Source organism: Garra rufa, chromosome 25 (assembly GCF_049309525.1).
Source record: "Garra rufa chromosome 25, GarRuf1.0, whole genome shotgun sequence".
NCBI lineage: Eukaryota > Metazoa > Chordata > Actinopteri > Cypriniformes > Cyprinidae > Garra > Garra rufa.
The window spans coordinates 2,287,056-2,359,144 of record NC_133385.1 but is presented as its reverse complement, the minus strand read 5'-3'; the positions used below and the strand labels follow the sequence as shown (position 1 = coordinate 2,359,144).

At 42.3% G+C, this 72,089-nt stretch overlaps 2 protein-coding genes across 2 annotated transcripts in view; both read left to right on the top strand.

Moving 5' to 3' along the window:
* LOC141301012 (GTPase IMAP family member 8-like) overlaps positions 1-8,446 on the top strand; it is a 26,354-nt gene extending 17,908 nt beyond the window's left edge. The window contains exon 3 of the mRNA XM_073831269.1: positions 7,734-8,446. Coding sequence (XP_073687370.1) covers positions 7,734-8,446 — 713 coding nt within the window. The remainder of the gene's footprint in view (positions 1-7,733) is intronic.
* Positions 8,447-13,591: 5,145 nt separating this feature from the next.
* On the top strand, positions 13,592-52,214 carry LOC141302134 (GTPase IMAP family member 8-like). Its single transcript, XM_073832323.1, has 5 exons — positions 13,592-14,290; positions 34,588-35,292; positions 49,871-50,551; positions 51,051-51,230; positions 51,826-52,214. Exons 1-5 carry the CDS (start codon positions 13,624-13,626, stop codon positions 52,098-52,100), a joined length of 2,508 nt encoding a protein of 835 aa, XP_073688424.1. The 5' UTR covers positions 13,592-13,623; the 3' UTR covers positions 52,101-52,214.
* Positions 52,215-72,089: the final 19,875 nt, after the last annotated feature.

The following is a 72,089-nucleotide window of genomic DNA, read 5'->3' as shown; positions in this document are numbered from 1 at the left end:
CCAAACTTAAGAGAGACTGAGCAGACTCCAACACTCTTAACTGTTGTCAGGGGACAACTGGAAAGCCGCAGCTCCTGTTTCTTTTCAACCATGGGGGTCATGCAACATTTCTTCTGTAGCTGCATATAAAGTTCCTGACTTATTGCTGACTTCTCTAACCAGAGTGTAACCACAGCATCTTTGACGGGTACATCATTGATGTGTATGCCCCCTACCACATGGGGATTGTACACCTCAGTGTTATGAGGTTCCAGGGCGCACAAAAATGCATCTTTCTTCTTTAACAGCTGCAAGGGAAGTCTGTTCTCGTGAGCTGTGCCTGCTAAGATTTGCATGTCCCTCGCATCAGGTGTTTCTCCATTGAAACTGGAGTCCTGCATTGTCTGCTGTCTAACGTGAGATGTTTTTCCTACCTCGACAGCCTTGCAGGACTTCTGACTGGAGCTAGTCTCTCTGATGGGCTGTGGGATTCTGACCTGTGCCCATAGTTGACAGCTGTGATAGTCAATCAAAGGTGCGAGTCTATCTAACAAATCCTGGCCGATAAGAAGCTGTTCTGTATTAAAACCAACAACATAGAGAGGGTGAACTATTTTCATTTCACCAAAAGTTAACTCCACCCAAACCCTCTGACTGATAGGGGCCTGGTCTTGTGTGTAGCTGGTTATCTTGATCTGACAGCTCTCTACCTTAAGCCACTTGCCTAGTGAGTTAGTTGCTTGGGTAAGCTCTTTAAACAGTCCGGGTGACACTAAAGAAATTTCTGAGCCAGTGTCTAGCAGCGCATCACATACTAAGGCACTTTCAATGGAAACAGAAATGTAAATCCTTCCAGCCCTGCCCTTTTGTGTCAAGTCACCCAGAAACTGACAGAGACTGGGGTGGGGTCTGCTGACATGTGAGTGGTTAGGCCTCACAATCTGTTCCCTACTTTCCCCTTTCCCTGGCTCTTCCCCCCACCCTATGAAGTACACTTTAGGTGGGGGAGGGGAGGGGTCCTGGCCTAGTCATTGCTTAAAAGGAGGGTCTTTCTCCTTCTTGGAAGTGTTCTCCTCAGACTTAAGGTCTTGGAGGGCTTTAGCAATCATTTTCTGAATTTGCTTAAAATTTACCTGGTCCCTTTCTTCAGTACCTTTGGACTCCCTTTTCTTCTGACTGCCCTGATTGTGACTGTCCTTTGATCTATCTCTGGGTCTCCTCTGCCTTTCCTCTCTGTGTGCATGCCTGCCTCTCTTGTATCCTCCATTACCGGAGGATTTATGGCCCTGGGTGTCCTGTGTGGACTCACCAGATTTTGGCCGAGAGGAGCAGTTGGTCCGCGCAGTTCCACTTTGGGGAAGCTCTGACCCTTCTAGCTCCAGAGGAGCCTCACGGTCATTTCGCAGTTCAAACACATGGGCACCTGTCTCCCTGTCTTTCTTGTCTGAGTGCAACTTCTCATTCTCCCAGGCCCGCATGGCAAGCTGTCTTAACTCTGCTGCAGTCATGCGATCAACATCTACCAGAAGTGAGAGGGATTTCCTAATGGTAGGATGCAAATTACTCACAAATAAGCTCTTAAACATCACATCTTCTTCGGCTCTAGGGGAATCTGCACCAGCAAAATACACTCTGCGTAAGCGTTCATAATACTCTCTGGGTGACTCATAGCGACTTTGCTTAGTCTGCAAGGCAGAGAGTCTGGAAGTAGACGGGTTCTGGTACATTGTATATTCTGCTCTCAGGGCCCTACACAGTTCATGGAAATTACCAGCAATGGCCGGACTTTGTCTCTCCATGAAACCGTGGACAGTTCGCACTGTTGTTTTCCTCAGAAGGAGGAGTTTATCTGCCATAGTGGCCTCAGGGATATAAGACAATGCATAACTCACATCCTTAAGGTACAACTCTATATTGCTTCCTGGAGTATCAGGATTAAACACTTCAATGTCACGTGCTAATTCCCTAAGCTGCCGCAGTCGGCTATCCTTGGATAGTGCTGGGCTGGGAAAATCAGGAATGGGGCGACTAGTCTTTCCCCACGCTGGGGACTCAGCGTCTGTTCCATGAGAATGGCTGGGAGTGGAGACGGTTAGGTCACCCGGTGCTGCAGCATCACTATGGGACTGATAACGCTGTTGCTGTGAGGGGCTACCCAGTAGGGGGTCTTTTACTGCTGAGCCAAATGAGCTGAAGCGCACACTAGGTGGTTCAGGTTCAAGGGGCGTGTCCCTACTTATGTCTAACTGCTCCATCCTTTTCTCTATTTCCTCTAGCCTCTGCTCTGCAACAACAGCTTTATCTGCCCACTCTCTGGCTCTGGTAGCCATTCTATCGTGCTTGTGTTGGACTTCTAGCAACTTATCATCTGCTCTATCTAAGTCCTCCCTGAGTTGGACTTGGGTCTGTTCTGAACGGTACAGATGTTGTTTAAACAACTCAGACTGTTTACGAGCATCAATGTAAAGTTTGTGCTCTTTTTCTAAGTCCACTTTCAGACCAGAGATTTCAGACAAGGCTGACGTTAATTCATCTTTAACCTGTTTTTCATTCCTACTCAATAGCCTTAGTTTGTCTGCCTGTGCTGACAAATCATACTGAGCCTGAGCCAGTTCTGTTCGCAGAGCGGCTACATCCTGGCCACCAGGTATGGTGCCTGGACTTGAATTGTCAATTTTGAGTTGCTCACACTCAGTTTCTAGGTCTAGATTTTTATCTTTTAACCTTTTAATTTCTGCTTCTTGGCTGTCAGTGATACACTGCAAGTCTTCTTTCTCTGCAGATAGCCTAACAGTTTCGACCTTCAAATGGTCGTTTGCCTGGCGCAGATCAGCCAGCTCACTCTTTAGCTCCTGGATTCTCATATCCCTGTCTCTTACCTGTTCGTTGGCAAGGGATACTCTGTCTATAGCTTGGGTTAACTGAGCAGCCCAATTTAGTGCTAGACTTGAGAGGAGTTTGGCTAGCGTGGGGCCCTTTAAGGCCTGGCCCGCAGCTTCAGCTGTTAGCTGTGCTGTCTTGAGACTGATTTCTTCATAGGTTAAGCCCTTAAGCGTTTCTATGTACCCTGGATTCACAGCACTGGTCAGGTCTACGACCAGCTTTTCAGGCAGGGTTAATTCAGCCATTTTAAAACAGATATTCTACTGCACTTAGCGACTAATCTGTCCTAACGCTTGCCACAAAAGTGTTATTAGTTGGAATCACTGAGACAATGTAAGTGACACTTACTAGTGATAAAGCTTTAGCACTTGGCTACGCGTTGTCAGAGGTAATTACCCTTATCTGACACTCATCTAAGTTTCACCAGGACTCACTTGATAGACTTACAAGGTATAGCAACCCTTGGCTATACTTTAGAATCAATTAGCTATAATCTAAAATTACAACTTCTTCTAACAGTAGAGTTTCCTGAGTGAGGAAACCTTTACCAGATCTATGCCACTGTAAAATGGTCCAAACTTAACCACAACTCTTATTACTGCAAACAATTCAACTGCAACAAATCCTATTCACAAATAGTACCACAAAGCTGAGTAAGGAAACTATGAATCAGGCTTGGGAGGAACCACCTGCTTTTACAAATAGTAACTGACCAAACTGAGGAACCTAGTTTCCTGTTAAAGTAATTACTCTTGAAATCTTTAAGTCAATTCTTTTGTGTTGATAAATCAACTGGCTCGTTTCAATCTTAGCTGGCCCACCCAGGGACGCCAATTATGTAGTAAACGGGGCTCACGTCACCAATGACGCTGTGATTTTGGGTCACACGTCACTCAAGGTGCGTTTGTGAGTCTATCAGATGACCAATTCCCACCTCGCTGGGTTCAGTGTATCAGTCAAAGACTGTTAATTTGGCAATAGGTCAATAAATTGAGATTTGCACCCTGGAGGGAGTTGGTCAACTGATTTATCTGAAAGTTTGGTGGTTTAGCTAGCTAGTAGAGCCTTGAATCATCAACACAATGAAAACACAATTGTAATAAAATTAATGAAATTTATTAACAATAGATATGCAAGAGTAAATACAACACTAGTGATAAACCAATAAATGAATACACACTGCTAATAGATAATAGGCAACTAAATGTGAAAGAAGATACCAAATAAAGTGTAGAAACTAACAAAATGGAATGAACGCAGAATGGCAGAATGCAATGCTGTTGAGCTGAAAGTAGCAATAAAAGAGATTTCTATGGTAATGTTGTCTATGGGAAACCCACTTAATGGCTCTGGTAGGTTTAATGATAAATAACTGCGTATTTATCTTGGAACAAACAATATAGCTATCATTTGTAATGCTGACCACAAGTAAATGTTATCTAAACAGGTTAGAAAACATAGGCTGCAGGTATAAACTAAGCCAAGGTCTTTAGGAAAGAGGTTTGGTAAGTTTATAGTTACGTTCCACTTGGTCGGGTGATCAGTCCGGCGGCAGAGACGTCTTCCACTGGTGATGCGGTTTGCATATAGTGGGGAGGGCACAGAGTTGCGTTCCGGTAGCCGTCGAGGCGCTGACCTGGAGGATGCTTGACTTCTGTTGTGCCAAAGAGGGTCCTTAGGGCGTGGACCGGGCAGCTGGGTCAGATGGATTCTCACAGGGTCCTTTGCAGCAGGGCTGCGTCGTTGAGGATCCGTGTGTTCAATGCAGTGTCTGCCAATGTGGAGGTCCTTTGCGGACTGGGCTGCGCTGCTTTCGGAGTGGCAGGAGTCAGACGGGGTCCGTCACTGCTGGGTCCTTTGCAACTGAAGGGCAGCCGAATTCAGTATAGAAGGTTTACTCAAGAGCTGAGTGGATCCTTAGCTGTCTTGAAGTCTCTTTCCTCGTCAGGCCAGAAACTCAGGACCTTGTATCTGCTAATGTCTTAACCTTGCGGGGTTCAGACTCAGAACGGTGTAGCTGTTAATGTCTCTTCCCTTACGGGACTTAGACGCAGTACAAGGAGTGTCTTTTCGGAGGCTACCTTTATCTCTTTTTGATGAGGAGGAGATTGGAATCTAGCGCCTCTCCATTCCAGGAATGTGATTGGCCACTTGTGTCTGAGGTGGCCATGGTGTTACCCGCCCTAGTGTGGAACTCATTTGCATATAGTAGAGTACAAAGTTAGACAGTGTCTTTTACAATTTACCCAATGCAACATTTCTTTACCAAACCTCTTTCAAATTGTTACCCACATTATGAGGAGCAAAAAGAGTCCAAACATGATAGAAAACTGTTAAACAATCACTTATTAATATCACAATATGTTAATACGCCTGCTTCTGTGAACTGTTAGGTTAACAGTCAATGGCCATCAACATACACTGTACTTTATCAAAGGGTGAAGTGAATCTGTTGCAGTTTACATCAATTTAAGTTCTCCAAACATATGTATGAATGGATTTGGATGGATCTTTGTGGCCTTCTTTGTTTCGGCCACTGCTGTTGCATCCAGAGTTCTGAAGGAATTTTTATGGCAGTCATTCCCAAACCTTAGGATTGGAGAGGGTCAATCCGTAGTCCAATGAGAAGTCCTCTCTTAGGTGGTCGTAGGTGCAGAAGGTCTCTCTTCCTGTTCTGTTAGAGGTGTCTGGTAGTTGTCTTGGCATCTTATCTGATGTTTCTGAACATTTGTTTATGTTCCTCAACCAAGATCCAATCACAGTGTGGCACATCTCCCTCCACCCTGGCAGATAGGGAAGGGGGCCTGCCATAAACTGATCCTTGGAATGCCATTTCGACCGTTGTTCACTACAGCTTTTGGATCCTCTCTAACTCCTCAGAGAGACCTTTAGGTAGACCACCCCATACTGGGCTAGCATACTCAAGAATTGTCTGTATAAAAGTCAAATATACTTGCAATAAGACACCACAAGGGAGACCCGCTCTTTTTGCAGCGCAAAGGTAATATATTCTGGGACGCACCTTCGAAATCATGTACTTAACGTGGGCATCCCATGACAAGTCAGAGGATATTTGGACTCCAAGAAATTTAAAGGTGGAAACTCTACTAATTGCATGTCCTGAGATAATAGGAGAGGCAGGGGATGAAATGTTGTCCTCTCTCCTGGCACTAATTACCATGTCCACAGTCCACAGCTCAATTCACTGCTAATGTAAATTCTTGTTCTCCTTCCACTACAGAATCTAAAGCCTTCTGAGTCCAGGTAAAGATCCCATTAGGAGCTCTGTGATTGTTAGATCATCTGCGTATTTCACCGGTATTACCGAAGGTGGCAAATACAAATCCAGGCTGTTTATGCATACAACAAATAGCAAAGGGGATAAAAGTCCCCCTTGGGGAACACCAGCTGGAACCGGAAAGGGGCTAGACACACAGGAGCCCCACTTCACCCTCTGCTCTCGGTTACTCAGATAGCGCCTTACAATGAGCCAAAGAGGTCGTGTAACATGCATATCAGCTAATGATAGTAGCAGTTGACAATGTTTAATTGTGTCAAAAGCTCGAGTAAAGTCAACAAAAACAGCATGTATGTCCATTTTGGGGGAGCTGTTAAGTGCTTCGTGCCAGTGCTGCAGAATTTGAATCAAGGCAGTATCAGTTGATCTGTTGTTCATGAAGCCGTGTTGTGATGATTCTATATCCTATATCCTCCAGAATGGCATCTCTGAGGATTCCTTCATACACTTTCCCAACACAGCTGAGTAATGAGTTTTTGCCACAATGTTAAGTTTTATTATGTAAGGAAAGCACATAATCTGTTTCTCCCACTCTCTCTCGCTTATAGACGCACATACATACGGTTTGCACACATGTTAGCATACACGCTAATGTTGTTAGCGCTGCTCTAATGATTAACTACTTGAAAACTACACAACAAATCCCACAAGCGAGGTAACAACAGCGTGGTCTTGAAGAAAATGAACTTAAAGTTTAACTATAAGTACAGACGATGCTGCCAGTCTCCTTTGAGAGACGCACAGACTTGAGAGAGCTAATTGGCATCACCACCTCGGGTGTGCATTATTTTCTAAGAATTCAACGAACCGTCGTCAATTATTCCTTCCTTCATATTTGAACCTTATTGTAAAGGGTTATCATTACTTGTATTTACACTTAGTTCACAGTTTCATTTTCATATTAGTCTATAAGGTTTTAAATCTTGTTTTAATTTCCTGAACACAGTCGTGCATTCTTTGTGATTTGCCACGACTGCAATGATGCATGAATTAGTTTTCTGCATTTTTTTTTTTTTTTTTTAAGATTAACTGAAGTAAAATTGTCAGGGTCCTGCTCTGACAGTCTTGTCTGTTTTATCCTTGTTTAATGTTTCTTTGTTTGTCTTGTGCTTGAGCACATGGCTTTGTCCATGCTCTGCTGGCCTAGCCCACATCAACTAAAGTCTCACACAACCCTGCAGTCACTCTTGGTTTTTAACAGTTTATTAAACTGTGCTTATTTCATGTACATAGATTATAAAGCAAACCAACTCAGCATCACATCAGTGACCTGTAACAATGAATACCTTTTGTTTGCATTAATGACTGTACAGTATGTCTTATTTATTTTATTACATTAAGATTTTGTTAAATAAACATTCAGAACCAGAATCAGAAAGAGCCAAGTGTGTTCACACACACAAGGAATTTGCAATAGGAACTTCCAGTGCAGAGAGTACAAACATAGTGTTCACAAACTGTTCTTATGTCTGGCTGTTTTTGTGCACGCGCTCACAAATATTCAGCAGACATTTACATGTACTGAGTATAATATAATCTTGGATAAGTGTGTTTTGTTCTCGTTTTATTACAGGTGCAGTCCAACATCTCTCAGAGCTGAGGATTGTGTTGATGGGTTATAGAGCTGCTGGTAAGAGTTCATCAGGAAACACTATCCTGGGCAGAGAGGAGTTTGACTTGAAGACATCTGTTCAGTGTGTGAGGAGACATGGAGAAGTAGCAGACAGACACATCACTGTCATTGAAGCTCCAGGATGGTGGAGGATGTACACTGTTGAGTTCAGTTCTGAGTTACTGAAACAGGAGATTCTGCTCAGTGTGTCTCTGTGTCCTCCAGGACCACACGCTGTACTACTGATCATAAATGTGGATAATAGATTTGAAGAGACTGAGAGAAAAGCATTGCAGGGTCATCTGGATCTTCTCGGTGAGAGAGTCTGGAGTCACACTATAGTGCTGTTCACTCGTGGAGACCATCTGTTAGACACATCTATAGAGCAGCACATTGAGAGAGAAGGACAGGATCTCCAGTGGCTGCTGGACAAATGTGGGAACAGGTATCATGTTCTCAACAATCAGAACAGGAGAGACCACACTCAGATCAAGGAGCTGCTGGAGAAGATTGAGGAGACAGTGGCACAAAACAACGGCCGCCATTTTGAAATAGACAGAACGATTTTACAGGAGATAAAAGAGAGAAGAAGAGCAGAGGAAGAGAGAGCAGAAGAACGAATGAAGAGGATGAAAAAACAGAGAGACAAGATCAGATCACAGATGAGTGAGTAAACATACTTCATAGTGCAGCCACAGCTGTGTTTTGTTATTCTGCCCTGTGTTTCTCTGTTTTCATGTGGAATATGGACATTATTGATAGACTTAATGGAAACAAAAATATCACATCATTTTCCAGTGATTGTTGAGTTTTAATGGATCAGTGTGAAAATGGCAGTCATGTTTCCTGAAATTATTATTCCAACAGCAAATGTTGCTACTGATGTTTTTGGATCAAGAACACTTTACGCCTTACACCTTTGTAATAGGTTTCTATTTATTTTTTTTGGTTTCCCACGGCAGATGATTTTGAGTCATGGCCCACAAGATGTTTTGGATTATTTGCTTATAGGTCCAACCCTTCTGGACATTTACAGAGGCTCCTAGCGGACACCTGTCCTCTGTCGGCCGCTCAGCCTGAACCACACACACAAAATAAAAATGATAATTATTATTCTAAATTATGTAAATTGATAATTATTTAAAATGGTATGATACATAGGCGTAATTCTATGAGGGGACAGAGGGACACGTCCCCCCCAATATTCAAAGAAGGACAATTTGTCCCCCCCAATGTTTGATCATACTGTATGATTATGCGGGCAATATCGATGTGATTGCAAATACGTCTTTCTTTCCAGCTCCGAAAATATAAAATCCCGGCCGGTCCATTTCCCAAATCCATTTGACTGGCCTTAAACTATACATTAACAAAACCTAATCCATGTCATGTTTTCCCCTATACCTTTTGTAGCTCGTGCACCGTCAGTGAGTTAGGGAAAAACAAACAGAAGAAGAGCGTGAAATCTGACAGACATTTGGCACATATCTATGAATGGTAAATATCCTGTTTTTGGCTGACATAATCCCATAGATAACGGCCAGGTGAATTTCACTAGAATTTCGAATTGTAGAATTAGTAAATTTCGACTGTAATATTATACAGCTTGTATGAATGGGGCTATTGACAATCTATCTAACGTTACTATATACATGCTAGCATGTAGCCTGGCTTTAAAGCAAACTGGGATAGCGGTCAGTGACAGGCTTGTCAAATGTACTGTACCAAACCCATTTTTTACAGCTAACGTTAGCGTTTTGAGCCACGGTCCTGTTCTCCGAATTGGGTTATTATCTAGCAAGTTATTTTAGAGTCCTGCCATTTGTTCTTTCTTACTTCACCATTTTCATCCCTTGGAATTGTGTTGCTGTTATATTTCACAGTAGTGGCCAAAAATGAACAAGAGAAAGACTGCAGCAGCTGACATCCGTAATTTCTTTGGAAAGAAAAAGAAAGTAAGTTTCTAGAGATTTTAGGCATTTTTAACAGAGAAGTGAGAAGTAATTAATTTAATGTTCTAAGGTACCGGACAGCATGACATTAATAGCTCTTAACCCTTGTATGGTGTTCGGGTCTGTAAGACCTTTACTCTGTGCTCCTCCTGTCAGGCCTTGCTGTTATGTGTGTGTGTGCGTGTGTGCGTGTGTGCGTGTTTGTGTTCTTGTATAGTATATAGTTTATGAGGACACAAATGTGTATAATGACTTGGATATTACGTAAACATGGTTTATGAGGACATCTGTGTCTTCATAAACCAAATGGCTTAAAAAACATACTATATGGTGTTTTTTGAACTTCATAAAAGGCCAACAGTTTTCTGTGATTGGTAGGTTTAGGGGTAGGGTTAGTGTAGGGGGATAGATTATACAGTTTGTACATTTGTAAAACCATTACGCCTATGGAGAGTCCCTGTATGTACCACATATCTGTGTGTGTGTGTGTGTGTGTGTGTGTGTGTGTGTAGTGTGCGCGTGCGTGTGTGTGCATGCATGTGAGAGAGAGATTGTGTGTAAGTGTAAGAGAGTGTGAGTGCAAAAGTGAGTTTTGTTTCTACCCCTGCCGTTCCCGCACGAGGTTACAATTCTTAAATGTGATCTAACAAAGCTAAAGAGGAAATATTAACCATAAATGCTGTTTATATTGCTTGTAATTGGGATGAAGTAGCCTAAATATCTGTTGGGTATTTTAACATAAATTGTTTGATTATGTTGAATTAAAAACCCCAAAATGCAGCGGGTCCACCAGACCCACGAACACTGGCTGAATAACAAAAATATGAACGCCACACAAGGGTTAACTGACATTCATTGTGAGTGAATGTAACGTTATAGGGTAAGATGTGGTAACAAGCCGCCCCTAAGAACAATGTTTAATTACTGAAACAAAAAAGCAGAGATAGGTTGGACAGAATTGATAGAAAACAAGTCTGCAAAAGCTTAATAGCTATGAGTGACATCCGCAAGAATGTGTTTGGATCATTTTAATAAAAGTGTTAAGGGTGGCATGTTACAAAATATGCACTGGTTCATTTCATATGAATATTTAAAGGGATAGTTCACCCAAAAATCGAAATTCTGTGATCATTTACTCACCATCAAGTTGTTTAAAACCTGTAAGAATTTCTTTCTTCTGCTGAACACAAAAGAAGATATTTTGAAAAATGTCTGTAACCAAACAGTTGATGGACCCCATTGACCTACTATGGAAGTCAATGGGGTCCATCAACTGTGGTTACAGAAATTTTTCAAAATATCTTCTTTTGTGTTCAGCAGAAGAAAGAAATTTTTTAAACAACTTGAGGGTGAGTAAATGATGACAGAATTTTCATTTTTGGGTGAACTATCCCTTTAAATTCAGCTTTGTGACTTAATAGCCTGTATGCTGATGCTGTAATCATTACAGCGTGAGTATACGTTGGTTTGACGATCAGATGTAATAAAATTCCTTGTTGTGTTATACAATTACAAAAATTTGGACTCTGACTTTTATTTTATTTTGATTAAAAAAATGTGTGCATGCGCCAACACAAAAAGTACCACAGCTGTCCCCCCAATGTGTGATTGACAATTTCGCTATTGGTATGATAGAAAGTCATCTTAGCAAAGTAGGAATTCCCTTTATGTCGCTTTTCCGCACGACTCTTTTTCAGCTCTGGGGTGATGGAGAAATCACTCACAGACGGGTCTATGTAGTAGTTTAGCCCAGGGGCGTAGATTTAGGGTGGACGGAGGGGATGTGTCCCCACCAATATCCTCCGACCAGTGAAATGTCCGCACCAATAATTTAATCCACTTCAAAAAAAAAAAAATTGCACTTTCAACATTAACCTAGACACGCAGAAAGGGATAAATCACGTTCTCTCCTTTTGAGTCCTCCCGCCCCCAAAACATTTTGATTGGCTGTGCCTTTCCCTGCTATCACGTGAGAGGCTATGGCTGCGTTCAAATACAAGTAGCGCCAAATGCAGTGGATTTTTTTTTCCCGTTCAAGAAGGTGTGTTGGGTGACATACATGTGAGGATGGCGGCAGCAGAAAAAAAGAGCTAGAAAAGCTAGACATAAAGAACTTTTTTTTCAAAGAAAGTGTAAGTCACTTCAAATTCGCGAGTGAATCCATCAAAGTAATGACAACAGTTAACGTTAATGCTAGTGTTTTTTTTATTTTTTGTTTTTACCGCTTTGACGCACATTCATTATAGCAGGACAGGCTATCAGTGATGCGCGGGTTAATGTCTAAACAACCCGAACCCGACCGACGTTTTAAACTAACCCGCCCACAACTCGGACCAAAAAAAAGAAAGAAAATATTTTACCCGACCCACATGTTTAATATCTGCGAGTGACACCAGCGATTATATGCGGCTATGCGGTGGAGATGCGTTCAGTCAAACATCATTCGGTATTAATCAGGTAATTTTGTCAAAAGAAACGTTGTTGGTTTCAAGAAAAATACAGATTGTTGTTGTTGTGATTTATTTTGTCTTTCCTTTATTTAAATAGTTTCGTTTTCAAAGTACTCAAAATTATGTCAGTTATTCTCCGATTTTAAATACGATCAAGAACTATTTTATTTCGATCTACAGTGTAATACAAGTTAAGAAAAGATTAGCCTATAGCCCTAAATATATATAGACTACAAGCTAATTCCCTTCTTCTTAACTTTTAACTTCTTCTAAAAATTATTAAGAATATTAAATCAACTTAATAGGCTGGATTAACGAATTTTCTTAGACAAACATAACAAATGCACTTTAAAACGAAATTGTCATATATAAATTCAGGAATCATGAATATGACAAAATAATATTATTATATACTGTTTATATATATATATTAATTGTATAGCTATAATAGTTGTATCAAATTAATGGAGTCATACGTCCCCACCAATGTTCAGAGCAAATCTACGCCCTTGGTTTAGCCAATCAGTTTTCTCAAGTCTAATCTGAACAGGGTGATTATTTTGTAGCCCAGAGGTGGCCAATGTCGTTCCTGGAGAGCCACAGTCCTACAGAGTTCAGCTCAAACCCTAATTAAACCTGAACAAGCTAATCAAGATATAAGGGCTACTAGAAAGCTACAGTTAAGTGAGTTTTTATCGAGGTTGGAGCAAAACTGGAACGAAACACTCATTATAGCCCTTATGGTTAATAGTCAGGTCAAGGCCAATCAGTGTTCCTCAAGTCTAATCCTAAAAGGGAGATTATTTTATTGGCACCTTATGAGCCACTGTTACAGTCAGGACTAGTCTATAGGGGTTAAGAAAGGCAAACCAGTGTTTCTCTAGTGAAGGTTTGATGGAAGACGTTTGTAACCAAGGTAAAGACAATTACAAAGACATATAGGAGTCATACATTAGACACACAAGAAAAAATTATTATTAATTTAAAACAAACCGTGTAGTGACCTCTCTGCACACTGACCACAAACATTGTATTTTGCACGAGCAGTTTTCAATATGGTCTCATGTCAGTGTTTTGTAACTGATGCTCACTGAAGAAGTGTGTTTTGGAGGTCAGTGGTGTTTATGTACGAACAGACATCAGACATACCTTCAGATCACATTCAGATCAGTTTTTGATCCAAGGAGATACAACCTTCTTGAGCTGACATACTGATGTATCCATTCACTACTGTGTAGACTTTTTAATAAACTTTTTTTTTTTTGTGGGCCATGACATAAAAAAGCCATGACGCAAAATTGGTTGTTGGACCAAATTAGATGGATTGACCTTTTATTCAATTAATTTAGAGCAGTTATTTGCAGATTCTCAATACAATATTTTGGATAAGTGTGTTTTGTCTTTGTTGCAGGTAATGCCCAAAGTCTCTCAGAGCTGAGGATTGTGTTGATGGGATATAGAGCTGCTGGTAAGAGTTCAACAGGAAACACTATCCTGGGAAACAAACAGTTTATCTTGAAGAGATCTGCTCAGTGTGTGAGGAGACATGGAGAAGTAGCAGACAGACACATCACTGTCATTGAAGCTCCAGGATGGTGGAGGAATTCCACTGTAGAGAAGAGTCCTGAGTTACTGAAACAGGAGATTCTGCTCAGTGTGTCTCTGTGTCCTCCAGGACCACACGCTGTACTGCTGATCATAAATGTGGACACTGGATTTAAAGAGAATGAGAGAAAAGCATTGCAGGCTCATGTGGGTCTTCTCGGTGAGAGAGTCTGGAGTCACACTATAGTGCTGTTCACTAATGGAGACCATCTGTTAGACACATCTATAGAGCAGCACATTGAGAGAGAAGGACAGGATCTCCAGTGGCTGCTGGACAAATGTGGGAACAGGTATCATGTTCTCAACAATCAGAACAGGAGAGACCACACTCAGATCAATGAGCTGCTGGAGAAGATTGAGGAGACAGTGGCACAAAACAACGGCCGCCATTTTGAAATAGACAGTAAGATTTTACAGAAGATGAAAGAGAGAAGAAAAGCAGAGGAAGAGAGAGCAGAAGAACGAATGAAGAGGATGAAAAAACAGAGAGACGACATCAGATGTCAGATGAGTAAGTGAGCATAATTATGTGTAGATATTATCATATATTTTTATCATACTATAAAAATGCTTTAACTATACGAGTGTGCGGAGCACAAACTAATGTGAAGTTAGTTTATTGCAGTGATAATAAATACTTGAGTAATTTTATATGATTTCTCTTGACTACTTCAAATTTCAGACCTCAACCCATTTTTAAAAATTTAACTTTCTGCTAATTGAATTGTATCAATTGTGGCAACAGTCTGTTAACAGTGAAAAATAATGAAAAATAAATAAAAAATAAAATAAATGAAAAATAAAATGTTGAGCCAACTGAAAAGCAAATGAATCTACAAAACTATGTTATTGGCCCAATTAAATATTTTAAATCGTGGAAGCGTACATTTTTTGTTTTACCTAATTTTAAAATGCATATTGGTAAATGTATATTGATAAAGCCACCTTACTGAATTGTTGATTCCCTGTTGTCCCAAAAGAAAAAGAAAAAAATATTAAATTATGTCACATTTAAATCATTTTTAATGAAATCTCCAAAAAATGTGAAAATACTGTAATATTATAAATACACTGTACATTTTCTGTACAGTATACATTACAAAATATAAAAAAGATACACAAAGCTGATGAATTGTACATTATACATTAATACATTCACAAACATGCAAAAAAAATGTCATAAACATAAAACGGGTTTGGAATTACATGAGCGTAATAAATGAAAGAATTTATATTTTTGGGTTAACTATCCCTTTAAGTCCTTGTTGTACTCATGATGAGTGCATACAATAATCCAAAGAGTACAATAAATGCATTTCATAAGTTTGCAAGCTCCACCTTCTCTTCCAGGACAACAGAGACATTCAATCAATCAATCACAATTATTTATACAGCGATACATACAACAATGCGGGTTGTGTCAAAGCAACTTTACAGTATTAAATAGGACAATAGTGTCAATAGTGCAAAAGTTCCATGTTGCAGCAAAGTCAAATATGCAACGGACTCACTTGAGGTGTTCTTTACTGACGATCCGTCTCCGGGGCTCATCTAGTTGATCTAGTCTCATCTAGATGTGCCTCCGCTGACATTCAGGACTGTAGAGGTCGTCTTTAGGTGTTGATCCACCATCTAGGCTGGGTACAGACTAGATCCAGGGGACTGCAGTGACCATCTGATCTGGATACAGACTGGAATTGGTGGCTACTGGTACCTCGAGATAAGAACAAAACAGTATTAGATGCCATTTTTCTTACGACGCAACAAGTACATAAGGTGTAATGGGATGTTCCCAGTTCCGGTTGACCTAACATTGAGCACACTTACAGTAATATGGCCTTTTGAAGTGCAACTGCCACTGCTTACCATTTCAAGTAGTCCCATTTTCCTTGCATTTGTGTGGTTCTCCAATGGCTTGGATTTTGAAAAAAAAAAAAAAAAAAAAGGAAAGGAAATGAGGTAGAGTGAGGCCAGGTATGGTGACCTATGCTAGGAATTTGTGCTCTGCATTTAACCCATCCATGTGCACACACACACACAGTAGTGAACACACACCAGGAGCAGTGGGCAGCCAGCAGTTGAGGGTTCGGTGCCTTGCTCAAGGGACTCACTTTAGTCGTGGTATTGAGGGTGGAGAAGGTGATGTACATTCACTCCCCTCACCTACAATCCCTGCCAGACCTGAGACTCGAACCCGCAACCTTTGGGTTACAAGTCAGACTCTCAAACCATTAGGCCACGGCTGCCCCCCATTTGGCATTAATATGGAATAAAGATATATTCAATAAGTTAAATATTCTACTGTTAAATACAGGGCCGGCCCAAAGGCTTCAAGAGCCGCGTTTCCACTGTTGGGCCAAAAGCGGGCGTGCTAGTGCGTGCCACGGACAGTCGCGTTTCAACTGTCACTTCCGGGGCCTGATCGTGCCTCGTCGGTGCTTCCTCAGGGCCAATGGCCTGGGTTTTTCGGCCCGACGAAAACCTTGGGCCAAAGCGGGCCAGCTGGGTCTTGAGGCGTGGTCAAAGTGAAAGGCGGAGTTCATGCAAAGTTTCAATAAGCGTGCAGTCAGGTAAAAGTGTATCTGCGGTAAGATGCGCATTTCGCTGTATTACGTCGTGCAAAGAACTCAAAAACTTAAAACGGAGAATCGTCAGTACTAGTCTGTGGAAGATACTAGGGCTCTTCTGAATATTTGGGCCGAGGACAATGTACAACGCCAGTTTGACGGCGTCTGCAGAAACGAAGACGTGATAAAATACATCGTTGCTGAAACTTACAAAGCAAAATATCCAGTTAAGTTCGAGACAGTTAAGTTTAAGTTGAAGAAATTGCGGGCGCAGTACAAAGCCATAAAAATGCACAATGGACAAAGCGGTGCCCATGCAGAAAAGACACATTAGGCAGATATTGATATGGAAATCTATGCCGTTTTGATGGGCACATTACTTAATGGTTATCTGATGGAGCACCTTTTTTGTCCTGTGTAAATCAGGTCCTATATTAATAGTTGTAATTAACATACACGGTATCTGTACCTAAATAAAGGTATAAAAGATTATACTAGAAGTACAAAGGTGTCGTTATTTTTTGCAGTAGTGTTTAGATAGTATGCAGCATTTTGTTTTATGTGATACAAAGTTAGACGAAAGATTTGTGTGTAGGTCATAAAAACAAAGCTTTTTTCACGTGATTTATTAATGTAATATATTACAAATATTCCAGCTGCATTAACAACTGTTGCAAAGCATTTTTTGCATTTTCTTCTTCAAAGGCGTTTCTGCATTCGCTGTATCCGGTTTCCACATCGCTGTATAACTCTTTTTTTCGCCTTGCAGCTAACACAAGCTTCCATCTTCGCAACTGGGTTTCGCAGCCTCATCTTCCACCAAAAAAACACTGAAGGAGCAAACAAACAGCCGCTTCCACTCTCTCCATTTCGTTCGTTCGATGATCACACTATGGTGGCCTATCTGACTTACTTTCAATCTCCGTGCTGAAAGGGGAGGGGTTTCGTGACGTTTGATCCAATGAGGTGTGTAAAGGGCGGGCTTTAGGTTTGCACAGCGAGGCTACTGGCCCTATAGTGGAAACGCAGCTTACTTTTGGCCTTGGTGTTTGAGACTCGAGGCCATTGGCCCTGCCCGGCACGCTATTAAAGCGGCTAAGGGGCCCTAAGCAGAATTTTATTTGGGGGCCCCTCTGTGCCACCAATATGACTATTTATTGTCAATCCTTAATTATTTGTACACTATAAATCTAACACACCCAATATAAATCTTATTTTTTTGTAGCTGTGTTGCTTATATCATAGCAATGTTTTTACCCTTGCTATGATCTTTAATTTGTAACAGTAGCAAACCCACAGGAGTAGTCAGGTGTTAATTTGCACTTTATTTTATTTATTTATTTTATTTGTAGTTGATTGTATTGCACTTATTACATGTTGCCAAAATAAGAATTAAAGTGGTTAAAGAGTTTACAGTAAGAGCACTGTCTACCAGTTTATTTTGCTACTTTTAACATTCAAAGTCTGCCAGTACCAGTTGGCATACTAGATGTGGTGTACTGGAAAGTAGCAAAATAAACTGGTAGACAATGCTCTTACTATAAACACTTTAACCACTTTAATTTTTATTTTGGCAACATGTAAAAAGTGCAATACAATCAACTACAAATAAAAAAATAAATAAAATAAATAAATATATAAAGCTAAATACCAAAGAACTACAAATTAGTCAAAAACAAACAGGGTATTTTTATATGAAAAATATATATGGCACCAAGCCATCTGTAAACCTAAAACATTAAGACATTATGATATAATTGTCACAGTTCTGTCTGTTTTGTTATTGTTTTTTCCCATTTGTTTTCCCCGTCATTTTGTGATCATTTGGCTGGAGCTGAGGGCGTAGAGAGCCGTGGTGTCCCACTGCATATCTAACAGAACTGCATATCTAACAGAAAGGCCGACCGAAAACAGTTTATCAGGCCCCTTTCCCTGCATTTATTTTCCGTTTTTTGTATCAGTGATTTATTTATTTATTTTTTCCCTCATGGATGACCCTGCCGTCCTCATCATCCTCCTGAAGCAGGGGAACCGCTCTCTCGAGGACCACACCAGAGACTTTGTGTTCCTCGCCCCGTTAACGCACTACCCGGACAGCTGCCTATGCACGTTCTTCCGCAACGGACTTAATGACACCATCAAGAGGCAGCTGTCCAGGGAGGGTCCTCGAGAGAGCCTCGCCGGATACATAGAGTGGGTGCTGGCATCCTGTGGATCTCCCTGGACTGTTGGCTTTGTGGAGGAGGACGTCAGCCCCGCTCATGACCCAGAGAGCAGCCAATCATCGCCCCGATATGCAGAAAAAAGAGAATGCAAAAACGTGAATCTTAATCCAGCTTAGTATGTTGTATTATAATATATAAAAATTGCAAAGCTTAAATTTGCAGATGTTAAATAAAACATTAACTTTGTTGTTTGCTTATAACTAGCCAGCAAACGTTAGCTTGCAATTTAGGCTCGTTTAGTTTATACTCATTTTTTTTTTTACTTACCTTTATCTTGCTGTTCTTTCTCTTACTCTGATTTCTTCGGTTTTCTTTTCTCTGAACCAGAAAGATATGTCCTTTTTTGTGACATTATTAATTGTTTTGCTGCAGTGACCCTGCTGCTTCAATGAATTTAAAGGTGCAATATGAAATATTTAAGATTATCTCTAGACAGAAATGCAATATAATATAAATAACTATGTTTTCAGGGGTGTATAAAGACCATACTTAATGAGCCATTATGTTTTTATTAACTTAGAATTATCAGTTTATATCTACATAAATATTGTACGTATATTTTTCTAGCGAAAAAACAATGACACAATGATGAACACGTAACAGAAATATTCACAATAACATTGTTTTACTGAATTATTGTCACAGTTCTGTCTGTTTATGTCTTTGGTTTCACCCGTTGTCTCCCCCTGTTGATTCTGTGTGATTTGGTTTTGCCCTCGTTTGCCCTGATCCCCGTCACCTGTGTCTAATGATTAGTTTGTCTTTCGTGTGAGGACTACTATCTGTGTTCCTGCCTGTTCCTGCCTTGTTCATCTTTGAGAATTATATTAAATAGTGTTTATTGTGTATATTGTCTCTTCTCGTCTCATCCTACACGTCAACTTATAAGAGAAAGACCGACAAATACAGTTTACCCGGCACTTTTTTTTCCTGCGTTTATTTTTTCAGTTTTTTCTCAGTGTTTGTTTTTTCAGTTTAGTAATGGACCCTACTGTTCTTCTTCTCCTCCTGGGGCAGGGGGAACGCTCTCTTGAGGACCACACGCGTGAGTTTCTCTTCCTGGCTAACCAGTCACACTTCCCGGATAGCAGCCTATGCGTCCACTACCACTTAGGACTGAACTCCAGATGGAGAGCCAGAGCCGAGAGCGACAGAGCCAGAGCCTGACCCATCTGACCAGGTGCGAGAGCCGACTGCAACATCTGCGACGGTGGATTGCTACGTGGAGCGAGAGTGGGCGATAGAGAGCCCTGCCCACTGCACCACCACTGAGGGTGAGCTTGGACAACATTCTGGGGATCTCATTGACTTTTTTTCGGAAGTATTCGTCTGTCCTGACTTTCCTGTCTGCCCGGAATAACCACCCACCCACCCTCTGTCATCCAATGCCATGTTTGTCTGGCCGCCGCTGTCCCCTGACAGCCCCTCAGCTCACCCTCAGTCCAACACCTGTGCAGTGGGCTCGCCGCGGGGCTGCCAGCTTCCATCGGCGTCTCGGCTGGAGGATCCCTCAGCTCCACCTCCAGCCTCCGAGTCCATGACTCCGCCTCGGCCCTTCGACCCCGCGGTTCCACCACGGCTCTTGACACCCTCCTCTCCACCGTCGCCCGTCGATCCACCAGCTCCACCTGGCTCTATCGTCTTTTGGGCTCCGCCCTGGTCAGTCGTCACCCCATCGGCACCTCAGGACTCTACTCCTCCGGCTGTGCCTCGTCGCGCCGTCCCACCGGCTCCTTGGGACACCTCCTTCCTGCGGTCACAGCCTCCATCCTCTGTCGCTCCGGCTCCGCCGCGGATCTCCGGAACTCCGCCTCGGGTGCCAGAGCCTATTCCACCTTGGCCCTCCGGATCCTCGGCGTCACCCCGGATCATCGGCTCTCCGTCTCCGCCTTGGGCTCCTTCTCCATCTGCTCCGCCTCTGTTGGTCGGCCTCATGGAGTCAGCACGCCTTCGTCCACCATGGTTCCTCCCTCCGTCGGCTCCACAGTGGGCCGTCATCATGGCTGCAGTCTGGGTCGGTTCCTCCTGCCCCGGATTCCTCCTGTTTCCTTCCTGGCTCCTCCCTCCGTCGTCGCCCACTTGGACTGTCTTGTCTGCCTCTTGGACTTTTGTTTTGGCCCCCCTTCATGGGTTGCATCCTCCGCCGAAGCCCCCTCCCTCATGGACATTATGTTTCTGGTTTGCCACCCCTCTCTTCTTCTTTTTTGTATTTTCTACGGCGCAAGGACGCGCCTATTCAGAGGGGGACGTAATGTCACAGTTCTGTCTGTTTATGTCTTTGGTTTCACCCGTTGTTTCCCCCTGTTGATTCTGTGTGATTTGGTTTTGCCCTCGTTTGCCCTGATCCCTGTCACCTGTGTCTAATGATTAGTTTGTCTTTAAAAGTCTGTCTGTTTCTTGAGTTCACTGTCGGTCTTTGTTAAATGTTTAATGTTTATCGTGTGAGGACTATTATCTGTGTTCCTGCCTTGTTCATCTTTGAGAATTATATTAAATAGTGTTTGTTGTGTATATCGTGTCGTCTCATCCTACACGTCAAAAACTACGACATCTTAAACCTGTGTCGGCCACTGTAGCTTCAGTAAAGGGAGGGGTGAGCGGTGGACGGAGTCGATGGTTGCAATTCACAACCTCACCGCTACAGACCGCAAAAAATCTACACACTGCACCTTTAAGTTACCTCAGTCAGGCATAGTAAGGCTGTCACACTCCAACTGTGCATGCATCCTGCAGCAGCCAGTTAGAATAATATTGCGTTGTTTTTTTTATTGAATAATAGTTTCCATTACCAGTATGATAACCATTGAAATATTATACATATACAAATAAAAAATAAAAATAAAAAAACGATGTAATTTCATGTACTCAGCCGCTTAGTTCGCTTATGCCTTGGGCCAGCTCTGATCATCAGTGTTAACATCTGTATCAACTTTCTGTTTGAAGTGTATATGCATAACAGTAGGATGCTTTTGGTGGCAGGTTTTGCAAGTTAAAGGCCGTGTGCACTCCTTGCTCTGATGTCCAGTCTGAAGGCAGCCAAAGCAAAAAGCATTTCCCTTTAAAAAGTTAACCTTTTTCTCTATGCTTTATCTTCTCAAATGGTTTACATTGTTCCAGAGAGTGATTTTAAGAACAAAACAGACAAGTGACAGGTTTACTAAGTCTGTTCTTAACTTGGTGAGTCTTTGCCTTCATTTCCTTGGCTGTGTGTCTGTCAACATCAGTAATGCTAGTAGCAAAACTGTTACCTTTAAATTTTGACTTTGGTAGAGACTGTGGATTCCGTTTGTCCACATCCTTAGGCTTACTGATCATTCCCTTTTTCCACATTTTGGATGTACCCAAATATTGCATCTGAGATGATTTTAACTTGACGCTCAATAAAGAAAACAAAAAATAAAGATCATCAAAGGCAGCTCTTCGATTTTGTTGATCCAAATGATCACATGCAAGACTTCTCCATTTCTCTCTTATTTTAAATGGAAGTTTTGAAACCACTGTTCTCATATTGGCTGGCATATCCAGTTCTTGTAAGTACTGCACCTCCGACATCGCATTACAATAACCTTGCAAAAAGACTGCATAATCTTGAAGAGCCGTCACGTCTTCTCTTTTAATCATTGGTCACTGAAGCACTTTCTCCATGTAGGCAGCAGACACCATATGATCACTTCCAAAATGCTGCTTAAGCATAGCTTTAGCTGATACATACCCTCTTTCAGGTCTCATGTTCATGTAGCTACGCATGATTTCCTTTGAACGTCCCTTGGTATATCTTTCTAAGAAATACAAGCAATCTCCTTTGTTGTTTGTCTTGTCCTAAACACAAAACAAATACACTATACACCCTCCTGTGGCGTGAAAGAAAATTACAACCAAACAAAAATCGCTCCTACAGTCGGCTTTAGACAAATCACGAGCCCGCATACATGCCTCCGTTTCTTCCAACCATTCATCGATACCTGTGCGAGATTTACCACAAAACGTCTCGGGTTACGCATGTAACCCCGGTTCCCTGAGGGAACGAGATTCTTCGTCGAACGCTATGGGGAAATGCCATTGGTCTGCAACCAATCAGATGACGGGAGTGACGGCACAGGCGTGGTGACGTAAGCGGCCAGGAAGTATAAGAGCATGTGGTTGAAGCCGGCGTCAGCTCCTTGGAATGAAGCGATGTGTGGCAGGGATGCGGGAATTATGGTCGAACACTATGGGGAACGACATGCCCACGACTCCAGAATTCCCTGCCTAGGAAACTGCTAGAACAAGGGTGGAAAGAGTTGTGCCTGGTGAAAGTGCCAGAACACTGATAAAGTCTCCGCCTACGGAAATTGCCAGGACGCGAGCGAATGATAGTACACCTCTGTCTGAGAAACTGCCAGAACAAGAGGGATAAAAGGAGTGCCTGGTGAAGTGAAGGCCTGGAGTGTGACCTGCTGTGGTACTGGTGTGGGGACATTCGGGACATACCCAGCTCTAGGGTAGAGAAAGGCTTTGGCCAGACCGGGCACAAAATCAATAAAGGGGCCATTGAAAGGGCCTGAAGGTAGAGGTGTGCGCGGGACTGCTTTTCTAGTCCCGCTCCCGCTATATATTCAGGCTTTGTTCACCCGCTGCCCGGTTAGAATAATTTTCTTCCCGACCCGACCGTTCCCGCTAAATTTAGTTCTCCTTTCAAGAATCTCACATTTAACCATTAGGAAACAATACAGAGTATATAAAACTTTTTTCGAAATACATCCATTATATTTCCATGTTCAACTTTTAAAAAAATGCAGTGCTGGTGGTAACAACAGACCAGGCTACCATGACTACCTTGAATATGATCGAGAGTGGCTCGGACGGTCCTGTCTGCAGCATTGAGCGTATCTTCAGCACAGCTGGAAGCATTACCCGTTCAAGTGCACGCAATAGGATAAAGCTTGCCACAAAGCACCAGCAAAAATAATTACCATGACTGTGAAATATAGTAAAGAGATATTTTAATTATTTATAAACTGTTTTCTGAGTCAGTGATGATGAATTTAACAATCCTCCTCATCCATCGCCTCATTGGACGCGTCTTTAGAGAAAAATGCATCTTTACGGATTAGCTACTGTTACGTTCATGTCTGTTTTGTACTTGGTTTTTCCCCATTGTCTCCCCCTGTCATTTTATAGATCATTTGGTTTAGTCCTTGTTTGTGTCATCACCATCACCTGTATTCAATGATTAGTCACCATTTATAAGTCTGTCTGTTCCTTGAGTTTATTGTCGGTCCTTAATGTTGTGTGAAGTGTGTGAAGATCTCTGTTCCTGCCTGTTCCTGCCTTGTTCCTCTTGAAGATTGATATTAAATATAGTTGTTTGTTTGAATATTGTCTATCGTCTTGTCTCGTTCAACACATCTCGTAACAGAAGGACCAACTGAAACAGTTCACGGCATTTTCCCCTGCGTTTTGTTTTTTCGTTTTTCTCAGTGTTTGTTTTAATTTTTCCATCATGGATAACCCAAATGTTTTCATCATCCTCCTGGAGCAGGGGAGCCGTTCTCTCGAGGACCACACCAGAGACTTTGTGCAACTCATACCACTCACGCACTACCCGGACAGCTGCCTGTGCACGTTCTTTTGAAATGGACTAAACATCACCACCAAAGCGCGGCTGTCCGCGGAGGGTCCTCGAGAGGACATTGCCATTTACATCGAGTGGGTGCTGGCGTCCTGTGGATCATCCTGGACTATCGGCATCATCGAGGAGGACGTCAGCCCCACTCAAGACCCAGAGAGCAGCCAACCATCATCCCGACAAGCGGAGTTTGAACCCGAGTGCACCGCGGAGGCGGAGCTTGAGCTGCGAGCGACAGGGCCAGAGTCCTCAGCCCACCATCTATGCAGTGGGCTCGCCGCAGGGATGCCAGCTCACATCAGTGACACGGCTGGAGGTTCCCTCAGCTCCGCCTCCAGCCTCCGAGCCCAGATCTCCACCTCGGCCCACCGACCCTGCGGCTCCACCACGGCTCTCTACGCCCTCAGCTTCACCGTCGCCGTCGGCCCACCAGCTCCCCTGGGCTCCATCCTCCTTCCTGCTCCGCCTTGGTCAGTCGTCAACCACCCGCCGCCTCGGGACTCCACTCCTCTGGCTTCGCCTCGTCCCTCTGTCCCTCCGGCTCTGTCAGGCTCCTCCTTCCCGTAAGGGTCGCCTTTGTCCTCTGTCGCTCCGGCTCCGCCGCGGACCTCCGGATCTCCGCCTCCGCCTCGGCCGCCAGAGTTTCCGGTTCCGCCTTGGCCCTCCGGATCCGCGGTATCACCCTGGTCCCTCAGCTCTCCATCTCCGCCTCGGGTACCTCTGCCAACTGCTCCACCTCTGTTGGTCGGCCTCCTGGAGTCGGCGGTCCTTCCTCCACCATGGCTCCTCCCTCCGTCGGCGCCACCGTGGGCCGTCATCCTGGCTGCGATCTGGGTCCTGCTCTCCTGCTTCAGGTCCCTCCTGTTTCTTCCCTGGCTCCTCCCTCCGTCGTCGCCCCCTGGACTATGTTGACTTTTGTTTTGGTCCCCCTCCCGGGGTTGCGTCCTCAACCCAAGCCTCCACCGTTATTGACTCTGGTGTCCTGTTTTGTCGCCCCTCTCGTCCGCACACAAAATGAATCACACTTTTAATACAGGCTTTATTATCAGTAAAGTAATCATTAAACATTTGTAATCATCCCAAAAAATATTAGCCATTTATATTAATGTGATTTAGAGATAAAGGCCATAATACTAGAGTTATCCACACGAGGGAGCCACAGGATAAATCTTAAAGACAGAGAAAATAAATTGATTTGTAAAAAAACATTGCATATAAATTAATTTTCATAAAGTTATATATAGTCCAATATAATAAGTAATTATAATGCTATTGACAATATATTTGTATGTCCAATTAAAGAAGGATCACTATATTATATATATCTATTTTAATATTGTGCTTATAATAATACTAACATAAACACTCACAATTTACTTGAAAAAAGACATCTACATAAACCCTTACTTGTACCCCGAAGATTGAGTTAAACTGCATTGTTACAGTTAACGTTACTTTTTGTGTAGTTGCCCACAACGCTTCATTGACAGGACTTTGAAATAACAAACAATGAAAACAATAAAAGGCATGACTTACATCGCATCTAGCAAGCAAACTCCGCTGCCAGAGTCTCCGGTTCCGCCTTAGCCCTCCGGATCCGCGGTTTCACCCTGGTCCCTCGGCTCTCCATCTCCGCCTCGGGTTCCTCTGCCAACTGCTCCGCCTCTGTTGGTCGGCCCCCTGGAGTCGTCGGTCCTTCCTCCACCATGGCTCCTCCCTCCGTCGGCGCCACCGTGGGCTGTCATCCTGGCTGCGATCTGGGTCCTGCTCTCCTGCTTCAGGTCCCTCCTGTTTCTTCCCTGGCTCCTCCCTCCGTCGTCGCCCCCTGGACTATGTTGACTTTTGTTTTGGTCCCCCTCCCGGGGTTTCGTCCTCAACCCAAGCCTTCACCTTTATTGACTCTGGTGTCCTGTTTTGTCGCCCCTCTCGTCCGCACACAGAATGAATCACACTATTAATACAGGCTTTATTATCAGTAAAGTAATCATTAAACATCTGTAATCATCCCAAAAAATATTAGCCATTTATATTAATGTGATTCAGAGATAAAGGCCATAATACTAATGTTATCCACACGAGGGAGCCACAGGATAAATCTCAAAGACAGAGAAAATAAATTGATTTGTAATAAAACATTGCATATAAATTAATTTTCATAAAGTTATATATAGTCCAATATAATAAGTAATTATAATGCCATTGACAATATATTTGTATGTCCAATTAAAAAAGGAACACTATATTATATACATCTACTTTAATATTGTGCTTATAATAATACTAACATAGACACTCACAATTTACTTGAAAAAAGACATCTACATAAACCTTGCTTGTACCCCGACGATTGAGTTAAACTGCATTGTTACAATTAACGTTACTTTTTGTGTAGTTGCCCACAACGCTTCAGTGACAGGACTTTGAAATAACAAACAATGAAAACAATAAAAGGCATGACTTACATCGCATAGCAAGCAAACTCTATCCAAGCTTCATGATTTGTAAGTTTATTTTATTTATTTTTTTCTTCATTTGAACCGCTTGTGAAAGATAAAATCAAATTTACTTTCATCTCGGAAAAGATATTGCACATATTTGACAGTCGAGAACGGTCCAATCACATGAGGACAAAATATATAAAAACAAGATTGATTGGCTAAGATCTAAAGTGGGAGGGTCTGGAGCTCTGTGCTCTGCTCCCCGAGGACAATCTGAAACAAGCCAATCAGAGCTCAGCCTCAAGTCACATGCGTTTCAAAAATTTACAGACCTAATAGACACCCATTTGGCCGGCGTCCCGCATACACAAACAAACGAAAAACAGTTTAGATTTTTTTTATTTTTAACAGGTGCTAACCTACCTACCAGTCGGATTGTATGTCAAAATAATGCAATTTCGTAATTATTTTGCAATATGTATTAAACTTATTTTTAACATGTTAATAGTAGGGATGTAACGGTATCAAAACTTCATGGTATGGTATTTATTGAATCATTTATAGGAAAAACAAAACTAATGAAGAGATTTGAAAAAAGTGCCAGAAGTGTTTATTAAACAGTTTACATGAATACTGAACATATCAATGGTATACAAATTAGCCATCTATCTGTAAACTTTGAAACAGAAACTTAATTTTTTTTAATTTTAGTAACCAAAAATTATTAAAGCATGTAAAAAACAGTTAAATCAGTTTAGCTGAATGAGTTGTCTGAATCTAGTTGTCTGCTTGAAATAAGTTTTTTTTTTCTTACCCCATTGGCAGATTATTTAGCTTGTTTTAAACAAAAACTCACTTAATTTTGCCTTGTTTATACTAAAAACAAGACAATAATTTTTACTTGTCTAGAAAATCCTTCTTGATTTAATAATAATAATTTGTTACATTTATATAGCGCTTTTTTAGACACTCAAAGCGCTTTACAGTGTCAGGGGTATCTCCTTATCCACCACTAGTGTGCAGCATCCACCTGGATGATGCGACGGCAGCCATAGTGCGCCAGAATGCCCACCACACACCAGCTTACTGGTGGAGAGGAGACAGAGTGATGAAGCCAATCAGAATATGGGGATGATTCAATGGCCATGATGGTCAGAGGCCAATGGGCAAATTTGGCCAGGATGCTGAGGTCACAGCTCTACTCTCTGAAGGACAGTGCTTTTTGTCAGTACAGTGTCCCCGTCACTATACTGGGGTGCTAGGACCCACACAGACCACAGGGTGAGCACCCCCCTGGTGGCCTCACTAGCACCTCTTCCAGCAGCAACCTAGTTTTCCCAGGAGGTCTCCCATCCAGGTACTGACCAGGCTCAAACCTGCTTAGCTTCAGTGGGTGACCAGTCTTGGGCTACAGGTTAATATGGCTGCATTTAAGAATGTTTAGATATTTTGGCTTGAAACAAGACAAAATTCTAAGTAAGAAAAGCATTTTTTTGCAGTGCAGGAAGCTCTCATGCCTTTCTTTCGCATTAAATCTTTATTAAAAACAATCCTTTAAAGAACTTTTCTACCTGGACAAGTGCATCTATTATGTTGCCTAGTTTATTTAAAACTGCACCTTTCCTTATTTTAAACATAGCCAAAAAGCCACGTGTTGACTGTGAAACACAGTTGACTTCATTTATATGCATTTATGGTACATTTCCGTGTCAATCCATGTTCATTTTTACAGCGAAAAATGCACTGTAACATTAATTCAGCGCATACAGCGCCCCAGCGCCCCCTATGGACCAGCCGCCACTGGTCGTTTGTTTGAACATTGTCTATTGTCTCGTCTCGTTCAACACATCTCGTAACAGCTACATAATAAAAGAGTTTTTGTTTTCGATTTGTTTTATTTCGTTAAGTACTCATTTAAAGCTTTCTACAAATATATTTATCATGTCTGACAAAAAAATAACGGTTAAATAGTTGAAATGTAACTGATCACACTTGTGCCTCCGTGTCCTAAAACGCGTTTTGGTTTCCACTCTGCGCAAAAACCATTGGGAATGCTCCTTATAGCGAACATTTATATATTATTAGGCTATTATTTCTATGTTATTTAAATCTATAGATTTTATTGTAGCCAATTCATGATTTGAGAAGGCAAATTCAAACATAGAGTAGGTCAACTTACTGTCTCCCACCGCCGCTTGAGTTACTAAGAAAAGCTTACATTTAACGAACAAAAAAATGCTCCAAACGTTTTTTTTTTTTTAAATTACCTTAATAAAAAAGAAACGAAATTATAACCACTTTGTCATTTCATGCAAAACTGAACTATTTTAATTGCCAAAACAGTAGTATAAGTTGTTTTAGCAAAGGAGAAAAAGATGGGCTCGGGTCAGGAGTTAACAACCACACTGTTTGTGAAAAATCAGTCAGCAAAACCTTATGAAGATTTTGGCACTCCAAACATGGCTTTGCGCTCTGGAGTAACGCTGATAAACTGATAAACAGTTGCCCACGGAAAAAACACCAGTAGTACCCTAACTTTATGCGCCTATGAGACATTGCCAGTAAAATGCATGATTCTGAAAGCACTGGTCCATGAGTGTAGCGAGTGCATAACAGTTTACAGGTGCTTGATAGGAATGAGTAAAGCGCAGATTTGCTGTTTAGAAAAGACGTCAGGAATGGGATATTGTTACCACACGCTCCCGTTCAAATTACACCAGAGTTACCGACCGCAACCGCTTATTTGGAAATTTATTCCCGCGTCGCAAGAAATCTGGTCGGGTCCTGCATCTCATCCTCCATACTGGTCATAACTACACTTACCACAAAGGAAGACGCTATCAGAGAAATAAGACTTGCCCAGAGAGAACGGAACACACGCTGCTGTTTTGCTTCTGAAAAAAAAGAGAGGAGAAAAAAAAAACACACGCACATACAATAGAAACATATATGCCCACGTCTCACTTACCAAAATCCTTGCCTTACCAGGTAAACCCTGCCGACTACACCAAAATGTGGCCGGGCTAAATTTCAGAAAAGACAGGACCTCTCAATTAACTCCACCCCGGTGGAGCGCTAGGGAAATACTTCCCACAAGGACACTCAGGTAAGTTTTACCAATTGAGGACAAAGAATTAAGAATGAAATGAGACGTGGGTGCCAATACAAAAGATATATTTTATTATAAAAAAGGATCAATAAAATGGTCTCTCCAATAAAACACACAAACAAGAAATATGTAAGTATACATTGATGAAGCTGGGTTAAGCAGGAACAAGGCAGGCCGGCTACAACTCAGTAGGTCATCCAAACCCACCCAAATTCACACCAAAATGGCACCACACACCCACTGCAAGGAAATTGTGTTGACACGCCCAAAACACGGTGAAGTACACATCCCGAACAGCCCATCTAGCCTCCCCTGCTCCAAACCTCACCAGCTCCTAAACAGAAAGAAAGCAAACACAAAACACACATGCCCGCACACCCACAAACACACAGGCTACAAATAACGTTTAAACGATAAGTACAAGGAAAACCCAAAACAGGTTACAAGCTCGACTTTAAGTTACTGTAGCACTCAGGTCTCCTCGCAGCCCCAATTGCAATAGGAACAGATACCAGTGCCTAAAAACAGCAAATTGGCAAAGCCAATAATAAAAAAAAAATAGTGTCACAGGCAATACACAAAACGGAAAATAACAAAAAAAAGGATAAATCAGTGGGTAGTAATACTACCAAATAAGTCACAACTAACACAAACTTCAATAATAAACAGAAAAAAAAGAACATTGTTACACGAAAATAAATCTAATAATAAAGCAATCCAATACAAACAAAACAAAATCAAACTACACTTAAAAACAAATCAACATTAAAGATTCAGAACAGCCTAGTAGGCTGAAAGCTTGTAGCTACCAGCCAAAAGGCCCACAAAGCAGCAGAGCAGGAGGCAAAGAAGCATTCATTTCCACAAACAAAACAGCAGCGCATGTCCATAATAAACAAAACAGCAAAGGTGTCTTACGTAGCGTCGTCAACTAAGAATGGAGCTTAAAGTTTGAAATATTCTGCACTCCAAACCTAATACAAAAAAAGCAAGCATTAAGCTAAATCTATTAACAAAAAAATAAATAAATAAAAAAAAGGAATGAATACTCACGTGGGTCAAACAACCACCAAACACGTAGCTGTATGGTTACTCACAGAAAAATGTCGCAGTTCAACCTACCGCCCGGCATTCCTACCTTTCTTACGTTGCTGTTAGTATAAACAATATAATAAATATCTCAGCCGAAGCAGTGATAACTAGACTCAATGTGAATACACATACCTAAAAACGAACTCTGACACGAGCTTGCCACCCGCCTATACCACCAACTCAGTTATAATTAACATATAAAAAGTGCATATTAGCTTTAGACTAGTCACAGTTATTGTCACGAATTGAGCCTCCGTCGTCCTGTTATCATAAACTCTTGCACTACACATCATTGACTTCATCCCCCACAAGCCACTGCACTAATCACTGCTCACACCTGCTCCTCGTGACCCACTGCACTGATTGCTGCACGCATCTGTTCCTCATCACACTGACTGCTTATAAGCCCCTCACACATACAGCCTCTTCGCAAAGTCTTGTTTTGCTCTAGCTAACTCTACCAAGCGTTCTCCATGTTTTCCCAGTTCCAGTGTTTCCTAGTCACCGTTCATCTTAGTTTCATAGTTATTTCCTTGTTTTGTTTCTAGTCCTAGTCTAGTCATAGTTTTCCCTTGTTTCTTTGTTTGTTTTCCGTTGTTACTTTGGACTGCTCATTTGGATTTCGACCCTCGACTGTCTTACTGGATTAGGCTTTTGTCTTGCCCTTGATATTCCTGTTTGCTGGTGATTGACCGTGCCTGTCTTGACCACATCTGTAAATAAAGCCTGCATTTGGATCAACCTCGACTCCCTGTGTTACAGAAGACTTCGCCATTACAAGGATCCAGCAGCTATTGTGGAGTTATCCGGTTCCAGCATGGATTCAGCTGTGCAGATCATGTGTCTCTAGCAGGGTGAGCGGTCTATTGAGGATTATGTTATGGACTTTGTTGAATAAGCTAAGCAGACTTCTATGGACAATGTATGTCTGATGATATTTTTTCATGGAGGCCTTTCTGAACCACTCCACTCTTTGATGCCACTTCATGATCAAAATTGGGCGTTAGAACAATACATTGATCTGGCACTTCAATCAGGCGGGTCTGCATTCACTGTAGGTATTGCGGAAGAGGAATGTGGTTTTCATAAGATGTATATCAACACAACTTCTTGCAAGATATCTGCCACGCCAGACCCACCTCACAAAATGGCCGCCCTTCCAGAGCCTGTTCACAAGATGGCCGCCTTTCCAGAGTCTGTTCTCAAGATGGCCACCCTTCCAGAGCCATTGCACAAGTTGGCTGCCCTTCCAGCGTCTGTTCACAAGATGGCCGCCAAGCCTCAGTCTCCAGCCAAGATGGAGTTTATGGCCCCAGTTCTGTCTCCAGAGTCTCCGCTGGTTCCGTCCAGCCGTCCAGAGTCTCCGCTGGTTCTGTCCAGAGTCTCCCTCCGCTGGTTCCTCCCAGCCGTCCAGAGTCTCCGCTGGTTCTGTCCAGAGTCTCCGCTGGTTCCTCCCAGCCGTCCAGAGTCTCCGCTGGTTCCGCCCAGCCTCCCAGAGTCTCCGCTGGTTCCGCCCAGCCTCCCAGAGTTTCCGCTGGTTCCGCCCAGCCTCCCAGAGTCTCCGCTAGTTCCGCCCAGTCGTCCAGAACCTCAGCTGGTTCCGCCCAGTCGTCCAGAACCTCTGCTGGTTCCGTCCAGTCTTCCTGAGATTCCTGTCTGCCCTGTTCAGGCCACGGAGGCCATTTATGGACTGTATAATTACCCTGTTCAGGCCATGAAGGCCACTAATGAGCTGGCTTCATGCCAGGAATTCCCCACCCACCCTCCCTACTGCCCCAATCCCGTCACCTTTGTCTCCTGACAGTCCCTCTGCTCACCTTCAACCCAGTTCGGTGAAGAGAACTTCCCGTGGGTCTGCCAGTCTCCATCGGTGTCATGGCTGGAGGACCCCTCACCATCGCCTCCAGCCTTAGAGTCCTGGACTCCGCCTCGGCCCTCTGACCCTGCGGCTCCACCCCGGCTCTCTGCTCCCTCGTCTCCGCTGTCGGCCGTCGGTCCACCAGCCTTACCAGGCTCCATCCTCCCTCCGGCTCCGCCCTGGTCAGTCGTCGCCCCACCTTCGCCTCTGGACTCTACTCCTCTGGCTGCGCCTCGTCGCTCAGTCCTCTGTGGACCTCCTCTCTCCCGCGGGCACAGCCTCGGTTCCGGCTCTGCCGCCTACCTTCGGACCTCCATCTCCGCCTTGGTTGCCAGAGCCTTGGGTTCCGCCTTGGCCCTCCGGATCCTCGGTGTCGCCCATGACCATCGGCTTTCCGTCTCCGCCTCAGGTTCTACCACCACCTGCTCCACCTTCGTCGGTTGGCCCCATGGAGTCGTCAGCCTTTCCTCTACCATGGCTCCATCCCTCCATCTACCACCCTCCATCCGCTGTACCCTTGGGGCCGTCCCTCTTCTGCTCCTGCTCCATTATCTCTGTGGATTGTATTTGGGGCTTCTGGAACCCGCTCTTAGGTGGGGGGCTCTGTCACGAATTGAGCCTCCGTCGTCCTGTTATCATAAACTCTTGCACTACACATCATGGACTTCATCCCCCACAAGCCACTGCACTAATTACTGCTCACACCTGCTCCTCGTGACCCACTGCACTGATTGCTGCACACATCTGTTCCTCATCACAGTGACTGCTTATTAGTCCCTCACACATACAGCCTCTTCACGAAGTCTTGTTTTGCTCTAGCTAACTCTACCAAGCGTTCTCCAAGTTTTCCAAGTTCCCGTGTTTCCTAGTCACCGTTCATCTTAGTTTCGTAGTTATTTCCTTGTTTTGTTTCTAGTCCTAGTCTAGTCATAGTTTTCCCTTGTTTCTTTGTCTGTTTTCCGTTGTTACTTTGGACTGCTCATTTGGATTTCATACCCTCGACTGTCTTACTGGATTACGCTTTTGTCTTGCCCTTGATTTTCCTGTTTGCTGGTGATTGACCCTGCCTGTCTTGACCACATCTGTAAATAAAGCCTGCATTTGGATCCACCTCGACTCCCTGTGTTACAGTTATACTGTCAGCAGAATCTCACCATACCTGGATACAAACAGGAACGGGAACGGAAAGCGCTACGCCAGGAAAAGGAGGAACAAGAATCAGTCAGGCACATCCACACCCGTCAAAGTAAAAGTCCTTAAATAGATCGTTCCCCTTATTAATCTACTAACCACACCCCCATCAGGCCAACAGACCGAGCCCACTTAACCTGCCACATTACAAAAATTGTATTATGTATAAGATTGATCACATTTTTCTGCCATTTACAAAAAGTATGTGCAAATCACATAAAAAGAGTTTAAAGGTGCAGTATGTAGATTGTTGCGACATCTAGCGGTGAGGTTGTGAATTGCAACAGTCCACCGCTAACTCCTCCCTCTAAAGAGGCTACGTTGGCCGACACAGGTTTAAGTGTCTTCGCTTTTGACAGCAAATAATAATGAGGTTTCTTTTAAAATGTAAAATAAGGAATCATATTTACTTAAATATTCAATAAAAACAATGTTATTGTGAATATTACTGTTACTTGTTCATCATTGTGTCAGTGTTTTTCACAAAGAACAACAGTGAAGAAACACGATCTGTGGAGCAGTTTGTCCGTTTAGGGCTACTGTAGAAACATAATGGAGACTTCCATGTGAGGGGCTATATTTATCTTATAGATTTTATAAAAATGTATATTGAAAATACATTATTTTGCAAAATATCAGTATATGATGATATTCTGCGAAATAATGTTTTTCCAGTATAATATATATTTATATTTCAATGTAATATATTATTTGTTGCAGGTGATGCCCAAAGTCTCTCAGAGCTGAGGATTGTGTTGATGGGTTATAGAGCTGCTGGAAAAAGTTTAACAGGAAACACTATCCTGGGCAGAGAGGAGTTTGACTTGAAGACATCTGTTCAGTGTGTGAGGAGACATGGAGAAGTAGCAGACAGACACATCACTGTCATTGAAGCTCCAGGATGGTGGAGGATGTACACTGTTGAGTTCAGTTCTGAGTTACTGAAACAGGAGATTCTGCTCAGTGTGTCTCTGTGTCCTCCAGGACCACACGCTGTACTACTGATCATAAATGTGGATAATAGATTTGAAGAGACTGAGAGAAAAGCATTGCAGGTTCATCTGGATCTTCTCGGTGAGAGAGTCTGGAGTCACACTATAGTGCTGTTCACTCGTGGAGACCATCTGTTAGACACATCTATAGAGCAGCACATTGAGAGAGAAGGACAGGATCTCCAGTGGCTGCTGGACAAATGTGGGAACAGGTATCATGTTCTCAACAATCAGAACAGGAGAGACCACACTCAGATCAAGGAGCTGCTGGAGAAGATTGAGGAGACAGTGGCACAAAACAACGGCCGCCATTTTGAAATAGACAGAAAGATTTTACAGGAGATGAAAGAGAGAAGAAGAGCAGAGGAAAAAAAAGCAGGAGAACGAATGAAGAGGATGAAAAAACAGAGAGAAAAGATCAGATCACAGATGAGTGAGTCAACATACTTCATAGTGCAGCCACAGCTGTGTTTTGTTATTCTGCCCTGTGTTTCTCTGTTTTATATGTGGAATATGGACATTATTGAGAGTCTTAATGGAAAAAAGGCCTTTAATATAATAATATATAAAAATATCCTATTATGTATATAGCTCTTAACAAACGTAACGTATTGTTACTCACAATTTCTGTTGTTGCAATGTTTACACACATGAATTATAATGACTAAAACATATGTTTACCTTATAAAAAGCTTTCAGAAAACAGTTTTGTGAGAATTATCAGTAACACTTTATAATAACTTACAGTTAAAAGTCTTTTGTAAGTGATTAGTTTAATGATGAAATAATCACTTACAAAACATTCACAAATGATTAATAAGTGATATGCTAACAATTTGTGTATGTTTTGTTAATTCATTTACAAGTCAATTACAAGTTAATTTACAAGTAATTAGTTAATGATGAACTAATCATTTACAAAACATGACTGTGTTTATAAATTATTAATGAGTGATATGTTCCTTTTTCTTGTAATTAATATGCTAACCATTTACCAATCTGTTGTGAATTATCTTTAAAAATAGCATATCATGAAATAATCAAACAGATCATTAGTAAATGGTTAATAAATTGCTAGTTAATATTTTAATAATTACTTATTAATCATTGAAATGTCAACATTATCTCAATAAACATTTGTTAATCATGAACAAGTGATGATCAAACCACTAGTAAATGATCAGTATATATATAGGTTTCATTAAAGTTGTAAGCTGGTCTGTTAAAAATCACAAAAATGCAATATATATATATATATATATATATATATATTGGTGTCAAGTGAATAAACGTCCTAAGCCGTTTTACCCTCCACGAATATCACATCAGGTTCACAGCACTAAAATACTCCATCGGTACGTCTCAAATCACGTACTTATGCACTATTCTAAACTGATTTTTAGTGTAAACATCATATGTAGATCTTTCTTACATGTTACAAATCATCTGGTGTCTATGAGGCATTCACAACACTTTCTGCATCCCCTAATCTAAAGTGTAAACTACTCATCAGTTGTAAATGTTTTACAAACCTGCCAGTTTCAGGTTGTGTGGGTATGCACACTGGAGCAAAGATCTACGAATGATGAGCAATACATTTACAACTGATGAACTGTTTACATTTTAGATTAGGGGATGCAGAAAGTGTTCTAAATGGTTTATTTATGATGCAAACTTTCGTGAAGGATAAAAATGTCAATGATTGACATTTTAATTATTTTTAAGTAACAAATAATATATTAACTAGTAAGTTATTAAATGTCACACCCCCGGACTTTCTATTTGGTTTCTCCCAGTTTCCCCCGCAGTTCTGAGTGTTTTTGGGGTTTCTCCCTCATCGTCGACACCTGTGTTTGTAATTAGTCTGTGTATTTAAGGTGTGTGTTTTCCCCTGTACTCTTGTCGGTCTTTAATGTTATTCCTGATGTTTCTACTCTGTGTTCCTGTGTCTGCCTGTTCCCATTGGATTTTTTAAATGTACGTCTTTAATTACGTCGTTGTTCGTGTGTTCCTGCCTGCATCGTGACATTAACCATGTACTAAACATATGAACAATTATTTCATGATATGCAATTTTTTAAAGATAATTTACAACAGATTTGTAAATTGTTAGCATTTTACTTAATAATCATTTGTGAACATATAGTCATGTTTTTTTTTAATTATAAGTCCATCATTAATGAATTACTTGTAAATGAATTAACAAAACATACATAAATTGTTAGCATATCCCATATTGAACATTTATGAATGTACAGCTGAACGTTATTATAAAGTGTTACCGAATTATCTCTTTTGTAGCAGAATGCTACCAGAGAGACTTACACTGTATCTCTGTCAATTTCAGCTTCCTATCTACTTAAAAGCAAGTCCAAAAAGATGTGTCTTCAGGTGTTTTTTAAAAGAATTGACAGAACCCATAGTTCTCATTGCTAATGGAAGAGAGTTCCAAAGCTGCTCTGCCACAGAACAAAAAGCATGATCACCTTTGTGTGTGTTCACACCAGATGCTATTCGCGCGTAGTTGGAAGTTCACTCGCTTCATTCGCGCGTGAAATTTACTTCACAACAGACTCGAATTCGCGTCATGGGAGGGGCTTCTGCCACTCGTCAGCGGTAAAGTAGTTGTAAAATAGGTGAATGAGCTCAATTTGCCAGCTTTAGCTTGCTTGTAGTCTTAATATGTATATATATGTAGGTCAAATTGAGTAAAGAGCTTTTTTTGTAAACTTACCAGATTGTCCGACCTCCTCACTCACTTTCTTCCAAGCAAGATCCTTTTTATTCCTGTTTCTATAAAAGTACAAAGATGTATGGTACAGCTCCGAGTATCCACAGACAGCTGTTCGGTGATTTTGTCCTCCATTGTTGTTTCGGATTTCTGCCTCCGTCACTACTTGAGCAAGCTCCTGATTGGTTAACGCGGCGCAAATTTTAGCCAATGTTCAGATTTTTCAACTCGCGAAAATCATGCGTTACGGTGCGTTTCCACTGGCACGTAGTGAGCGCGGCGAAGCGAGCGTTTTCAATTCATTCATATGGAAGTTGAGCGTAAACAGTCGCATGGCATTTTGGGATTGGAAGCGGCGTGGAGAAAGCATTGAGAGCGGCTGAGAGCGTCAAAAGGTTGGGCATTCCTCAACTTTATGCAAGTCTCAAGCGCAAAACGCCGGGTGACAACCAATAACTATGAGAAGTAGGCAAGGTGAGACTATGATGCATTTCACCGAAACTGGTGGATTGCTGAGCTGAAATCACATATTATTGAAAAAGTCACAAATGTACTTTAGTTTAGTTTGTGAACCACCGTTAAAAAAGACAAATAAAAAGCAAACAAGGCATAAACATTGTTTTTCCATAGGTGTGCTCTGCTTTAAATTTGACACTCCCCAAAGCAGTGGCGTTGTAGCGTGGCCAGTGGGATTTGATGCTGTAGTGGAAAAGCACCATAACACGCGTCAAACACGCGTTTTCGCTGATATCTCTCATGTGTGTGTTTACTTTTTTCACTAATTTTCTTGTCACTTTTTCAACAACACCCCTCACCTTGTTGCAAAACAACCACTTCATTGTATTTTTTTTTTCCGCATAGTATAGGAGTACATTTGTTTAAGTATTACATTAGGACCATGTGTTATTGTTTCATCTTGCCTAAATGTCAAAACTAGTACAACAATTGCTACATATAAATATATCTTATTGAAAAGTCTTAAAACTTAATATGTTTTTTACAGCCAACAATAACAATGACAATAATATAAAAATAATAATAATTATTTGTAGGGCAGCAGGCCAATTTGGCTGCCAGACCACCGTGAATTGTCCTGGTGCTCCCTATGGCCAGTCCGCTCCTGATTGAAATAGTCCAATCGTGACGAGATGAAGGCATCAACAAGCATCTCCATCCCTTTTCTTGAGACCACCAATCTAATCTGAACAATGTTCCTAAAATGGAAAAAACATGAGCGAACTACAGACTTTATATGACTGTTAAAACATATGACTATATCCAGAATGACACCTAGATTTCTCATTTCACTATAATCTGAAGAAGCTGAAACCCTCAAAACCTGCTTAATCTTAGGTGTTATATTGTCAGGAGCAAAGATCATCATTTCAGTTTTATCCTTATTGAGTTGCAAAAAATTGTTTGCCATCCATTTATTAATGGAGACTAAACAATCCTGCAGAACTGACAGTTTATCTAGACTGTAGGGGTGGGGAAAAAAAACGATATTGCAATATATTGTTGTGCTCTCTGTTGCAATAAATAATCGATACACTAACGGCCAATATCGATATTTTATTACAACACAAAATTATTAATTTACCTGTCTTCAGTGTCACTGTCACTACCCAATATCTACTATTCTGTTTGCGGGGGGCGCTGTTCGAGTAAATAGGGGTAAAGTAGCAGAAGCATCGACCAGTGAAGAACACAAGTTATCTAACAACAACAGAGAAGAAGCGCAGAAAAAGAGAAGTGAGAAAAATGGCGGAAAATAAATAAAAAAACCAAACAAAGACGCACCCGCTAGTTGAGCATGCTGATCAGTTACGCCTGTTTCACACATACTCCGTCTGCAGTACGTATGCGTTGAGTATTTTTTTCCGCACCCATGTTAACGGATTAGAGCGTTCACACTGCACGCGGTTGCTGTCCGGCAGTACGTCCCAGAAGCGGTGTGCAAGTACATTCAAGTGCATTGAATAATACGTTGTTTATAAAACGTGTTCGGTGTGAAAGCAAAACGAGTCCGTGCTGCTTCTGCATCGCACACGGACTGCATACGCACTGCAGACGAAGTATGTGTGAAACAGGCGTTAGTGTTCCTCAAGAAGAATATGCCTTGATGTGACCACTGTCCAGGTTAACATAAAGCACTTTACAGTAACTTACTACTGACGTTTCAGTATCACGGTTTGTTGTTTTTGTAATGTTCAGGCACTTTTATCTGTCTAGCTGTACAGCGTTTACATTTAAGACCAGGAGGCAGTGAGTTATTATGCAAATGCATATTTCTTTGCACAGTGTTGAAAATGTTGGCATTAATAAATGCTTAAGATTTCCTTATTATGGGTATTTTTTTCTTTTTCAGTCACATATATCATTGATGAAATTTCTTCCAATATATTGAATATCGTAGATATCGCGAATCGTGATATTATCGATATCGTGGCCCATTTCTCGTCACAGAATTGAATCGTGAGTTACCTGTATCGTCCCACCCCTACTAGACTGTCAGGTCTGAAATAAATAAATAGCTGAATGTCATCAGCATATAGATGATAAGATATTATCTTAAAACTGTTTATAATCATTCCAAGAGGAAGCATATACAAGCTACACAACAAAGAGCCCAGCACAGAACCTTTTGGCACACCACAGGACAAAGGAGCAGAACCAGATATAAAGGATCTAACAGATACAGAAAAAGTCCTGTCGGACAGATAAGATGAAAACCAATCCAGAGCTGATCCCGAAATACCTATTAAAGAACGTAATCTATTAAGCAAAGTGCAGTGATCCACAGTGTAAACGCTGCACTGAGATCTAACATGAACGGAACATTCACCTGCATCTGTGGCCATCAAAATGTCATTAGAGACCCTAAGTAGGGCAGTTTCAGTAGAATGATTTTTACAAAAGCCTGATTGAAATTTGTCATAATTATTATGAATCTCCAGATTATCATTCAACTGCATTGCTACAACCTTTTCCAAGATTTTAGAAATGAAGGGCAATTTAGACATAGGCCTATTGTTGTTCAACAATGTGACATCAAGAATACTCTTTTTCAAAAGAGGCTGAACAACTGCATGTTTAAAACACCTATGGACCTGTCCCAACTTTAGAGAAAGGTTAATTGAGACCAAACATGGACCAATGGATGTAATAGATTTCGTGACCACAGAAGCAGGCAAAATATCCGCAGGACTTTGAGAAGTTTTCATCGTACGAACTATCTTTATAAGATCATTTAAGGATATTGAATGAAAAGAATTTAGAATTGAGGGCCGCTCTGAAATAATTACAGATGAGACAGCTGATGGTAAAATGCTAGCTCTAACTGCCATAACCTTACCTACAAAATGAGATAAAAACTTATTACAATCAAAAAGCACAGGAACAGATGATGTCAAACAAAGTCTTGGGATACTCATGTAAATCAGACAGTAGCTCTTTAAAATACAGACTATGAACTTTCCACAAGCGTTCAGTCTTCCGACACACACTTCTGAGACTATGAATTGCATCATTTATCCATGGAGAAGTATTAACCACGGGAATATGCCGTTTCCTAAATGGAGCCACTTTATCCAGTTACAAGGTGCAGTGAACATTAAAAAATTTTACAGAACTGTCAATGTCATTTGAGATAATAACCGAGTTGGAGTCAAAAGTGGTCGAGAAATTCTCAACAGCAACTTGGCTCATCATGCGAGAACAAGACCATCGCTTAACCGGCAGTGGATTCTCGTTACACGCAAGATTAAATAAAACACATTTATGATCACTAACTGTGACGAAGTCATGGCTGAGTCCGGAGGCGTTAGATCCATTTGCAACAGTTTATTGCATACACACAACGATAACAGGCAGGGGTCAACAATAGCAGACTGGGATACCGTAGACAGACCGTGAGAGTTTATCAGAGTCCAGGCAGAAGATCGGGGCTGGCGGCAAGCAGAAGGGATAGTCCGTGTAACAAGCGTGGGTCGAAGAAAGGCAGGCAGCAAACGTCCGATCAGTGAATAAACAATCCGGTTGGTAACAGGTAAGCAGTCCGATTTGAAAGCGCTCAGGATTAGTAGCATAACTATAAAACTTCGCGAGGACCAAGCCAGCGCGGTCCTCCTAAATGGCCGACAAACAGGATGTGACCTGAGAGACCCGGAACCAGAAGTGAGCGTGCCAGGTACGGGGATTCTGGGTAATGTAGTCTTAAAACTCCGGTGATGGTTCCCGCTGACGATGGTTAGAGGGAGCCACAGAGACCGTCTCTGTGACAGAGCCCCCCCCCTGCGAGCGACTCCTGGCGCGAGGAGGAACCCGACGCCGAGGTCTGCCCCGTCCACGGGGAGCTGGTCGATCTGGATGAGCATTGTGGAATTCTGTGGTTAAGGAGGGGTCGAGGATGTTCTCCGATGATACCCAGGATCTTTCCTCTGGGCCGAACCCCTCCCAATCGACCAGATACTGCAGACGACCGTTCCGGCGTCGAGAGTCCAAGAGGGAGTTAACCCGGTACGCCTCCTCGCCGTCAATGATGAGAGGGGGAGGTCCCTGCACAACGGTCTCCTCTAGGTTCTCCACTCCTCCCGGATCGTCAGCAGGCTTGAACAGAGACACATGAAAGGTGGGTGAGATACGATAATCTGCAGGTAATTGTAGACGGAATGACACAGGAGTTATCTGTTTGATTATCTGAAAAGGACCCACGTACCTGGGGCTTAACTTTTTGCAGGGTAGGCGTAGTCGGAGGTCCCGGGTTGAGAGCCACACCCATTGGCCGGGCTGATACGGAGGGTTGGGCCGGCGTCGACGATTAGCTTGGGTTTCAGTTCGACGAACCGCTCTTTGGAGGTGAGTATGAGCTTGATTCCAGACCTCCTCGCTGTGTTGGAACCAGGAGTTGACCGCGGGGAGATCGGATGGCTCCCCTGACCAGGGAAACAGAGGAGGTTGGAAGCCTAGGGTGCACTGGAATGGAGTAAGGTTAGTGGCTGGCTTACGTATGGAATTCTGTGCATATTCGGCCCAGAAGAGGTAACGACTCCAATCCTCCTGGTGATCCTGGCAGTAAGAGCGTAGGAAACGGGTCAACTCCTGGTTCAGTCTCTCTGCCTGTCCGTTGGACTCCGGATGGTAGCCGGAAGTAAGGCTGATGTTCACCCCAAGAAGATGGAAGAAGTTGGACCAGAGACGTGAGGTGAATTGGGGGCCGCGGTCTGACACAATGTCCTCGGGTAGTCCGTAGAATCTGAATACTGAGTTACAAAGAGTTTCAGCAGTTTCCAGGGCCGTAGGTAATTTGTGTAGTGGTACAAACCGGCATCCCTTGGAGAAACGGTCCACTATGGTGAGGATGGTAGTGAAACCCCTGGAAGGTGGAAGATCGGTCACGAAGTCAATAGCGATGTGGGACCAAGGACGTTGAGGCACGGGTAGAGGTTGGAGGAGACCAGCGGGGAGCTGTCTGGGAACTTTGGAAGTGTTACACACTGTACAGTTCTTGATGTAAGCGATGGTGTCAGGACGTATGGAGGGCCACCAGAAGCGATTCCGAAGCATTTGGAGAGTAGCCTCAATTCCTGGATGACCAGAACTAGGGAGAGAGTGGACTTCAGAGAGGACTCGGGTTCTGAGGTTCTCGGGGACGTAGGTGAGTGTAGCAGGACAGTTCTCTGGAGGGGGTTCTCTGACTTGACCCTCAGCAATCTCAGTCATGATATCCCAAGTAACTGGAGCTACGATCAATGAGGTAGGTAATATGGTTTCAGAAGTTGGGGTAGGTTGTTCGGGTTCATAGATGCGAGACAGAGCGTCCGCCTTGGTATTCTGGGATCCTGGCCTGTAGGTTACCTGGAACTGGAAGCGCGTGAAGAATAGCGCCCACCTGGCCTGACGATGATTGAGGACTTTAGCGGAACGTAGGTATTCCAGGTTTTTGTGATCAGTTAGAACGATGAACGGGTCTACTGATCCCTCCAGCCAGTGTCTCCACTCCTCCAGTGCCAACTTGATCGCCAACAGTTCACGATTGCCCACATCATAATTTCTCTCAGCCGGACTCAACTTGTGAGAGAAGTAGGCACATGGAAAAGTTTTAGAAGGCTCTCCCTGCCGTTGCGAAAGCACAGCGCCCACGCCGGTGCTCGAGGCATCTACCTCCACGAGGAATGGTCTGCTGGGATCAGGGTGATGAAGGATGGGAGCAGTAGTGAATTTGTGACGTAAATCATCAAACGCCTGAATGGCCGCTGGTTCCTAGTGGAGACGGACATTTCCCTTCTTAACCATAGAAGTCAGAGGAGCGGCTAGGGTACTGAAGTGACGAATGAAACGGCGATAGAAGTTGGAGAAACCCAAGAATCGCTGAAGCTCCTTTAGTGTTCTGGGCCGGGGCCAGTTACGTACTGCCTCCACCTTCCTCTCATCCATAGCCACTCCCTCACCGCTGATGACATAGCCAAGAAAGGTGATCCTCTCCTGATGAAACTCACACTTTTCCTGCTTGGCGTATAGCTGATGTTTGATGAGACGTTGAAGAACAGCCCGGACGTGTTGGATGTGTTCAGTGTAGGTAGCAGAGTAGATCAGAATATCGTCAATGTAGACAATCACCCAGCGGTTGAGCATGTCTCGGAACACCTCATTGATGAACGCCTGAAAGTAGGATGGACTGTTCGCCAGACCGAAGGGCATAACCCGGTACTCGTAGTGCCCAGACGTGGTAGAGAAGGCGGTCTTCCACTCATCGCCCTCCCGGATGCGGACGAGATTGTAGGCCGAACGTAGATCCAACTTGGTAAAGACCTTAGCCGTCCGTAATTGCTCCAGAGCTGATGGAACGAGAGGGAGTGGGTATCTGTACTTGACCGTGATGTTGTTGAGAGCCCGGTAGTCTATGCATGGACGAAGACCTCCGTCCTTCTTCTTCACGAAGAAGAATCCGGCCGAAGCGGGTGAGGTGGAAGGACGAATGAATCCCTTAGCCAACTCCTCCTGAATGTATGTTGTCATAGCCGCCGATTCAGGTTGGGAGAGAGGGAAGATACGTCCTCTAGGTGGTGTCGACCCTGGGTTTAGGTCGATGGCACAGTCTCCAGTACGATGTGGTGGTAGCTGGGTGGCTTTGGACTGGCTGAATGCTTCGAGCAGATCCTGGTATTCAATAGGAATGTCTCCTCCTGTGTTGAGGTGATAGAGAGGAGTCTGGGTAGGGATGGGTGGTTGGTGATGTTCCTTACAGTGGGATGACCATTTAGTGATGGAACCCTGATTCCAGGAGATGACGGGTTCATGTAGGTTGAGCCAGGGGTATCCAAGGACAATGGGTGATTGTGGTGAGGATATGATGAAGAACCGGATGGTTTCCTGGTGGAGCGGCTCTATACACAGTGTGATGTCCTTGGTGATATTATCAATCCTTCCAGATCCTAACGGTCTCCCGTCGAGGGCGGCCACTGCCACAGGAGGAACACAAGAAAGGATGGGGAGATGATTAATATCCACGAATCGTGAGTCTATAAAGTTACCAGCGGCTCCAGAGTCAATCAGAGCCGTGGTATTTACAATAGTTCCATCATAAATCAACTTCACAGGAATCTCACATTTGCTCAGAGGAGATACACTCCTACTCACCGATGTGGGTGGACGAGGTGGTCTTGTCGGACAGGTAGCTCTGATGTGTCCGGCTTGTCCACAATACAAACAGAGGTTACCTCTGAGCCTTCTCTCTCTCTCCTCCGTAGAGATCTTAGTTGCTCCTAGCTGCATGGGTTCGGAAGGAGCCTCAGTGGTGAAGGATGGGAGTGGCAGAGATGTGAATGATCGATTGGGTTTGCGAGCTCTCATGATGTTGTCAACACGAATAGACAGATCGATGTATTGGTCAAGTGTGAGTCCCTCATCTCGACAAGCCAGTTCCATCTGTAGTTCAGAATTAAGTCCCCTGCGGTAGTGAAGCTTGAGAGGCTCGTCGTTCCAACCGCTCTGTGCTGAGAGAGTCCTGAAAGAGAGTGCATAATCCGCTGCAGTCCTTCTTCCCTGACGTAACAGCACAATCTGCTCTCCTGCGTCGCTGTTCTCTGAGCTAGGCTGAAACACATCTCTGAAGCGTTGTAGGAAGGCATTGAAGGACGGGAAAGTAGGTCGATCCATCCTCCACACTGCGGTAGCCCACTCCAGAGCTCTTCCAGACAGTAGTGAACACACAAAAGCAATCCTTCCTTCATCATTGGGGTACAGGTGAGGTTGTTGGCTGACAAAGAGTGAACATTGAAGAAGAAAGCCTTTGCACTTACTCGGTGTTCCATCAAACTTTTCGGGGAAGGCCAGACGTGGGCCGGAGATGGAGACCGGAGCAGGTGGTGGAGGAATTTGTGCGACAACAGGTGGTGCAGTCGGCGCTGCTGGCATTTGAAACCCTTGTAACATCTGAGTCAATTGTTCCGTTACCTTGGTGAGTTTCTCCAGCTGGGCCTGGTGTACAGTCAGAACTGATGCTTGAGCGGTGAGTTCCGTGGTGATTTGTTGAACTGTCGCTGGATCCGTTAGTGGCGAAGTTTTCTGTGACGAAGTCATGGCTGAGTCCGGAGGCGTTAGATCCATTTGCAACAGTTTATTGCATACACACAACGATAACAGGCAGGGGTCAACAATAGCAGACTGGGATACCGTAGACAGACCGTGAGAGTTTATCAGAGTCCAGGCAGAAGATCGGGGCTGGCGGCAAGCAGAAGGGATAGTCCGTGTAACAAGCGTGGGTCGAAGAAAGGCAGGCAGCAAACGTCCGATCAGTGAATAAACAATCCGGTTGGTAACAGGTAAGCAGTCCGATTTGAAAGCGCTCAGGATTAGTAGCATAACTATAAAACTTCGCGAGGACCAAGCCAGCGCGGTCCTCCTAAATGGCCGACAAACAGGATGTGACCTGAGAGACCCGGAACCAGAAGTGAGCGTGCCAGGTACGGGGATTCTGGGTAATGTAGTCTTAAAACTCCGGTGATGGTTCCCGCTGACGATGGTTAGAGGGAGCCACAGAGACCGTCTCTGTGACACTAACATAGACATCTTCGGTACACACATCGATCAATATTTAAACCATGAGAAAACACTAAATCAAGCAAGTGTCCTTGATCATGTGTAGGACCAGAGACATGTTGAACAAAAATTAAAAGTATCCATTAAATAAAACAAAAATCTGAAACAAACTTGCATGCAGCATTGTCCACAAGAATATACAAATCACCGACAATAAAAACTCTATTCAACTTAATGATAGAGAATAAAAAGTAGGTTAAATAATTCAAAAAAGGGCCCAAAGTCCCGGGAGGCTGATAAACAAGAATACAATAAAAGGAGTTTGATCGACCAACCTTAGACATCTGTGGTTAGTTTATTGCAGTAATAATAAATACTTGAGTAAATTTACATTATTTCTCTTGACTACTTGTATTAGTTTCAGAGGTTTTACTATAATCAAGAACAGATTTTTTTATTTACTTTACCGAAATAATACTTTTTACTCCTTAAAATGTAAAAGAAAAAAATTCTTTTTACGAAAGTAGTATTATGCACAAGATTGATCACATTTTCTGTCATCTACAAAAAGTATGTGCAACTCACATTAACAGAGTTTAATAAACTCTTTTTTTATTGAATAGAAAGAACCAAGTAAAACCGTAATGCCACCAAATCACAATTTAATTTCTACACAATCATTCCTAAAACCCATTGAGCTCAACATCGCTATAAAACCCTTTCCACCATAAAATCTGAAGGATAGACACTCATTAAGAGTAATAACTGGGGTGACTGAATAATGTCTAGGTTACGTAGGTAACACTCGTTCCCTAAAGGAGGGAACAGAGACGTTACATTGAGATCTTGCTTGAGAGACCAATCATCTCTGAGCCTTATTCAAAAGGCCAATGAAAATTGGAGAGTGGTGTGTGCGTGCCAGCCACACCCCCGTACATGTGGGTATATAAGATGGCGGAACGCACTACTCATTCAGACTTTTGCTTCAGAGCCAATGGTTTGAGAAAACCTTCTACAGAGTTCTTCGGAGTTAATGCACCCTCCCGCTGGCGTGCTGCCAAAACTAAAAGAGTGTTTCACCAAAGAACATTGTTTGGCAGCCGCCAGCGTGGTCCTGCGGGCAGCCGTTTTAGCCCCTAGCCTCTTGATGAAGGCCAACGCAGTCAGGAGCGTGTCTTAATTGACAGGAACTTAAGCTCAACTGAGGCCAGTAGCTCGAAGGGGGGGTCCCAAGAAGGTACGAGGTGCGGTCTGGGAGGATTAATCCTCCTGGCACCTTTAAGGAACCTAAAGACCAGTGGGTGCTTACCTAAGGATGTTCCATCCACTGCATCGTGATACGCTGCAATGGCTGCAACGTACACTTTGAGAGTCGAAGGGGACAGCCTGTGCTTCAACTTCTCCTGCAGGAAGGAAGGCACAACTGCAATCGTGCATCTCTGGGGGTCCTCTTCTCGAGAGGAGCACCAGTCGACGAACATACCCCACTTCAGTGCATAAGCCTGCCTTGTAGAGGGGGCCCTGGACTGAGTGATAGTATTTATCACGGCTGTGGGAGGCCAGCAAGGTCTGAAAGTCCCGTCCAGGAGCCAGACGTGTAGGTTCCATCCAAGTCCAAGTTGGGACGCGGGTGCCAAATTGCATCCCCTGAGAAAGAAGGTCCTTCCTCAAGGGGATTTTCCAGGGAGGGGCTGCCGCGAGGGAAATGAGTTCTGGGAACCAGGTCCGGGTGGGCCAGTGTGGCGCAACCAACAGTACCTGCTCCTCGTCCTCCCTGATCTTGCACAGGGTCTGTGCAAGGAGGCTCACTGGGGGAAAGGCGTACTTGGGCCCCGGAGGCCAGCTGTGTGCCAGTGCATCCCTGCCGAGGGGGGCCTCAGAGAGGGAATAGAACAACTGGCAGTTGGAGGATTCTGGGGAGGCAAACAGATCTATCTGGGCCTCCCCGAAATGGCTCCAAATCAGCTGGACTGTCTCAGGGTGGAGTCGACATTCTACAGGGTGGGTGGACTGCCGTGAGAGCTGGTCGGCTGCACGGTTGAGTTCCCCTGGAATGTGAACGGCACACTCCAGAGGAGCAGATGGCGGGTGAGTTGTGACATGCGACGGGAGAAAAAGACCACCTTGGCGCTTGATGTAAGCTACGGTCGCAGTGCTGTCAGTACGAACAAGCACGTGTTTCTGATGCAACACCGGTCGGAAGCGGCGAAGGGCCAGAAACACAGCCAACAACTCGAGGCAATTGATGTGCCACTGCAGTCGAGGTCCTGTCCTGGAGCCCGATGCTGCTTGCCCGTTGCATACAGCACCCCAACCCATGGCGGAGGCATCCGTGTAAAACACGGTGTGGCTGGACACCTGTCCTAGGGGCATCCCCGCCCGTAGGAAAGCAGGGTCTGACCATGGGCTGAATAGGCGGCGACACTGCGGGGAAACGCCAATCCGGAGTGTGCCACGGTGCCATGACCATCTCGGGAATTGGTCGTGTAACCAGTGCTGAAGCGGTCTCATATGAAGCAAGCCCAGCGGCGTCACCGCGGCTGCAGCTGCCATATGCCCCAAGAGCCTCTGAAATGTTTTGCCCGCAGGACCATACTGGCGGCTGCCAAACAATGCTCTTTTGTGAAACACTCTTTTAGTTTTGGCAGCACTAGCGGGAGGGAGCATGAACTCCGAAGAACTCTGTAGAAGGTTTTCTTCCAAAGATATTGTAGACAGAGGAGGCTCAAACCATTTGCTCTGAAGCAAAAGTCTGAATGAGTGGTGCGCGCCGCCATCTTATAAACCCGTATGTACGGGGGTGTGGCTGGCACGCACACACCACTCGTTAATTTTCATTGGCCTTTTGAAAAAGGCTCAGAAATGATTGGTCTCTAAAGCAAGATCCCAATGTAACGTCAAAGTGATTCGACTGAAGGGGAACTTACCTAATAGATACCACATTTAACTTACCTGTGGAGTGAAGGTACGAGTGTCACACAAACAAGTCGCAGCAACACAATGCCAAGGGGAGACTAAGATCTCACCTGCTCCTAAAAAGATACAACGCAATCCTAAAGGGCCATCCTACTATAACATTCACCAGACTGATGGGAGGTTAAAAGATTGTATATGACTCAGTAGTCAATGTAACTTCATTTTAAAACATCACAATTGCAGTATTTTATAGTTAGAGATTTTATAAAAATTTATATTGAAAAGACATTTGTAGAATATTAGTATCATATATTATTGGTTGCAGGTAATGCCCAAAGTCTCTCAGAGCTGAGGATTATGTTGATGGGATATAGAGCTGCTGGTAAGAGTTCAACAGGAAACACTATCCTGGGAAACAAGCAGTTTGACTTGAAGAGATCTGCTCAGTGTGTGAGGAGACATGGAGAAGTAGCAGATAGACACATCACTGTCATTGAAGCTCCAGGATGGTGGAGGAATTCCACTGTAGAGAAGAGTCCTGAGTTACTGAAACAGGAGATTCTGCTCAGTGTGTCTCTGTGTCCTCCAGGACCACACGCTGTACTACTGATCATAAATGTGGACACTGGATTTAAAGAGAATGAGAGAAAAGCATTGCAGGGTCATCTGGGTCTTCTCGGTGAGAGAGTCTGGAGTCACACTATAGTGCTGTTCACTAATGGAGACCATCTGTTAGACACATCTATAGAGCAGCACATTGAGAGAGAAGGGCAGGATCTCCAGTGGCTGCTGGACAAATGTGGGAACAGGTATCATGTTCTCAACAATCAGAACAGGAGAGACCACACTCAGATCAAGGAGCTGCTGGAGAAGATTGAGGAGACAGTGACACAAAACAACGGCCAATATTTTGAAATAGACAGAAAGATTTTCCAGCAGATTGATGGTGTAAAGAAAGCAGAAGAGCGAATGGACAAATGGAGTGAGGAGATCAGATCACAGACTAGTGAGTGAAACCATAAAATTGTATGAATATTGTCTACACACAGTCTCAGATATGTTTCCTCCTCATTGTTCTAGAGATTTTCAGATGTAGTTGTGAACAGTTTAAAGTGTGGATCACAAAGAACTCAGTTTGAGTTCTAACACTCACTAACACCTTGACAGTCTTAATTTTTTCAGATGGTTTTCTATCCAGATACTGACCAGGTTCAACATCGTTTAGCTTTATTAGGAAACCAGGCAAGAGATGCAGGGTCAAAATCAATCAGCTTGAACATTGTAATCATATCATTTTTTGGTTCTGTGTTAACCAAAGTGCTGCAGAGATGTGAATCCTCCATTCCCCAAGTTGACATAGGGTTGTCCATCTGAATAAATCACAACCACATGAAATGATTAATGTTTTCCTTTATTGTCATGTCAGTGACTTTGGATAAAAGTGTCTGTCAAATGAGATAATGTCAATGATCTACTTGATCTGCTCTCTGCTTTCATTATTATAGTGAGTGGAGATGATGGATCTGATTCATGCTCTCTGGGAAGTTCTGCTTATGGTTCATTCAGATCACGATCAGGAGCAGACTCAATTTTTGGATCGTCACGTTCCAGAGATTCACTTCATACAAGTTACGGGTCAGGGGGCATAAGACGACATGACAGCTTTGACTTACTACCACCCAACAGTGAGTCTTTTATTTGGCACTTTCAGTACATTTTTGAAAAGCATTAAGTGCTCATGTTTTCCCAAAATATATTATTAAGTAGTCTACATTATCATAAATTTGTTACCACATGTTTTTCTCCATCATAAAATATAATGTCTTTCTACATCTCCTTTCATTTCCTCAATATTCACACAAACAGCAATGTTGATACTTTAATCTATGACAATAAATGCAAGCCTGAAATGAAATAAAATAACAAATAGCACATATAGTATTTATTTGACCTGCTTGTGTTGAGGATTTTCTGGAGTTAAATCACTTGTTTGTACTGATTTTTATTCTTAAAAAGTTTTGAAAATGTCAGACTCTATAAGTCTTTATGGTCAACTTTAAATACTTACAAAATAAGGCTTGTAATAAAGATATTTCTAAAACAGGGACAAAATATAAAAAGTCTAACTGATTCAATAAGTATTTGTATATTTCAATAGACACCTGGTAATGATTACAATTAGTCACATTATTTTTAAGATCACATAGAAAGTGTCAAATGTAAGGATTTTGTTTGATAAGAGTTTCAACAATTTTACTGAGTTCATTTTATTTTCCCCAGTGAGTGGAGATGAGCGGTCGGACACATTGTCTGTTGGAAGTTCTGCTTACGATTCATTCAGATCACGATCAGGAGCAGACAGCGATTCAGTTTTTAGCTCATCACGGTCAAAAGTCTCATCTCACAGCTCAGGATTCGGCTCTTTGCGGTCCATCCCTGAATCTGTCGAACAATCAGAAACCAGAAGAGCACTTGGTGTGCCCAAGATCTCAAAGCTTTTCCCAAGAATATCAAAGAAAAGTGACAAGCATGAAAAAGACTCTAAAAAGACATGAATTACACTACTACAACAGAAGTTTTGTTTTTATAATGTTGACTTTATTAAATGTATAATTTTAACATCATAATGCGTAACTATAACACCAGGTATTACTAAAAATATAATATAGAATATGTAGAGGGAGCAGAGAGCCGGGGTGGAGCCGCAGGGTCGGAGGGCTGAGGTGGAGTCCAGGACTCTGAGGCTGGAGGTCGATGGTGAGGGATCCTCCAGCCATGACACCGATGGAGACTGGCAGACCCGCGGTGAACCCCATAAAAACAGAAAGGTTTATCCGTGACAAAGTCTATTAAGTCCCCAGAGTTGTGCTCATGCTCACCCCCAGTGGTGGTGCAGTGGGCAGGGCTCTCTACTGCCCTCTCTTGCTCCACGAAGCACTCCACCAACGCAGATGTAGTGGCCGGCTCTCACACCTGGTTGGAAGTTCTGACCCCGTCAGCGCTCAATAATTCTGTCGCTCCGGGCTCGGGCTTCCTGTCAACGAATGGCTCAGGCTCGTAATCCGCGGGTCAGGGTGGCTGGCTGGGCTCTGGGTCCGGAGTTTCTCGCCAGTGTCCACTCCACAAACGCGGCGAAGTCTGCACAGAGAGCGTCGTCCGGATAGCTGGTGGTATTTGCTACAAGCTGGAACATAATCGTAAATCCCTCGAGCGGTAAATCCCCCTGCTTCAGCCGGAGGAGGATGAATTCTGGACGAAGAAAGGAATCCATGGGGGAAACACAACGGGAAAAAAAGGCTGGAAAACAGAACGATAAACAAAACGGGGTGGAATACGCAAAAAAAAAACTGTATGGGTCGGTCTTTCTGTCAAGTTTCAGGCAGGAACAGATGAACAACGACGTAGTAAAATGAAAAGTATTTAATAAATCCAACAGAAACAACTGGTAGTAACATTAAAGACCGACAGAATGCAGGGAAAAACACACACATTAAATAGACAGACTGATTACAAACATCCAGGTGACAACAATGAGGGAGAAACCAAAACACACAGATCTGCAGGGGGAAATGGGAGAAACCAACTAGAAAGTCCAGAGGTGTGACACCAATGTGTATTTATTTATTTATTTTATTTTTTTGCTGAAATATACTAAAGAATGGTTTTTGCTTTTCAAATATTGTATTGTGTGTCATCGTATTTATAGAGTTGGCTTGTGTATTTTATGTTTCTTGCTTCAGAAATGTAATGTCATTTGGGGCATAGTTTTTGCAGTGCATGTGAGTTTTCATGGAGCGAAAGTTCCATTGCACTGGAAGGATTTAGATTGAGACAGCCCTTAAAAAAATAATATTGAAAGTTATTATTATTTGAGACTAAGGTCTCCTAAACTGGAAAATATGCAGTTGTATCCTGCTTATTAGTTTGACAAGGCATTGGATCCTTCAGTGTTCAATCAATAAAGCTAGATATGGATGGGATCTCAATCATTTAGAAGAGCTGTAGACATCCTACACAACAGCAGACAAAAATTCTGAGTGCCTCATAACAGTTAAACATATTATTTCTGTAAATGTGACAATTTCATTTGTTTTCATTGTAATGGATAAAACATTTTATAAAACGGTTAGTTCCATTCCTCAATTCTGATAGGTCAGCAGCTGTGTCGTATTCATGATACGGCACTGCTATGACCGCTTCACTCAACGGTTTTGTGTATCATTGAACCCCCTTAGCAACCACCCTTAGCAACGTAAACACAGCTGCAGCAGTTAGGGACTACTTTTTACAGCGGAAGGCAGTTAATGATTTTACTTTATGAAAACATACAACTCAATATATATAAATTAATATATATTTTTGATTTTAATATTTTATTGTGTGGTAACCGCTTCGCGTCGTGCCTAACAACGCCCTTCAGCCGTGATTTATTCACGATACAGCACGGCCTCTCGTACCTTATTGCTTAATTAAAACGTACAGTGACATTTAGGCTTATTGTCCTCTAGATGTGAAAGTTATTTTCAGGAAGTGGCTGAGTTGTTGTCACAGTACGCTGTGATAGAAGGATGCAGGAGATACTGAATATAAACTAAACAGCCTTTAATAAAACAAAACAAAGGAAATGCAAATGCAAATGAGGAGCAGGCATAAACACTGGTACATAGTACATAGTAGACTAGACAAACGAGAACTCAACGGGCAGGAATATTAATACAAAGGATAATTAGGGGGGGGGGGGGGGTGTGACACCGCCCTGGAGGCTGGTGCAGGGCAGGAACAGTGGACTAAGAAGGCCTCCATGGTGGATCAGGGAGCCATGGTGGAGCAGACAGTTCAGGAGGCCATGGTGGATCAGGGAGTTCAGGGAGCCATGGCGGAGCATACAGTTCAGGGCCCGGCCAAGGTGGCCATGAGCATATGAGATGATGGGATGAGATGAGATTCACGGTAGACACGGTCACAGACATAGCATTGCAACAGGGGAGGGGGAGAGGGGATGAGGAAGTAGTCCAATGAAGGCAACAGCCATCCGGTCCTGCAGCCATGACAGCGCTGTACACGAACCCGCCTACCCACACCGGAGGTGATAAGCACGAAGGCGTGGAGTGCACAGGGGAGGAATTCTTTCTGTAGCCGTGTACGTGTGTGTGTGTGTGTGTGTGTGTGTGTGTGTGTGTGCAAACCTGTGGAGTCTGAGCCCAGGCCTCAACAGGGGCCTCATGTATCAACGCTGCGTACGCACAAAAACTTTGCGTACGCCAGATTTCACGCTCACGTTTGGATTTACTAACGATGAAATTAACGTGAGAATGTGCGTTGATCCACGCCAACTTCATGTCTGGCGTACGTGTATTTTTTTGTGTGTGTGTTTGTTTTATTTCCCTTGGCGACTCCTAGAGGCAATTATTTTAAATTGCACACTACAAAGTATCGCACCAACACATGTGGAAAACATTGCTATTAATTTATAATTGATAAAATGAGTTAATTGAGACAATATTTTTCTACCAATTATGTGATTTAGAACATATAAAAGCATTTGCAAATGTATGCATCCCTTAGTCTATGGCAATGGCAGTGTTGGTCTTATTGGAGGACATTGTTAATGGCCAAATCCGAAGGGAACGTTTAGGGATCACAATGATTTTCTGACCCACGATGATAACTGGCTTATTAGCCGTTTCAGATTTCCAAGAGCTATCCTCTTGGAGCTCTTTTCTGAGTTGGGTCCAAATTTGGAGACAGCGAGGGGCCACACATTACCCGTTCACTTACAGGTGCTGATAACGCTCGGTTTCCTGGCAAATGGTTCTTTCCAAAGGGAACTGGCAGACCGCTAGGGGTTAAGCCAGTCGTCTTTGAGCCGTGAAATGCCAGATGTATGGGACAGGATCATCCGCATATCTAGCAGGTATATAAGATTTCCATAACATGCAGTTGACCAGCCAAACAACGCGCAGTTTGCAGCGATCACCGGTTTTCCTAATGTAACCGCAAACGATCGACTGCACGCACATTGCTATAAAGGCGCCATCTAAAGACCAATTTGGATACGTGAATCGGAAACAGCTATGTTTTACTTTTTTTTTATTTTATTGAGCGTAATTATTTAACTGCATATCAGGAGACCGCGGTTATCCATTAAAGACGTGGCTGTTAACCCCCCTCAACAACCCACAAACTGACCAAGAGCGCAGATACAATGATGCCTTTTCTAGCACTTGTAGAGCGGGCGATTGGGCAGCTGAAATTCTGCTGGCACAGACCTTTTGAGGGGCATGTGCTGAAACTGAACAAAGGGCACCCCCCAACCCCTCCACCACCAAAAAAATAACACACAATAATATTCTTATATTATATTTAATTAGTATTAATAACTTTTATACAGATAATACATACATATAGAGGGGATCTTATGTAAATATCTTATGTATATATATATCTTATGTAAACTAATTAAAACAACACTGTGATCCATTGGGATGTCCCTCTCAATGGCTATATAGGCTATATAATATGATGAAATGTTAATAAATTACATCATGTAATTTACACGCATCGGAAAATTCAGCAGATAGCCATAAAATCAAAATAGAAATTTCTTATAATATATTTTACCTAGCTGACAAGGATCACTCGAGTGCTTTGTGTCAAACTAAATCACATTATGTCAACATCACACCGTGTGGTGATGCATTATATGAACCTTTATAGACATAGGCCTACTTTAAGACAATGTTGCACTTATTCAAAAAAAAAGATATTTTACCGTTACAAGACAAAGACGTTCATCTGCTTGCGCTCTCTGACTCTGACTGATGTGCTGAAACGTAAGTCGCCGCTGTTCTCCTCTTACGTGCACCTTTACATCGAACCATTTCTTCTTTAATTCGTTCACAGTGCGATGTTCAGACCCCACTGCGTTAACCGCGTTAGGTAAACTCCCCCACTCTATTTTTTCTATTTATTTATTTTACAAGCTTGCGAATAACAGTTTTTAACAGATAGGAGCACCTTCAATTCACATTCTGTTAAGTTTCTCCTGCTTGCTTTTTCGTTTGGTTTTGCCAAAGTGGAGTCATTACCATATTAATACGGGGGAGGAGGCAGGGAGGGGTTTTGCGCTCGTGCATGTGCGCTCAAATTCACGTTAATTCGGATGTACAAAGAGATTATGCGTGGAATTCCGCGTACGCAGTATTTCGTACATCTGATTGTCCGTACGCAATGTTTTAGTATTAATTCAACGCAAGTCTTTGTACATGAGGCCCCAGGTGTCCTTGGAACAGGAGGAAGGAATTCAGAGCGTCTCGTTATCTTGTTCTCCGGGGGAGTTGTTTGTCTCCAGCGCCGGCCTTGGCCAAGGCCGTCTGGAATACTCGGGGAACCGAAAGAGAAAAAGGTTTCTTTTTGGGTCAATATCTGCCAATTTCGCAGATATCTAATGTCCATCACTGGTCTCCTGGTCTGTCCATGGGCCCCCCTCAAAATTTTCTTGGGGGAATTTAGGGATTTAGAAGGGCCTTCTGGCAGAGGGGGCTCTGGAGGGAGCTCTGGAGGGCGCTCTGAAGGGCGTTCTGAAGGTGCGGACACTGGAGGGCGCTCTGGACGAGAGGACACTGGAGGGCACTCTGGAGGATAGGACACTGGAGGTAGCTCAGGAGGAGCGGACACTGGAGGGCTGGACAGAAGCAGCGGATAATCAGGAGTGCTGGACGGAGCCAGCGGAGACTCAGGAGGGCTGGACGGAAAAAGCGGAGACTCAGGAGAGAGGGGCCGTAAACTCCATTGGGAGCGCCATGTCCATTATGTCCATTATTTCAATTTTGGCTGGAGACTCAGGTGAGGAGGCCATCTTGTCCAGGGACTCAGGAGAGGGAGCCATCTTGTCCAGGGACTCAGGAGAGGGAGCCATCTTGGCCAGGGACTCAGGCGTTTCCGACTAACGTAACAGAGAGGCCAGCTAACGTGACGTCGGAGAGGTAGGCGGGCTTGAACACTGAGTGGTTGGCAGGCTGGTTCTGGATTGGGGCCGAACACTCTACAGACACCAAAGGATCCCTTCCCTCCAGCTCAGTCTTGTGGCATCTGGCAGGTCCACTGGTCGATTGAAATTGGCCCCAATCCAGAACAGAGAGTTTAGCGTGGTTTCGTCCAACGCTGACATCATGGCCAGCCCTCAGAACTCCCGGGCATACTCCACAAACGGGAGATCTCTGCAGGCTAGGGCGGAGAAGCGAGCAGCGACCTCCATGTTTTATTATTGGGTCTAGTCTTCTGTCACAGTACACTGTGTTAGAAGGACGCTGGAGATACTGAATATAAACTAAACAGACTTTAATAAAGCAAAACAAAGTAAATACAAATGAGGAGCAGGCATAAACACAGGTAAAACATAGTAGACTAGACAAACGAGAACTAAACAGGCAGGAATATAAATACAAAGGATAATTAGGAACACAGGTGTGAGGAATAATCAATTAACATAACAAAAAACAGGAAACTAATCATATAAGGAAACACAAGAACTAAGGCTGGGGGAAAACAGGGAACATGGATGTGACAGTTGTACACAGACATTTGCAACTTTCCCTTTTTCAAAAAACAAAAGTAGTCCGGTGGACTGTGCTGTAATGTGTTCATTTCTTTTCATGATAGTATAAATAGTGGGTTGTGGGATTAGGGTAAATTCAAGTAATCTATTTTAAATTTAATCTTAAATTTAATCTAAATTAGATCTTATGAAAAGAGGTTTATAAGATCTGTGTGTTTTGTTATCTATGTTATGTTTTACGTGCTGATCTATTAAAGTAATGCATCATTATTTTTATTTAATAGATAATAGCTAAATTAATGATGGATATGTCACGAGTTTCTATAGAAAAGGACCCAAATTTTATTATAATTTTATTATAAAAGATAAACTGGAAGCGAGCCGGCAGCCGCAGATCAGCAGGATGATGAGAGGACAATTAATAATCAAGCCGGGATCGGTAGGCGAGAGAGCGATCCGAGCAGTACATTCCAGGAAAGCCGCAACACATTCCGTCAGACGGAGATCAAACAGCAGACGAGCGGCTGCATATATAAAATTAAAGAAATGCACAACTACAAAAAAACAACAAAACATAATTCATAACTAAGAGAACAAAGCAAAAAGTGTGAGTGAAGCTTAAGTAACACACATGCAAAGAAAGACATGAAAACAAGACATTTAAATAAGTAAAGTATTAATAAGAAAATGACAAACAGCTGCAAGAATGTGCACGACCACACTGATGCGAAACACAATCAGCTGAGCGCTGTCAGCACGTGCAGACACAAAACAAAAACAAAGCTTAATGCAGGAGAAAAAAGAGGTCGATCAAACCTAAGCCCTGACAATACCCCCTCTCCCAGGGATGCCTCCTGGCGTCCTACTAGTCGAAGGAGACTGACGATGGAATTCAACAATAAGTGCGCGGTCAAGGATGTCCCGAGCTGGGACCCAAAGACCTCTCTTACGGACCGTAATCTTCCCAGTCTACCAAATATTGACAACTCCATCCACGGCGCCTGGAATCAAGAATTCGCCTGAAGATGAAGGCAGGAGCACCCTCAATCATCAGGGGAGGAGTGGGGGCAGGAACAGAAACATGAGAATGAAGAGAACGCTGGACAGGCTTGACACGAGAAACATGAAAGACAGGATGGACACGACAAAGAGAAGGAGGCAACCAGAACCAAAGCTGCAGCACCATCGGACTGACGATCTAGGTGAAAGGATATGGCCCTATAAATTTAGGTGCCAGCTTACGGGCTCGAACCCGGAGCGGCAGATATTTAGTAGAGAGCCACACCTTTTGCCCACAGATATACCTGGGTGCCAGGTGGTGGTCAGCAGCTCTTTTAGTTCGCCAACACTTCCCTGGCCCTCATCCAGGTACGAGAACAGCTCTGGATAAAAACCTGGGCCGAGGGAACAGCAGCCTCGGCAGCCTGGGAAGGAAACAAAGGGGATTGATAACCAAGACAACACATGAAAGGGAAAAAGCCCAGTCGAGGACACCAACAAGGAGTTATGGGCATATTCAGACCAAGTTAGCTGCTGACTCCAGGGGTTATGGGAGGCCAGACATCAGAGCATCCATTTGAGATCCTGATTTGCACGCTCGGCTTGGCCGTTAGTCTGTGGATGGAATCCTGAGGACAGACTGGCGGAGGCACCCAGCTGCTGAAAGGATTTCCTCCAAAAATGAGACACAAACTGGGGCCCCCTGTCAGAGACAATATCCTCAGGAAGGCCATGAATCCGAAAGACGTGGTCAATGACCACCCGGGCCGTATCCATTGCTGTAGGGAGTTTGGGAAGGGGAATGAAGTGGACTGCCTTAGAAAACCGATCCACCACGGTAAGGATTAAAGTATTGCCACTGGATGGAGGGAGACCAGTTAAAAAAATCCAGGGCAAATGTGACCAGGAACGGGATGGAATGGGGAGGGGATGAAGCAGACCAACGGAAGGTTGATATGAAGATTTGTTTTGAGCACAAACCTCACAAACACCCATGAACAGACGGATGTCCTCAACAATGGCCGGCCACCAAAAATGCTTACGGATAGCTGCCAGCTACCTCCTCACACCAGGATGACACATGATTTTGGAAAAGTGTCCCTACTGCAAGACGGCAGTGCCGACCGGAGCAGGAACAAAAAAACAGACCCGCCGGACACCCTGCAGGCACCTCAACCCCGGCTAGAGCTTGCCTGACCCGACCCTCGACACCCCAGGCGACGGCCCCCACCACATGGCGAAAGGCAAAATGGTGTCAGGAAGAATGCTCATCGACAGGTGCGTCAAACTGCCTGGACAGAGAGTCTGGCTTACCATTTTTTTTACCCGGTCTGTAAGACAGCACGAAAGTTGAAGTGCCTAAAAAAGAGTGCCCAGCGGGCCTGTCTGGAGTTCAATCATTTAGCCGATCGACTATACACCAGATTCCTATGATCCGTAAACACCAGAAAGGGAACAGCCGTCCCCTCCAACCCATGATGCCACTCTCCCAAAGCCAAGCGTACAGCCAGCAGCTCTCTGTTACCGATGTTGTAATTTCGTTCTGAGGGAAAAAGGCAATGTGAAAAATAAGCACATGGATATAGCTTATTATCATGAGGGGATTTCTGTGAAAGAACTGCTCTGACACCTACCTCTAATACATCAACCCCACCACAAACTGCCTTGTAGAGTCCAGCAAAATAAGGACTGGAGCCATTGTAAACCTAGATTTTAGATTGTTCCTAAAGATTGATGGTGGCACTAGACCAACTGAATTTGGTTTTGGTGGAGGTTAACACTGTCAGTGGAGTCGCCACCTGGCTAAAATTGTTTGCAAGGATTTTCTTGAGCCAGGTAACGGCCAAATCCCCTCCACCGAGATGACAGACCCCAATAACGAAACCGACTGAGCATGAAAGGTACACGCACCTGGAATGAGTGAGAAAAAATTGGAATGTCATTGAGGTACACTGTAGGAGCCAAAAATGTGTACTGTTTAACTATTTGACATATTGACATGTTAACGTGACATGTTGTTGTTAACATGACGACGGAGTGGCGCTGTTAATTTAATTGTGATAAGAGTATATAGATAGCCTTCCTACTGCGTTAGGAAGGTGTTTTGACATGGAAGGGCAAAAAGGTTTTTGACCACTATAGCGCGAAGCAGATGTAATGGTGAAACTTCCTAAATGTAAGCTTTGGAAATGGAATTGGATATTGTGCACTAAGGTGCTTTGTGGAGCCAATAAACTATTGATGATGATGATACAACGGAATAGTCTTCTCGTTCATTGATGGAGAGATTCAAAGAGGAAGTAACAATGTAACATCAATCAAGTAAGAATGCGCGTCAACCTACTAGTCCGGGATCAAACAACTCAGTAGCTTAAAATATTAGATTTGGCTCCTAAATACACAAAGACAAATTTGTTAATCATATCTCTCAGCACATCATTGACGAGTGCCTGGAAGACAGCTGGGGCATTGGACAACCCAAAGGGCAAAACCAATTACTCAAAGTGCCCTGTAGGAGTATTAAAAGCCGTCTTCCATTCATCGCCCTCTCTTATCCGAACCAGATGATAAGCATTGCGTGGATCCAATTTTGTGAAGAACTTTGCACCCTGTAAGACCTCGAAGGCTGTAGACATAAGAGGCAGGGGGTATCTGTTCTTAATAGTTATGTCAGTCAATGTAGGGACGCAAAGAGCCATCCTTTTTATTCACAAAAAAGAAGCCCGCTCTTGCCGGAAAAGAAGCGGGATGAATCAAACCAGCTGCCAGAGAATCTGATAGATATTTGTCCATGGCCACCCGCTCAGGAGCAGACAAGGAGAGAAGACGTCTGCGAGGAGGAGAAGTGCTGGGAAGGAGATCAATAGCACAATCATACGGTCAATGGAGAGGAAGAGAGTTGCGGAGAGAAAGAGATTGTGGAGAGAGCCAAGGATGATCATTGAACACCATTGGAACAGACGGAGAATGAAATAAATAAAATTCTAATTCTCCCAGATGGTTACCATAGGTAACCACACTCACCGGGCCAGTGATCTGAGTAACTTCCATAAGTTGATGTCCAGTATGAGAGTGAGCAGTGATAGGAGAGGAAAGGAAATGAACAGTGAGGCCATTTTGATGAGCCCAGTTGGAATCTACAAAATTCCCCTTCGCACCGGAATCAATAAGTGCACAACATTTAACAACTGATCCGTTCAGCAACACTGAAACAGGAAGAACAGTATGGGAACCAACTGATTAGGAGATTGAAGTAGCACCTGCCAGGACTCTCCTGTCTACCGGTGGGCGTTGGCTTTTACTGGACATGAGGCTGCGATGTGACCTTGGCCGCCACAATACAAACAGAGGCCCTTTGACAGTCTAGTGCTTCTCTCCCCACCAGCATAGGTTCAGGGACAGGCATTTCAGAGAGTTGAGAAGCAGGATAAGGAACAGACAATTCAGCCCGCGAGCAGCTGGTACTTCCCCGAAGTACGTCTCGGCTCCATGCGAGGATCCAAACGAATAGCGAGATCAATGATGTCTAGCAGTTTCGGAGGGCCGCAGGCATGTATCTCATCCTTAACATCCTCCATCAATCCATCCAAAAAACGTGCCGCCAGTGCTGCTGGGTTCCACTCACTAGTGGCTGCAAGAGTCTTAAATTCAATGGCATAATCAGCAACTGATCTTTTGCCTTGACGCAAAGTGGCCAGTTGTCGAGTAGCCTCCTTACAGATCTGTCAAATACTTAAATCCCTGCCTTAAATAATTTAAAGCCCTCACAACAGGAAAAGCGGGAATCCCAAATGGCTGCCCCCCAGTCATGAGCTCGACCAGCCAGAAGAGAAATCACATAAGCCACTTTAGATCTATCAGAGGCATATGTCTGAGGTTGGAGTGAGAACAACACTTCACACTGAATAAGAAAAGAGTGACAGTTATAGGCTCGCCAGTATAAACAGGTGGATTATTAATACATGGTTCGTGATTGTTGGCTGTTGGGGCACTGCTTGCATTGTATTAGAGTCATCCACCTGCAGATGGCGCAGTTGATCCGAAAGTTCCGTAAAGGCTCGAGACCAGTAAATCCAAGGCAAGACAAGCGTGAGAAAGTTCTTCAGCCTGCCAGCCCAACATCGCTCCCTGCTGAATCCCTGCTGGGTCCATTCTGGCCAGTGTGTCACAAGTTTCTGTATAAAAGGACCCAAATGCAGTTAAATGCTTCTACAAAATGTAGTATAAATATTATATATATATATATATATATATATATATTAGGGCCGGGACTTTAACGCGTTAATTTAGATTAATTAATTACACAAAAATAACGCGTTAATTTTTTTTAACGCATTTTAATCGCACTTAATTTTGCACCGCGGAACGTTTCTCACTGGATGAGTTTCAGCGGCGGACCGATTATACTGGAGCACCAACTTGAATGCGCATATCACCGCAGCACATCGAGCCTCAATGCTTTTACAGAAGGTCTACCTACCTATAGGGTACCTGAATTTCTGAAATGTAGGCTAGTATATTTCTAAATATCCCAGTGTCTCCCCTACCATTATCTTAGGGGGGCGCGTTTACAATGTCTCCTCCAAGAAAACACGGACTGGATCGCGGACTCCATTCATAAAAAATGAATTTACTATAGCGCGGAATGCCACGTAAATTCGTCGATTTTTGGATCGATAAATCAAAAGTTGGTCTGTCACTTAATTCAAATCGCGATATGGACTAGTGTCTGTGAAAACTGAAATGCAAAAAGACCGTTTTAATATGAATCCTGCATGTCCCGTTTGCCTCTGTATGTTAGAATGGCAGAGACGTGGTTTTTTACACTGCACGCGTGATGCTCCCGTTAATTTTTGGCATTTTCATCTCACATGAACAGATAGACTCAATCTCCAAAGCTTCTGTCAGTGTCACTTTTACCGTTTCATTTGAGAAAACTAGCATCATATCATACTTTACACACAGAAACTTCAAGGCAACCTGTCAAAATAAAAGTACGGTTTAACATGAAACAGAACAATATTCCTATTTAAATAATTGACAAAAAACAATATATATGATAAAAAATAAATATAACAACAAGATTAACCACTTAATTGTAGAAAAACATACTGTGATTATTATTATTTATTGATTTTAACAGCAAACCTCTGTTTGTTTGCCAAAAATTAAAAAGGTTTATTTTTCATTTGATTAACAATAAAATAAATGTTTATGCTTTCATTTGATTATGAGAAAAATTAAAACACAAGAATTTATAAAAAAAAAAAATAGCAAAAGATTGTAAAGCCCTATTGTTCAAAATGTTAAAATAGAAAGTTTTGGATTTATTTTTTCACTGAAATAAATGTTTTCGTTATGGGAAACGCTGTATCCTATTGCTACAGTTAATGGCAATATTGCACTGGTCTGTTGGACTTGGTTGAACAAAAATAAACAATATTTTGTTGCTTAAGTTTATGTATTCAGTCATTATTCAATGGTATACTAAAAATCCATATGAAAAAACTTCTCACTGTTCTCAGGTCAAATATTTATATGCGATTAAAATGCGATTAATTTCGATTAATTAATTACAAAGCCTCTAATTAATTAGATTAATTTTTTTAATCGAGTCCCGGCCCTAATATATATATATATATATATATATATATATATAGAGAGAGAGAGAGAGAGAGAGAGAGAGAGAGAAAGATAGATAGATAGATAGATAGATAGATAGATAGATAGATAGATAGATATCAATATGTATATATATATATATATATATATATATATAGATATAGAGACAGGGATTTCTTTAGTATGAACAGAGCTTTAGATCGTTTCCATCAACTTTGAATAAAGAAAAGGTTTATAAGTTTAAAGCCAGATTTTTGTTTATGTATGTGAAATTTATCTAGCAGGATCTAGGATCTTCTATTTATCTTGTGAAAACATGTGAAAGATAAGACATTGTTTAATAAATGAGATCTCTGATTGAAGTCCTTGAAAACTTTACTGTATCAATCCTGTATCTTTTTTTTTTTTTTTTTTTTTTTTTTTACAATTCATGAAATTAGAATATATCTATATTTATAAATATTTGATGTTAGAATATAGCAAATAAAAATAAGCTGGTGCATTTATGAGCACTGTCCAGCAGGTGGAGACAGTGATTTTAAAATGTGAGTATAACATCAGCTCTTGTTTCATTATAGAGCTTTTATTGAATGTTTTTACATCAGTTTCTTTTTGACCATTAAGATCTGAATATTTTTAGCATAGAAAATGACATTGCAGTGGACCCTACAAGAATTATTGGCAACAGGAATTAAGAGTTAATTATATTAGCAATATTTAATATGTAAATAGCTAGCATCTATTATGTAAATGCAGCAGCTTTGACATTGGTGTTGTTAATATTGAGTCAAGAGTCTCTATTAATCAAATGTTTATGAATTTAGTCAATCTGAACTTGAAAAAATACTTTTTGGGTGTAATTGTTTGCATATATCTGACCCTTGACCACAAAATCAGTCATAAGGGTCAATCTTTTAAAATTGAGATACATCTATTTGACAATCTGCAATCTGAGGATGCAAAAAAATCTAAATATTGAGAAAACCACCTTTAAAGTTGTCCAAAAAATGTTCTCAGCAATGCATATTACTAATCAGAAATTAGTATTTACCGTAGGAAATGTACAAAATATATGTACGGAACAAGATCTTTACTTAATATTTACTTAAAGTGATTTTTGACATCAAAGAAAAATCGATCATTTTGACCCATACTATTGCTACAAAAATACCTGTGCTACTTAAGACTGGTTTTGTGCTCCAGGGTCACATATAAGCCTGACTGACTATATTTTCTTCTAAATATCAATTACTATTTTTTTCACAGCTTTTAATGCAAGTCTATTCTGATATTAAATTTCTCTAGAACAAGATGTGCGTGTCGTTTTTCTATGCTGCTGATGCTGAAGTTTCCACCTGCAGTCAGTGTTGCTGTAATGAAGCGGTGCTCTTCGCGTCAAACACTGGATTCATCTGGATTCGAGAGAGAGAGAGAGTAAATGTCAGCACAAAACATGAAAACGTGTGCAGACTCACAGTACATAAGGAAATAATTTACGGGTGTTTGCCGTGATCCGTAACCCTTCCTTTGACAAGGTGAAGCGTCATCAATCATGAGCTGAGAAACTCCCGCGTGGAGCCTAACCAACGATCGGAAAGTCTTCACTTTAGTTTTATTTATTTATTTATTTGTTTATTTTAAGCAGTTTGTTGATACCTATTCAAAACAATACACATATATAAAGCATTAAATCTACCATAAAATTCCGTAATGTTACCATAAAATCAATGTGAATAATTTAAACATCAATCTGTCTGAGCGGCAAAATAAGCTTTAACTCTACAAACTCCAAACTCAGCCCAGATCTTCAGACTGATCTCACTCCAGTTGCTATATCTTTTCTAACTGATCAGACTTACGGTTTTCCTAAAAATGCCAACACTATTCAATCTCCAGCTGTCAAAATTCAAATTTAAACTCCCGGAGTTCCCTTCTATGTAGGCCTACTATTTCTAATCCAAACTCATCTGTCTATCTAAATAATGCTAACAATATGCTAATCATGCTAGAATTGTGTTAGTAACTTGCTAATCATGCTTGAAACATGTTAGCAACATGCTAATCATGCTAGACACATGCTAGCAACTAACAAATTATTTTAAGTTGATTCAACAAATAGTTTTTATAGTGTGCAACAAATTGTGACACTCTGAAAAATCATTAATGTCATGCTTTTTAGAGCCACCAATTTATATATATATATATATATATATAATGCTGATTTTATTTTATGTATTAATTTTTTCAAGAAAGATGTTTTTCTTATTTTATTTTTATGACATATTCATTTATTTATTTTGGTTTCTGTATCATTTATAATTTCAACATGGGACACGCTTTTCAAAATCCCACTTTCAAATGGTTTTGTTAAAGAGTTTCGCGCATCGTTAAAATGAAACCAAAAGTAAAGCACGCACGCGCATTCAAAAGTATTTTTAATACCACACCTTTAGAGAGCAACTCCCCAATGCACACGAATTAGGCTACATAAAATATCTAGGCTGTTATTAGTATGTGGGCTATAATCAGTTGTGTAGTCGTGATAGCTCTGTATCATGCTTGAAACATTCGGTCTCTATTTGCACTTTGAATGTTAAAAGAGTAGTACCAGATTTATGGACCAGCAGAGCAATGGAACCACCATTAACCCCTTAACTGTTACTCTTATTTTTGAACAGAGACGTGAAAATGTAGAATTGAAACTAAAAATTGTATTATTCATGAACAAAAACATTTTGTAATATGATTTTGATGTACATTTTCCATGTTAATGCAATGTCTGATTTTAAATTAGCTTTCTAAGGGGGGCGTAATGTCACAGTTCTGTCTGTTTGTATTCTTGGTTTCTCCGATTGACTCCCCCCGTCGATCTGTGTGATTTGGTTTAGCCCTCGTTTGTCCTGATCCCCTTCACCTGCCTTCAGTCATCAGTTTCCCTATACAAGTATGTCTTTGTTATGAGTTCATTGTCGGTCTTTAAATGTTAAATGTTACTAAGTGTGTGGATGTTCTCTGTGTTCCTGCCTGTTCAACCTGAAGATTTATTTTAAATATAGTTATTTGTTTATACCTCGTCTCTCGTCCGTCCAGCACCTAACCATAACAGTATAATGTTACAAAAGCTTTTTTATTTCAAATAAATACTGATCTTTGGATCTTTCTATTCATTAAAGAATCTTGAAAAAATTTACTTAACGTTTTAAATATTGATAATAACAATCATAATAATAATCAAATAATCATAAATGTTTCTTGAGCAGCAAATCAGAATATTAGAATGATTTCTGAAGGATCAAGTGACACTGAAGACTGGAGTAATGATGCAGAAAATTCAGCTTTGAAATCACAAGAATAAATTACATTTTAAAATATAGGTCTGCAATGTGATTTCATTTAGACTGTGTCTTGGCTTTTTCAAAATTTTTCCTCAGTTTTAAATCTTTTTAAGAATAAAACAGTCACAAAGCAGTGAAACTCCCAAAAGCAGACTCCTCTGAGTCTTTGTTTGATTAACCGCTGTTGTTTTCAAGGGCCACATTCGGCTGTGGACATACTCAAATTGAATTATGTGAATATTTGTTCAGCTCGCTGACGATAAGGTCGACACGTTGATTCTGTCCATCCCTCCTTCCTGTCCAGTCTCTGAGTTTAATTTCCTGAGCACATGATACGCCTCTCACACGCATGGAGTCCAGCCAGACGCTCAGAGGTGTCCGATCGGGACCAAACGTTTGTAGAAGTGACGTCACCTTTAATGCAAACAACTCACAATAGTTAGAACTCTTCATGTTGTGCCTGAAAACACCTCTTACCCTGGTAAAATCAGGTGATTATCATCTGCAATGGGTCTAATAGACAATTAGAAGATATCTTTAAGATGTTTATGATTTAGAATGTATGTAAAACTGACATCTTAAAGACGTTTATCAGATATTTGCACACAGCAGATACTTTCTAGATTAAGTCACATGGAGTATTTTAACAATGTCCTTAAACGTTTCAGGTGCATTGCTGTCTATGCAGGGTCAGAAAGTTCCTGGATTTCATCAAAAATATCTTAATTTTGTGTTCTGAAGATGAACGAAGGTGTTACAGGTTTGGAACGACATGAGGGTGAGTAATTGATAGAATTTTCATTATTGAGTGAACTATCCCTTTGAGGTTTAAATTTATTACTTTTTTTGTTGACCTTTTTTCCTTTAATTTCTCTGTGTTGTACTTTAATAGCTAACCATTTTTGGCTCCAAAGTTCCGATCTGAGTCAAATGATACATGATATGTGTCTGAAGTTTCAATGCAATCAAATTACTCGCGATAAACACTCCAAAGCTCTAATTTGAATCAAATGCCTCGTGAACCCGCTCCGAAGTTTTGGTGTAAATTAAATGATTCACAAACTAGCTCTGAAGTCTCGATCTAAATTGAATGATTCGTGAACCTGCTTCAAAGTTCCGATCTGAATCAAATGATTCGCTATACGGGCTTCATGATTTACGATATGTGTCCGAAGTTTCAGTGAAATAAAATGATTCGCGATATGCTCATTTTATTTCGTTAAAACTTATGACACATATCGCAAATCATGAAACCCTTTGCAGCCTGTATAGCAAATCATTTCATTCAAATCAGAGCTTCGAAGCAGGTTTAGACTGACACTTTACAGTATAGCTCTGAAGTCCTGATCTAAATCAAATGATTCACAATTCGAATGATTTGCAAACCTGCACCGAAGCTCTGATTTATATCAAATTATTCGCGAACCGGCTCAGAAGTTTTAATGTAAATCAAGTGAATCGTGAATTTGCTCTGAAGTCCCGAACTGAACCAAATGATTCGTGGACCCACTCAGAAGTCCTGAAATGAATCAAATGATTCATGATACGTACTTTGAAGTCCCAAACTGAACCAAATTATTTACAAACACATTCTGAAGTCCCAGTCTGAATCAAATTATTCACGATATGCACTTTGAAGTCCCGAACTGAACCAAATGATTTATGAACTCATTCTAAAGTCCCAAACTGAACCAAATTATTCACAAACCCACTGATCAGAAGTCCCCAAAAGAACCAAATGATTTGCAAACCTGCTTCGAAGTTTTGATGTAAATCAAATGATTCGCAAACTAGCTCTGAAGTCCTGATCTAAAACAAATAGTTTGCAATTCTTGCTCTGAAGTTTCAATCTAAATAGAATGATTCGCGAACCTGCTCAGAAGTTTTGAAGTAAATCAAATGAATCGCGAACTCGCTCTGAAGTCCCGATCTGAATCAAATTATTCACAATACGTGCTTTGAAGTCCCGAACTGAAACAAATGATTTGCAGACCCACTCAGAAGTCTCAAACTGAACAAAATGATTTGCGGTATGCACTTTGAAGTCCCAAACTAAATCAAATGATTCGCAATACACGCTCTGAAGTCCTGATCTAATGAAATGATTTGCGATTCACGTTCCGAAGATTCAATCAAATGGTTTGCGACACATACTTCAAAGTTCTGATTTTAATCAAAAGATTTGTGAACCTGCTCTGAAGTTTCGATGTAAATCAAATGATTCGTGAACTCGCTACCCAGGAAGCCAAAAAAAATCTGGCCCATGCAGTAACGGCCCAAATCTGGCAAGCCGAAGAAATGACTCACCCCAGATGCGGTTGTCGGATTCTTGTGAATTCCGGGAATGAATGAATCAAAGATTTGTGATACGCAATTCAATTGGAGTACTTTGAAACAGTGAATCATTTGGCGTTTCAAAAAGCTATGTTTGACAAATTACTGCATTTTAAAATCATTACAAGCAAGGATGAAATTCAAAACTGTATGGCTCCTTTGAAAGTTTTTTTTTTTTTTGTTTTTTTTTTTTTTGCTAGTGAATCGCTTGAACTGATTTATAAGTCATTAGTTTGAGTTTAAATCAATCGGAGCGGTTCTAACCTAATGACTATTGAATCAGAATTGAATCAGATTGAATCAGATATCTGTTCCTCCGTTTATCACTCCTTCAGCCATGTTTACACAACACTGTCAGTGCTACCACTGGCCTAGCTCTCTAGTTTTGTGTGATTAACTGAAATAAACAAAACATTATGTGGATTACAAATAAAATATCCATTTTCCATTCCAAAGATAACATCCAGCGGAAATCTACAACTATTCAGGTAAGGTATGCGATTTACTGCGAAAAACACTCCATATTGATATGACGAGCCTCAGCTCAAAATTAATGTTAAAGTGGAAACATTGGCATTATGATAGAGTTTGTAGCCTAGTTCACTACTTTAAATAGTTTGAAAACTGCAGTTCAGTTGGTGGCAGTTCAATAGGAAATCATTTGAAAGCATCCAGTCATCTTACATTTATCAGTATATATTGCAATAATATTTGAGAATTTCTAGAAGTTTTTTAGAAGTGCAACTTAAAAAAAATCTTGGTAGTTAATTATGTTTGATGTGTCTCTGCTCAGAAGGGTATTATGGGTAAAACACACAGGCAAAATTTACAAAAGCAGAGTCTGCAGGTCTGATGTATCCTGATGTTTTAAACTCTCCGTTCTCAGATCTGACAGACGAATGAGCTGATGTGCATTAATGTGCAAGAGACATAAACCTGAGCAGGAATATTTACTCAGCCTGGATCATTTATTTGAACTTTCCTAAACATAACACACGTCCAGATCTGTGGCAGCTTTAAACACTCTGAACTGATCTTCATCAGTGCCATCGTCTTAAAAGCATCATAGATCGTCCAGAACCTTCCTCCTACTCACACTCCACATATTTAACTGCAGGAGTTTGAATAAGAAAGAACAAATCCTTGGGCTATCAAGACAAACGGGTGGTTTTGGACCAGCAGAGCTTCACCCACAACGTCTGGATTCAGGCCTGTGGAGAAGCTGAGCTGAAGCCCTACAAAAGATGACACGGTTTTGTTTAGTTTGAGCCATTATATGTCCGTCACACAGCGTTAGACGGGAACATCGGCCGCTTTCATGTTGGGATTAACTGCTGCCCAGAGCTAGTAAGAGACTGTTGCCTCAGCTAATCCATTTGTCTCTTTAACGGCCTCTAGCAAGTGAGCAAATCTGAACAGGAAAAAGTATGCTGACACTCAACGAATCGAGACAAGAACCATGATTGTACCAGATCAACGTTATCATGGAAAAGTAAGTGATCACTTATGTATTTTTGGTGGTTGCTAGGGAGTTGCTATGGTGTCCTAGGTGGTTGCTATGGAGTTGCTATGCAGTTGAGTTGCTGGGGTGTTCTTGTGGGCTGCTAGGATATTTTGGGTGGTTGCTAGGGAGTTGCTAATGCAGTTTCTGTGATGTTTTAGATGGTTGCTAGTGTATTTGGGGTGTTCTAGGTGCA

Coding starts and splice junctions, on each gene's coding strand:
- LOC141302134 (XM_073832323.1), top strand. CDS start 13,624: ATGGGATATAGAGCTGCTGGTAAGAGTTCAACAGGAAACACTATCCTG. Junction 35,293..49,870: donor AAAGATCAGATCACAGATGA/GTGAGTCAACAT, acceptor TATTGGTTGCAG/GTAATGCCCAAAGTCTCTCA. Junction 50,552..51,050: donor GGAGATCAGATCACAGACTA/GTGAGTGAAACC, acceptor TCATTATTATAG/TGAGTGGAGATGATGGATCT.